The 72,089-nt window shown below is 36.7% G+C and overlaps 1 protein-coding gene, 1 long non-coding RNA gene and 1 other non-coding gene across 3 annotated transcripts; 2 read left to right on the top strand and 1 right to left on the bottom strand.

Annotated features, from left to right (window-relative positions):
- Positions 1-16,977: 16,977 nt before the first annotated feature.
- LOC107765868 (ABC transporter G family member 9-like) lies at positions 16,978-26,528 on the bottom strand. The gene is made up of 4 exons (XM_016584566.2): positions 26,234-26,528; positions 19,293-20,085; positions 18,427-18,764; positions 16,978-17,834 (listed from the first exon to the last, which is right to left on the bottom strand). Exons 1-4 carry the CDS (start codon positions 26,339-26,341, stop codon positions 17,178-17,180), a joined length of 1,896 nt encoding a protein of 631 aa, XP_016440052.2. The 5' UTR covers positions 26,342-26,528; the 3' UTR covers positions 16,978-17,177.
- A 25,140-nt stretch (positions 26,529-51,668) lies between these two features.
- Positions 51,669-51,775, top strand: LOC142175629 (small nucleolar RNA R71). The gene has a single exon (XR_012704725.1). It is a non-coding gene; the product is annotated as a small nucleolar RNA R71 (small nucleolar RNA).
- Positions 51,776-64,573: 12,798 nt separating this feature from the next.
- Positions 64,574-66,271, top strand: LOC142175083 (uncharacterized). Its single transcript, XR_012704262.1, has 2 exons — positions 64,574-64,740; positions 65,310-66,271. It is a non-coding gene; the product is annotated as an uncharacterized LOC142175083 (long non-coding RNA).
- The last annotated feature ends 5,818 nt before the right edge of the window (positions 66,272-72,089 follow it).

Here is a 72,089-nt window from a genome sequence, read left to right as displayed (position 1 = left end):
CAATAATCTCTTAATCCAGTCCATTTTTGTTTTGATCCTTCATTTTATGTTATAAGTTGATTAACACCTTAATCAAGGGCGGCCTAATAAAATTAGTAGCCAAAAGTCAAATTGTAAAAAGAGACCAAAATACTAACAGATACTTATTGCAAAGTTAAAGGTTTATATATGTGTTGTAAGCCTTTAACTTCACAATAAATATTTGTTAGTATTATTTATTTATATTGGTAAGAGTTAGTTCGTGTTAATAAGATGCTAGTCATGTATTTACAATGTATTACCTTAGATCTTGTTGTAAAAAATATATTTACTAATATAAAAATTTAAGATAATTAATTTAAAGTTCTAAAATATAATTTTTATTATAAAAAACTTGAGAAATTAAATTCGTATTGAAAATTTAGAGAGGAAATTTACTATATTCATAATGTCACCATACAAGAAAATAATAAATATTTTTTAATTAATTGAAAAGGTCAAAAAGTGAATAAAAGATATATAATGAGCTTTTAAATATTTATTATAACTAGGAGCATGTAAGAATTTCGACTACCACATAAATCACTAGTGACTGAGAGAAAGCAACCAACACCTTGTATAGGTTGGCAGAGCTTAAATAAGCAAGCCCCTAGGAGCTAATGTTTTCAGGAGGTAAGTTTATTAATCACCATTGTCAAATTTATTATTACATTTTAAGAAACATTCAAGGTTAAGCTAATAATTGTTTTCCAATTTCTATGTCTCCTTTTTCTTAGAATCATTTTTAGTCACCATCAATTACAAAGTTGGCAACTATTTTCTTTTTAAATAATTTATTTTTTTGTTTTCTACTAACTTCAATATTATTTAAGCGAAAAAAATCATAAGATTTTCATGAAAACTGTTTACTGTCATAAAAAGTTTAGGAGGCCTAAAGCAAAGATTTTATTAGCTTTTTTTTTTTTCGAGTCGTCCCGAATGTTAATGTGTTGTGTGTCTTTTATTCTTCCTAACCGATGAAGTCAAGTGTTTACAAGTATCAAGGATCAATCTGCTTAGATAGTGCTTAAATTGTCTTCTAAAGCATGGATTTGTCATTGTCAAGGTTGACAAGGAATGTAAAGAGCTCATAAAATATTCGTTGCATGGTGTGCTGATACTTATTATAAAGACTATTATGGTTGTAAAAAATTCTATTTTTTTAATGGCGTCACGATCTGATAAGTTATGTGCCTTTGTATTTTTATGATTTAATAAACTTCAGATCAGAACCAGATAGAGAACCTATTATACAACCTCAAAGTTCTCAAAACAACAAGTCACATGTCTGGCACAAGTTCCAATAATATCAGTCAAAGAAACGGCAGAGGGAACATATGGCTATCAGTTCCTCCGGTCACAATACAAGTGTCACGACCCAAACTCCCTCCGTATAACGTCGTGACGACACCTAACCTCTACGACTAGGTAAGCCTAACAAATTGTGGAAAATAACAAAACAAAAGTAAAACCTGGCAACTAACAGCAGTGGATAACTAAATAACCAGTAACAATGCCGCTCGGCATATACAATAACCAATACTCTATAAATACACAGTCTTCCCAAAAACCGGAATATCATAAGTCACAATCTACAGGAGAAAACTAGTATCTCTATACACCAGAATCTAATAAAAGAAGTACAGAAGGTAATTGACATAGAGGAGAATAGAAGGGGACTCCGAGGTCTGCGGACGCGGCAGATGTAACTTGAAGTCTTTGTACAGCAGCAAACACTCTCAGCTAATAGCGGGGCTGATAAGAAGTACCTGGATCTGTACACAAAATATGCGCAGAAGAGTAACATGAGTACACCACAACGGTACCCAGTAAGTGTCAAGCCTAACCTCGGTCGAGTAGTGACGAGGTCAGGTCAGGCCCACTGGTATATAATAAATAAAGCAGGAGAATATACAGTATAATAAGAGACTAGAAATTTAACAAAAGGAAACACAACAAGGCAACAGTACAACACACAGGGGTAAACAGCAGGGGATCTCCCGAGATACCGTCTCGTAGTCCCAAAATAAATATGCAGGGAGAAATCCCGAGGTACCGCCTCGTAGTCTCAAAAGTAAATATACAGGGAGAACTCCCGAGGTACCGTCTCGTAGTCTCAAAAGTAAATATGCAGGGAGAATTTTCGAGGAACCGCCTCGTAGTCTCAAAAGTAAATGTGGAGGGAGAACTCCCGAGGAACCGCCTCGTAGTCTCAAAAGTAAATATACAGGGAGAACTTCTGAGGAACCACTTCGTAGTCTCAAAAGTAAATGTGCAGGAAGAACTCCCGAGGAACCGCCTCGTAGTCTCAAAAGTAAACACACAGCTCAAACTGATAAATACAACAATTAACAGCAAGATTTCTACAGTTATAATGATAAAGAACAAGGAGAAGTAGGAATCAACTAGGCATGCTTCACAGAGTTCAAATAAGCAGTTAAAGCACGTAGACATGCGATATTAGACTAAACAGGATAACTACACATATTGAAATAGCTCAATTAAGAATGAAAAACAGACTAATACTCATTTAAACAGTATAACTCAAATTAAAAGGAAAACAGGTTGATACTCAGTAAAAATCGGGTTTTACAACAAATAGCCCATTTACGTACTCGTCACCTCACGTACACGGCGCTCACATATGACAACAGTCCCAAATCCTAAGGGGATTTCTCCCACACAAGGTTAGGCAAGCCACCTACCTCGAACCAAGCTCAATCAATCGGTAACAATGCCTTTTTCAAGAATATCCAACTCCGAATGACCCAAATCTAGCCAAAATCAATTACATACCATAAATACAACTATAAGAAATTAATCTAATTAATGAAATCAAAGCTAAAGCAAGAATATAGAAAATCGCCCCAAAACGTCGACCAAGTCCCACGTCTCGGAATTGGGTAAAAGTCACAAAATATGAACACTCATTAACTCACGAGCTCATTCGTACCAAAATTATCCAAATCCGATATCGAAATCCCAATCAAAACTCAACAAAACTTATTTGAAGAACCTTCCAACTTTTTTCCAAATTTCTCAACCAAATTCCTTAATTAAATGATGAATTCAACTATAGATTAGTAGAATATAGCCATAAACGAGTTAAGAATCATTACCCCAAAGTTCTCTCTGAAACATCCTTGAATTATCGCCTCAATCCGAGCTCTCAAAGACCTAAAATGAAAATGAGATCAAACCCTCAAAATTTTTCTTTTTCTGCCCAGGGATCTCGCACCTGCGGGCTTCCAGTCGTATCTGCAACGCCGCACCTGCAAAAATTCCCCCGCAGGTGCAGAAATGACTTAAGGGGGGTTGGGTTCACATCTGCGAGCAAGAACCCGCACCTGCACGCCCACTCCTACGGATATCTTCCGCTTCTGCGATCCACACGCTCCAGGCCCCGTCCGCTTCTGCGGGGCAATCTCACACTTGTGCCCACAGACCAAGCTTGACCAAATCGCACCTGCTCTCCTCCTTCCGCGCGTGCGAGTACGCACCTGCGGTCTCCCCACCGCAGGTGCAAAAACACCAGAAACCAGAAAAATTCAGCAATTTGCATAACACCAGAAACCAGAAAAATTCAGCAATTTGCATAAGTCCAAATTCAATCTGTAAAGCATCCGAAACACACCCGAGGCCCCGGGACCTCAACCAAATATACCAACAAGTCCTAAAATACCATACGAACTTAGTCGAGCCCTCAAATCACATCAAACAATGCTAAAAACATGAATCACCCCCAGATTTAAACTTAATAAACTTGAAACTTTAAATTTCTACAATCAATGTCGAAACCTATCAAATCACGTCCGATTGACCTCAAATTTTGCACACAAGTCATAATTGACATTACGGACCTACTCCAACTTCCGTAATCTGAATGCGACCCCGATATCAAAAAGACCACTGCCGGTCAAAATCTCCAAAAATTTGATTTTCGCCAATTCAAGCCTAAATCAGCTACAGACCTCCTAAACACAATTCGGACACCCCCCTAAGCCAAAATTACCCAACGGAGCTAACGGAACCGAAGAAACTCTATTCCGAATTCGTCTTCATACAGTTCCGACTACAGTAAAAAATTCTAAGACTTAAGCTTCCGTTTAGGGACTAAATATCCCAATTCACTCCAAAACCACAACAACAACCTCCCAGCAAGTCACATAAGTAGAAAAAATACGGGAAAAGAAATAAACATGGGATCGAGGCTATAACTCTCAAAATGACCGGCCGGGTCGTTACATCCTCCTCCTCTTAAAACAATCGTTCGTCCTCGAACAAGTATAGATACATACCTGAAGTGGTGAAAAGATGAGAATAACGGCTATGCATATCATGCTCGATCTCCCAAGTGGCCTCTCGACCGGATAACCCCTCCACTGCACCTTCACGGAAGCAATATTCTTTGACCTTAGCTTTCTGACCTGCCTGTCCAAAATAGCCACTGGCTCCTCAACATAAGATAGATCCTTATCCAACTGGACTGAGCTGAAATCCAACACATGAGACGGATCACCGTGATACTTTCAGAGCATATAAACATATATTAGTGGATGAACTCCTTCTAGACTGGGAGGTAAGGCAAGCTCATAAGCAACCTCCCCAACTCGCCGCAACACCTGAAAGGGACCAATAAACCTTGGGCTCAGCTTGCCCTTCTTCCCAAACCTCATAACACTCTTCATAGGTGAAACCCGAGGCAAGACCCATTCTCCAACCATGAATGCAACATCGCGAACCTTCCGATACGCATAACTCTTCTGTCTGGACTGGGCTATACGAAGTCGATCCTGAATAACCTTTACCTTATCCATGGCATCCTAAACCAAGTCTGTACCCAATAATCTAGTCTCGCCCGGCTCGAACTAATCCACTAAAGATCGACACCGCCTACTATACAGAGCCTCAAACGGTGCCATCTGGATGCTCGACTGATAACTGTTATTGTAGGCAAACTCCGCAAATGGCAAGACCTGATCCGAAAAACCTCCAAAATCTATCACATACGCACGGAGCATATTCTGGGAGTTGGACGAGTCGGGAAGACACTCACTCACTCAATTGAGAATGTGTATTATGTGAATGGCCTGAAATACAGCTTATTGAGTGTTTTTCAAATCAGTGACAAAGAAAACAAAGTAGAGTTCTTATCAAAGACTTGCACAGTCACCAATATTGTGACTGGTGAAGTAGTTTGGATGGAAAAAAGATTCAAAAACATCTACATCGCTTACTTTGAGTCCTTAAACAGTGGGGATATTACATGTTTGAGTGTTGTTGATGATGATGCTGAACTGTGGCACAGAAGATTGGGACATGAAAGCTTCTCCTTGCTGAACAAGTTCATTAAGAAGGACCTGGTTCGTGGGCTGCCAAAGTCAAGGTTCAAGGATCACAAATTGTGTGATGCATGTGTGAAAGGAAAGCAAGTCAGGTCTTCCTTCAAGCCAAAAAAAAGAAATAAGCACCTCAAGGCCACTGGATCTTCTTCATATGGATTTGTGTAGACCTATGAGGGTGCCCAGTAAAGGAGGAAAGAAATACATTTTTGTCATTGTGGATGACTTCTCCAGATTCACACGGACCTTGTTCCTCATACCTTCAGATAGAACTGTTATTGGAACCAGGCGGGTGTTCAGAAACAAGCTTGATGAGTTTGGGAATACAACAAGAAACAAGGCCAGGTTGGTAGTTCAAGGTGATAATTAAGAAGAAGTTATTGACTATGATAAACCTTTGCTCCAGTTGCACGAATGGAAGCCATCCGAATTCTCATTGCCTTTGCATCTCATATAGAATTCAAATTATTCCAAATGGATGTCAAAAGTGCATTTCTGAATGGATATTGAAAGGAAGAAATCTTTGTCAAACAACCACCTGGTTTTGAATGTCACGAGAATCCTGAACATGTATTCAAGATCTTTAAGTCACTATATGGCTTAAAGCAAGCGCCTCGTGCATGGTATGAAAGGTTGTCCGGGTTCCTTTTGTAAAATGGCTTTACAAGAGGGAAAACTAACAACACTCTCTTTTTGAAGAAAAGAGGGAAGAACCTGTTGATTATGCAAGTTTATGTAGATGACATCATCTTTGGTGCAACAAATGATTTCTTATGTGAGGAGTTTGCCAAGCTTATGGAAGAGAGTTTTAGAGGAGCATAATAGGGGAACTGAACTTCTTCCTACGTCTGCAAGTTAAGAAAACCTCTAAGGGAACAATGATAAGTTAGCAGAAATACATTAAAAAGCTTCTGAAGAGTTTCGAGATGGAAAGCTCAAAGACCATTGCTACTCCTATTGCTGCTACAACTCATCTGGACATGGACGAACCTGGTTCCCCTGTTAATGAAACTATGTATCGGGGTATCATTGGTTCACTTTTGTATCTCATAACCAGCAGACCAGACATTGTGTTCATTGTGAGATTATGTGCTAGATTTCAATCAAGTCCAAAAGAATCTCATCTGAAAGCTGCAAAGAGAATTTTGAGGTATTTCAAAGGAACACAGACCTGGTCCTCTACTATCCCTCAGGAGAAAATTTTGACTTAATTGGGTATGCTGATGCTGATTATGCTAGTTATTTGGTGGATAGACAGACCACATATGGAATGGCACATTTTCTAGGATCATGCTTGATTTTATGGGGTACAAAGAAATAAAACTATGTGGCTCATTCTACTACAGAAGCTGAATATGTGGCAGTTGCTTCCTTTTGTGCTCAACTGTTGTGGATCAAGCAACAACTTGAAGATTTTATTGTGTTTTTTGATTGTGTGACATTACTGTGTGACAACACAAGTGCTCTCAACATAGCAAAGGACCCAGTTCAGCATAATAAGACAAAGCACATTGATGTGCGATATTATTTTCTCAGGGACAATGTTGAAAAGGGTCTTATCTTCATGAAGTTTTACAAAACAGAGGACCAGGTAGCTGATATCTTCACCAAAGCATTGAGCAAAGAGCATTTTGAAAGGAATCGACTGGAGTTGGGACTAATAAAATTGAATTGAGCACCAGGTCCCTCAATGATTGGCTATGAAGGAATGAAAAGGTAAACTGCTAAAAAGTATTTTCTGGTAATTTCTAACCCAATTCTATACCGTCACAGGTAAACACGCACGGCAATTACAACGAAGACAAGGAACTAATGATATTGCATTTATGTAGAAGGATGAGGCTCATATTTACAAAATTCAGTCAGAGAACCTGGTTCCCTTGACTCAGGTTAGTATTTCCTCTTACACTCGTAAGTATTTTAAACGGCTATAAAAGTGCCACATCATTAAAATGTGTCCACCTTTTCTCTCATCCTTTTTAAGCCCACGCATCACGTCCGTTACAAACCAACCCATATACCCAGTCCGTTGCACCCAATTGTAATGGATCCCTCATCCCCTCTAATAACCCCAAAAGACGTCTTTCTCACAACTGTCTACATCAAAGACATCAAACTTTTTTCCTCTATCAGAAACCCCCCCCCTCTCTCTCTCTCTCTCGTGTCTTTACTCTCATAAATCACCATATCTTCCAAGAATCCATAGTCTCCAAGGGCTACCATTGTCACTCCCAATGCGTCGTCGTCTCACAAAGCACTGCAGCACGAGACTGGGTCTCAACTTTCACCCAATGAAAACCCCAACTCAGACCAACAACCATCCATTGTCTCCTCTCCAACCCCATGGAGTTCTGGTTCTCACCGTAGCTGGAAAAATCAAACACACAAAAAAAGATTTCGCTACAACCTTTCCCTCTGCTTCACCGGAAAAAATGGTAGAAAATGAAACAATGGATGGATAAGAGGGACCAGAGGTTACGAGTCAGCAAGTTGGGGAGGTCTCTGTGGCCCAAGAGCCTATTTCTGGTTGTGGTGAAACATCTAAAGTGCCTATCACTCCCCGTGATCTAATGTTTGATCTGAATGTTAATTTTTCATTAGGTAATGTCTCTCTTGAATCTACTGATTCTACAATGTTGGGTGTAAGTAAGAAAGAAGCTATAAAGAATATGTTGCTTATAGCTACCGAAGGAGGTTTGGTTGGGGAGTATGTGTATGGTGATGTGATCACTGGGTCTCAGGGGAATGGAGAAGGAAATGGATTTGGAAGTGGGGAACTGGTGCCTCATGGTGACTTGGTGCAAGTTAGTACTACAGGGGAGCCAACAGAGGGACCTGCTCCCTCTGCCCGAGAAGAGCACTCTGCTTCTACTTGGGGTGAAACCCCAAGCTCTACAAAAGAGTCCCTAGGCAGTACTGACCCTGCTCCTTCTCCTCACTTTGATGCAGTGCCATTAGGTTTTGTAATTCCTGAGATGAGACCTTTATCTGAAGAAGAGAATGATAACAGTGAGGAGGACTATGATGATGTGACTGTGGCAAAGTTTATTGCTGCTAGAAGTGGTAGGGTAATTCCCAAAGAGCCCGTTCTTAAAATACCCATTACTAGGCAGTAGAAGAAATAAGCTCTTAAGAGTGCTTTGAAGAGAAACAAGGAGAAAAAGAAAAGAACAAGGTTGGTGAAAGGGGAAAAGTTAGTGAATGAGGAGGATGTGCCTCCAGAAAATATTTTGGATGTTGTAGATGAAGAGGTGAATGAGGAACCTGCTTCCCTGGTTTGTAAATCCTCTAAGAAGTCTGTTCTTGCAAAGCCCAAGAGAGGATCGTCTATGAAAGGAGTAGAGATTGATAAAGAGAAGAGTGTTGAAGAAAAGGAGTCTGGTGAGAAAAGTAAGTTTGAAAAGAAGGAGAAAAGTGTGAAGAAGTCTCAGAAGAGGAAGGAAAGTGATAGAAAGGAACTTGGTTCCTCCAAGAAAGCCAAAGTAAAAGTGTTTGAAATTGAGAGAAGAGAAAACTAGAAGAAGCAAAGGGTGTTGTGGGGCAAAGTGTTTGACGCTGACATTCTTGAAATGTTAGGCATGCGACAGCTGTTTGTAATCTGTGAGTTTCAGAAGTAGACTCATATGTTTACCATTTAGAGTCCCAAAGTTTATGAAGAGGAGGTTCATAGTTTTTACGCAGATCTGTTCACTGTGGAAGACGACAATATCTGCCTGAAGGTTAATGGAGTGGATTTTGTGATGGATGAAGCTGTACTGGGAAGTATCTTGGGTGTGCCCATTGAGGGGCTCTCATTTTTTGAAGGGACCTGTTCCCTTGACTTTAGGAAGATCATTCTAAAATCTCAGGCTATTCAGATAAGGGGAACGAGTGCACAAGAAGGCCCTACTTCTAGAACATTAACTTATGTTTGAGATGGTCAACAAGGTCCTGCTTCCATGCGTAGAGAGACATTCCATTACTTCAAAAGTGAACCTGTTCCTCATGGAAGCACTGGATGCATACACTACCATCAACCTGCCTGGTATCATGAGTGAACATATGAAAAATGTGGCAGACTTCAAGGACAGGAACCATGGTTTGCCTTATGGGAACTCGAAAGCAAACGTTCTCAATGACAACCTTGGAGGAGTACGAGAATATAGACAAGAAGGGGAGGGGGGGGTGTTTGCAACAATTCTACTATCTCTCATCTAATCGATACTCAGACTACTGCTAACGAGGAAATAAGGAGGCTGAAGTCTAGGAATGTCATTCTCGAGGGACAACTCAGTCAATCCAAGGAGGAACCTAGTTCTAGCAGAACACATAGTGCAGAGGTTGCCCGCTTGACTGCTATAAATGTAGACCTGAGGAAACAGGTTGAGGACCTGAAAGAACAACTGATAAACGAGCAGCGGTCTGCAAATGCTTGAGTGGATATTCTTCTCAAAGCCCTTGCCTCTTCATCCTTCCCCCTTCTTCCAGTGCCTATTAAAAGTTTCCTTCTCAGTGTCCAGTTTAACTGTGTTTGTCTTAGCCTCAGTGTCCCTTTTTGGTTTGTTATTTTTATGACTATGGTACTTTAAGTTTGTTTTTTATACGGATGTTTTGTAACAATTGTGCCACTGCCTCTATTTTTTTCTCAAATTAATTAATGAGCATCTCAGTCTTTTGCTATACATGTTATACTTTTGTGCTCTGTTTTTAGCTATACTGTGTGTACACAAGTGACATGAGTTAACTTTGCTGGACTTCATTTTGTGTTTACTTGCATGTATTCTTTTTATGATGCCAAAACGGGGAAGAAAATTGAAGGGGGAACAGAAAAAGAAACAGGTTCTCTCGGGAAATAAAACTAATCTGCAGGGTGAACTGTATGGAGATCTGGTTCTCCGGGGGAACTTCAATTCTAAGTTTGTCATCATCAAAAAGGGGAAAATTGATAAGTTATGTGACTTTATATTTTGATGATTTAACAAACTTCATATGAGAACCAGATAGAGAACCTGTTACACAACCTCAAAGTACTCAGAACAACAAATCACTTGTCTGGCACAAGTTCCAATATTATCAGTCAAAGAAACAATAGAGGGAATATATGGCTATCAGTTCCTCCAGTCACAGCACAAGTCAACTTCTTACATGTGTTAAAGTCACTACACTACACACGCAACAGTGCAGCAGTCACTTTATGGAGCATACTATGTACCAAATACTTGCTTACATCATCTAAATGACCTCACTTATATATTGCCAACATGAGGTAAGGGAAAACACACACTTGAAAATCCTAAATCATTAAGTCTCTCTCAAGTGTGTTGCCGCCTTCATTGACTCCAAGGCTTGAAGAACAAAGTAGCAACAAAACAAAGGACCAGATCCCAGCACTGAGTCTATCGTGTGTCCTTAGTATTGTTGTATCTTTGTTAATGTTATTCACTTGTAATTCCTATTCAGCTTAGTTAGAAGCATCTTGTAGGATATCTTCTGTAAACCATAAACCATGTGTTTGTGTTTGGCTAGAGTAAGTCAAAGTGGTGAGCTTTGTAATAGAGTTATTATAAAGAGACTTGCAATAGAGTTATTGCAAGTAGGTGAGGGATTAAGAGTTTAGTTCTTAGGTTACAATAGGTTGTAATCTAAAGTTTGCTCGGTTAGTGAAGTTGAAATCTTACGAGTGTAGGTCGTGATTTTTAATCCCGTGAGTTGGAAGTTTTCTATGTAAAATATTATTGTGTCATTTACTTACTGTTGTGTGTGTGTAGTGGAAACTAATAGAAAAACAGATTCTCTATACAGTTTGGTGGACTCTTAGTTTACATCACGATCTAAATTCAGAGGGTCGTGATCGACACTTGACACTTTAACCCTAGGAGGCGAATCCATAATACCTACGCCTATCTATCCTCTATCCATACATAAGGCGAGAACTACAGAAATAACCCAAAAAATAAAGAGTTTACTGTCACTTGGTCATTTCAATTTCGAAAACTCAAGCTTAAGCCAGCTTTTGATGATTTCTAATAGGTGTTTTAGCTCCTTATAGTATACTCTTGCTTTCTTGCTATTTGTACGGAGAGAAAGATACACTTCTCTGATTTTTGCTCGGAGATATAAAGGGAATATAAGAAAGAAGAGTGCGAACTTTATTGGGTCAACATGAAAAAGGAGCAATAACTAGGATTACACATCATAACACATGAAAAAGAAAAAAAAGGAGCTCGCAGAGTAGCAGGGAAATCTTTAAATCTTGCTTAATGGCTTTTCTTTTTTCGGGTAAAAGTGATTCTTTTAACCAATGTGTAAACACTATACATATGGTTCGAATAAAAAAGAAGCCTCGATACAGAGTTTGTCTGTTTGCTGTGTTCCTTTTTCAAGTCCAAAAAGTTGTCCTTTTCAAAACGCAAGTGATTCGTCCCCATCTGACACAAAGAAAGAACCGAGAACTAAAAAAGCAGAAGATTAGCCACTTTGTAATAAAAAGAGTTTAGGGATATTATTGATAGCATTTTATAAATAGGGTTAATATTGATAGTTTTTCTCTAAATAAGGGTCCACACTCGCCGAAATCTGTTCGGCTCGTTTGATACATGGGATAACGATAATAATCGTGGGATAAAGTTTGGGATTAATTTTATCTCATATTTAGTTTGGAGTATTAGCTAATATCAGAGATAACTTTTACACTAAAATGGTGAGATTAGTTATCCCATATAGAAGGTGGGATAATTAATGCCATATGATATCCCACCTTATGAGATATCCACCATTGTGCCAAACAACCCCTAAAATGGTAGGATTAGTTATCTCATATAGAAGGTTGAATAACTAATCTCATGAAATATCTCACCTTATGGGATATCCCACCTTATGGGATATCCCACCTTTATACCCTTCCTACACAAATAACAATATGAAGATAATTTTCCAATGAGGGCTTTTAACCCAATCATATGTACAATATGTATTTAATAGAGGATTATTTAACTTAGCTATTCCATAGGGAAAAATAACACTATATAATAGCTCTAAAAATAATAACCGAAAAAATGTATAATATATAGATTTACATTTATGTATGTTATATATAAAAAAAATATATAAATTTCGTACATTTTTACGGCTATCGAATATAAATAGTTTTCGTCGTGGGCTAAAAGTGACTTTTGCTCGTTCCATAGTACATATTCGACTCCCACTGGATTATCATGGAGCTTCTAAGACATAATACACTTTCAACACATACTTAGATTGAGTTAATAAATAACAGGTCATTAACCTGTCCAAACTAAGACTATGCTTTAAAAGATCATTTCAGCCAAGCCATATATGTTACTCCTCCTAAAATAATACAACCGTACGTCGAAAGACAATCCAACCATGCCAATGTCTTTTGAACTGGCTAGATTCAAGTGTGAGAATTCAGATGAAAATTGTGGAAGGAGAAAGTTGGCTGCAAACAAGAGACTGGTAGTTGCATAACTCAAACAAAACTATGTGCTTCTGATAGGTGAGCTATAAACATTATTGGCATTAAAACATATTCAGATTGGTTTGACAAATGAAAGCTACATGCTCCAACCATCAGATAATGTATGCACATATCATATGCCAAAACAGGCATACACATATATTATATTAGGAAGTTTGGTGGAAGATTACATATATTTGGAGATTTGGAGACCAGTATTGGTGGTGATTATCTGAACCAGCTGTTTGCGTGCGACTCCTTTTTTTTCTTTTAACTATCCGTTATTCGAAGCATAGTGGCCTTGACTAATCTGGATTCACACCATACAAGGCCTACTAAAGGGGAGGCAACCCTCCTGCCACGAGTTTTCCATTCTCAAGGCTAGAACCCGAATCAAGCCCTCTAATTAACGGTAAAGGAATCCATTCATTCCACCACGCTATCGTTTGCAGTCATTTCTGCAATCATGAGTTTGGGTGCAGAGGTGATAATGGCAATGGTGGGGCTATGGGCTGTTTTATTACGTCCGTGGTTATTCAGATTTGCCGTAAAGATGGCAGATTACGTAAGGGGAGCCATGTCCCAGATTTCCAGACTCAATTTTTCTTCTCTCTTCTCTGTTTATGGTGCTCATCAATATACTGTCCTTATGCGTGTATATTAGCTAGTACTCCCCTTGAATTTACGTTAACATATTTTCTTTTTAGTCTGTGTCAAAAAGAATGATTAATTTTCATATTTGGAAATAATTTACTTTTATACAATGATTTATAGCCGCACAAAATATATGTGCCTCATTTTACACCACAAATTCAAAAGTCTTCTCTTATTTCTTAAACTCTGTGCCCAATGAAATATGTTCACGTAATAAATTGAAAAGGAGGGAGTATATTATTTCCTTCTAATTATCCTAATAAAGTCAATGACCAGTCAACCCTTCTTTACATTTCTATTTTATGATGAAGAACGTCATAGACAAGGCCAAACGATATTTATTTTTGGTTCTTTTTTATATGTTCTCTGTTTACTCTTATGAGTTGCTAGCCTTTGTTGCTTTAGGATTATGTTCCTTGATAATTCATGTCACACGAAAATCCACTACGTACATTTTATTTATTTTAATTACAACTATTAGGTATCCGAAACTCATATAGCCCGACAATTCAGATTCGGGTACCAAAGGTTACATAAAAATTCGATATCATTTCACAGAAATTAAACTCTTACATATTATATTGACCACACACGTTAACATACAACATACGGAGTAGATTAAAAACTCTCTTTAAACTAAAATTTAATACCCTCTATTGTCATGATCCCAATCTGTCAACATATTTTGTGTGTTCTTGAAGAAACACATATTTAACAACAATTAACCCTACACTCTCTTACCATCAAATTCGCCAACACTCTCTACACCTTGGTGCAAATCTAAGGGATACTTTTCTAAATAAATACTCACACCTTTTTTATTTTATGTGGAGTTATTTGATTGGGAAATTACGTAGAGAGATTAAGAAAATAAAATAAAATCTATAGTTTTAAACATGTCATGTATACCATTGCTGTGACAATAAAGTATGTTATTAATGGTAAAACAATGAAAGTTTAAAAATAATATTTGTAAATATAAAAGTGTAACATTTTTTTTGAAATAAAGTAAAAGAACGGAGCTAGCACAACATAAAATGGAACAGAAGGAGTAATGTACTACCCTAGGGCATATGCCTGGGCAATGAAGGGAATTTTGTAGTGAGGTGTAAGTCCCAGAGACATTTTCAAATTAAAATAAATTTTGCTGAATAAGCCCTTAATATAATATTCAATTTCTCAAAAGTCACCTTGTAATTACTCAAAAGTTTTAAAAAGGAACTGCAACATTAAATTTAAAAGTCAAGACTTTTTTTTATTGCTAGAAGCTCTAATTTATAGTCTTTCCCAATTATTTATCTTGTCCACTAGCCTGCTACTATCTCCCAAAAGTAACGAACAACCAATTTTTTTTTTTTGCAAATACAAAGAGAACTCATTCTCCTCCATAGCAGCAAGTTCAAAATTCAAATTGCAGGTTAGTTATCCTTTTTGTTCTTCCACATAGAAAACTTTATTCTTTTCAACTCAAGTTACTTGTGCTTGTAAGCAGTATATAATAGATTATTTTGACTAGTTTTTTATGGGGATGGGGCACATCTATATATATTTTTCACTTATTTATTATAGTTTTCTTCTTTTTATGCAATTTTACCTTAAAAATATTTAATATAATTATATTATTTTATGAAATATTAAAAGTTAAATACTCATGGGGCTTACGCCCCGTGCCTCGGGGCTTATGCCTCGCTGAGGCATATATAAAACGCATTGCCTTACGCACACGCCTTTTAAAACACTGGATAAAATTATGAAAATTGAAAACTAAATTATTTGTAAATATAAAAATATAAATATTTTTTTGGAATAAAGTAAAAAAGACGAAGCTAGCGCCACATAAAATGGAACAAAAGTACTCTACTACTTCCACCTCTGTGTTCAGCTATAAAGATATCTTACTTTATGTTGGTGAGCTTAGGCTTGAGTCTTAAGAGAGTTAATTTGTGCAAATCTCTGATTTATCTTAAGAAGCATTGGATGAAAGCAAAGGCAGACGTATGTATAACCTTGAGGAGTTATTGGATCCCGTAAATTTCACTAGAGATCTTATATATGTATATGTATACCTTGAAAATTGTGAATTTAAATCACTTGGCACCCTGAACACTAAAAGCCTTTAGGGGCAATGGCTGAGCAGAATATTGATGTCTCACTCGCGTTAAAATCCTGAGTAATCCACCTCTGATTATTGAAAGGTTGAGGTGGGGGGGTGGAGGTTGTTCAGGCTTGAATCATCAGCTACCTAATTACTTTTCTTAGCATGAAGGTTAATTAAACATGCAGTTTTTCCACAGTTAATTACATGTGTGGAAGTTTTAGGATTTTGATTGACCAGAGCCTTTAAATGGAATGTCTTCTTTAATACTGACTTTTACGGAAAGTCACTGCAAATGGAGGTGGTTAGTTGGAGCTAAAATTATTTTTGTTTGAAATTATAGACTACTTTGAGAATACCGTAAAAAGTACTTCCAGTTTGCCAAACTTGATAACTGGTGTTGGAAAAATATCATTCAACCTTCCTTTTAATTGTTGAAGCACTTGTTACCACCTCCAAATTGTTATTTTTTAATCGTGTCTTTTTAATCTTTTGAGTTTTTTTCATATCTTATAATGCCATATTTACTTGCACCTTTTTTAACTTGCAATATTTTTTCATCCTTCTCGGCATTTCTTTACATACATATATTATTGGCCTGACGTTTGCGACTTAATCCGAAAAATATTCCAGCATAATAGACTGGAACTCCAGCATATTATATTGGAAGTTCATACACAGGTGCTTCAATCTCTAGTATATTATGGTGAAACTTTCCGCATGTTGGAGTTCCGGCATAATATGCCGGAAGTTCATACACAGGTGCACCAATCTCCAGTATATTATGCTGGACCGATCTGTGTTGTAGCAAAATAGTGGCTATTTTTCAATGACTTTACAAACGCTGACTATTTTTGAATTACCAGTCCGAAAACTGGCTATCCCGTGCTATGTTTACATATTTAACTGATTCTAGAGAATTTGTTTGTTAAATACGTTCAAATTAAAAGCATAAGAATTAACCAAAACGCAGAATTTTACTTTTACTTTTATTTCTTAATCAGCTTAGAAGAAAATTATGATTGTTAAGCCAAAGTGAAAGAATATTGAAAAACAAGACAACTTGGAGTAGCTTTTATACGGACATAGGATATTATCTAAGCAAGCCAAAAGTAAATCTCGCAATATAAATATTTTGATTAAATTTATTTCTTGTTTGGTTGAAAGTATTAACTAAAACAAGTATTACTTTTATACCAAAAAATTGGTGTAACATATCGTGCACAGAAAGTGGATTGATTATCCAAAGTTATAATCCTAGTTGTCCTGGTTGTAATGCCAGGATTAAAATCGTGGGATGTCGTGATTTTGATTCAATGTCAAAATTTCAGATCAATACTACACTTGGAAGTGATAAAACAAAAGAGAAATAATGTAATGGTAAATTTTGCTCAAACTTTCGATAGACGATCTAGAAATCGAAGAGTTAGATATTCTATCGCTGGTTCTTTGGCATATCGCTGCTAGTCGGATAGTACATATCTCAGCAGAGAAAAAATCGAAATTACAAATGGAACACTTACTGATACCAAACTAATGTTTGCTTTTGATTAATGCTCATCCTCAGTTCTCATCCTACAATGATTTCTCCTATCTTTAAGTAAAAGCAAATCTATTTCTTTGTCACACCAATCCTCATAAGAGCAACATAAGCCAAGAACCTGTAACCCAAAAGCATAATAGCCAATGCAACCACTGAAATGCCCTTACCTCCGAGCCCTATAGTCTTTATTGAAGGAAAATCCTCAACAAGACATGTCGCGTTTATTGCACACGTATATGTCTCACCTGGACTGTACTGGGATCCTAACAAGAGCTTGTACGCGTACTGGCTAATTGATACGTACTTGATCCAGGCAATGAAACTCGGGACATGTTGAACGAAGTATCCTCCAGCTAAGGTGAACGATAACATGATGACTGAGCCGAGTATTGTGGCCGATTTTTGGTCCATAACCATTGCACCAATAGCAAGTCCAAGTCCTTGGGAGACTAATACATTATAGAGGAGGGCGAATAAGGTAGAGAAAAAGTGCCCGGCGGACAGTTTTAGGCCAGCCATAAAGTATGTTATAACGACGAAAATTGTTGGAAGGACTAGCTCCATTGGAAGGTCACCTACAGTCCTAGCGATGAAATATGCCGAGAGTCTGTACATTCCTGATGATCTTTCTTTTTCTAGCATCATCCTCTCTTGTGGGAAGGTAAAAATAGCTTGGAACATAGGATAAAACTCCCAGAAATTCGAGTAGAAGAACAGTAGCCCAATCTACAACAGTTCAAAATAAGTAGGATTAGTAAACCTGGAAATAATGTACGTTACTTGCTAACAACAACAACCACCCAGTATAATTTCACAAGTGAGGTCTGGGGAGGGTAGGATGTACGCAGCCTTACCCTTACACTGGAGGGGTACTTGCTAAAACAGGTTAAAATATAAAAACTCTTTACACCATCAGTATACATAAGTTAAATCCTTAACAAATTACTATTTTTTTTAGTTTTTTCCCGGATAATGGATTCAAATAATCCCATTACATCATTTTTCAGGTCAGTACAGTTGGACTATTGAAGGGGAGTCTTGGCGTAACTGAAAAAGTTGTTGCCATGTGACTAGGAGGTCACGGGTTCGAGCTGTGAAAACAGCATCTTGCAGAAATGCAAGGTAAGACTGCGTACGATAGATCCTTGTGGTCCGGCTCTTCCCGGATCCCGCGCATAGCGGGATCTTAGTGACCCACACTGCCCTTTTACAATTGGACTATTCTTTCATTATTACAAGTACTATTTTACCAGTTCAAATACACATAATAATACCCTGCTTTGACTAATATTAACAAGGTTAAGTACCAATTAATTACCTGATCTTGCAAGTTACTAGATTTCCACCATAACAATCCACACAGGAAAGACACCACCAAGACTTGTCCAACCTTGAGGCCAGAGAAGGACTCGTGTTTTCGTTCTTTCATCCCTCTTCTAAATAATACTGAGAATTGCTGCCACCAGGTATTTGACCATTGATTGAATTTCTTCTCATGTAATTTATCAGCAACCTGATGTTCATCAAATTGTTGCAATTGTTCCTTCAAGTTCTCTGCTAGATTGGTTCTGAAAGCAGTTACTAAAGTTTGCTTGATTGATGCTGGATCTTCTCCAGGATCATCTGATGTTATGCGAGGATCATCCGATAATATACCTAACAAATTATATCGCACAAATTCATTAATCAAGATACCAATTGCTAAAAGAGCATATATTACATGAGTGATGATTTTGAAAATAATCGCCAAGCTATGAACGAGTCTGCATCAATAGAGAATTGATCATACAAGTCATAGGAAAGTTAAGGAAAGTCCCAATACATGAAATAACTGTCTATTTATAAGGAATTTGCTCCTACAAAATTCTTAAACAACTATTCTCACTAACAGATGACTATAACAGTGAACTCTTACATAAGCATAAACAACCTTCATTATAGGCTTGTGCATTTACCATTTTTATGCATCAATTCTGCATCTATAGATCATATATAACAGAATAATTAGTCGAATGAAAACAGAATTTCAAGGTACTTTAGTAAAAGGTGGCTCGAGCCATAAGAGCCAAAGTACTTCAAAAATTCTGTGACATGCCTTTAAAAGGGTCAGATATGTGACAGTATTCCAATATAAGATGACACAAGACTCTAAGTGAAGCACAAAAAGAAGTTACATGAACATACCATTTGAAAGATCCAATAAGAAGTCCGAGGGATTCATAGCGACTAACGGGGAAAATCCAACGCCAGAAAAATATCCCATCGCATCCTCACCTCTCCCAAAATATAGGGGATTTCCTTCAGATAACAGCAACACTTTGTTGAACATGTAAAATAGCCTACTCGAAGGCTGATGTATTGTCATGACAATAGTCCTACCGCCCTTCACCAAATCCCTTAACGTCGACACAATCCTTTGAGCTGTAGTAGAATCAAGCCCTGATGTTGGTTCATCCAAGAACAACAAACTCGGATTAATAAGCATTTCTTGCCCAATACTAACTCTTTTCCTCTCCCCTCCTGAAATTCCTCTCAATAGTGGACTTCCAATAATACTATCCTTGCACCTTGTTAATCCGAGCTGAGTTATAATTGCTTCAGCATGCGCAGTTTTTTCCTGAACTGTAAGAGTTCCAGGCAAACGAAGGAGAGCAGTGAATACGAGTGTTTCTGTCACAGTAAGGTGAGGGTAAAGAACATCATCTTGTGTCACGAAGCCCGTGTTACGCTTCATGGCATTGGAAAATGGCTTGTTGTTGTATGTTATGGCACCATCAAGATTGCCATGAACGAGCCTGCCTCCTAATCCTGTTAGTAGAGTTGTTTTGCCACTGCCTGAAGGGCCTAATATGGCCAGCATTTCACCTGGAGAAACTATACCTGAGACACCTTTCAATATTATTTTCTCTTCTTCTGATTTAGAGGAATTGATACACCCTTCTTTCACAAGCTTAATCTTGTAAACAACATTCTCAAACTGCAAGATTTGATCACCCAAAGAATTATTTAGAAAATAACAGAAAACAATAAATTGAATGGATCAAATTAAAGGAGCAACTATTTATTAACTTGATAGCTTCTATTTCTTTTTTGTGAGAACTAGCATCTAATATAATCAGCAGTTTGAGCTGAGAAAAAGGTTCCTATTACACTTTAAGATCATCTAAACAGATAGGAATATTTTGGCTACGTTCTATGTGGCTCATATTAAATAAAAACAAAAAATAAATGAAGAAAAATGGGATTAGAGGTGCCTAACGTTGGTGACAACTTTGTTGAAGAAAATGGGAGGTGCCTACCTTTGTTGAATAAAAATGGGAGGTGCCTAACTTTATTGAAAATTTTTAGGACTAAATCAACAACAAACCATCTTCTTTGTAGTAGTTGGATGACATCTCTTACTATAAATAGAGACCTCCATTCTTCATTTCAATTACACCAAAATAAGAGAGAAGCAATAGAAGTTAGAGGAGTAATCCACAGATTGTAGTATGTGAGATAAATAGTGAGTGTAAGTAATATTGTAGTGAGGCGTTTTAAATAAAGAGTGTTATTTCTTTCAAAATTGTAGTAGTCTCTTGACACTACTAAATTGTAATATTATAGTGGTTATCTTGCTCCGCTCGCGTATTGTATTTTACCCATTAAAAGAGTTGGTGTCATTGTTACTCTCTTGTGTTATTATTATTTATCGTGGATATTATTCCTGGGCGGGATTATTATTTTTTCCAACAACGTGGTATCAGAGCCATGGCATATAATGGTACGCTGTCTTTTCAGTACCCCAGTCTCACAAAAGATAATTAAGAGAAATGGTGTCTACGTATGAAAGCCATTCTTGGCTCTCAGGATGTGTGAAAAATCGTAGATAGAGGGTATGCAAAACCCGATAATGAGGAAGCTCTGCCTCAAAATGAAAAAGATGTCTTGGCAAAGACGAAGAAGAAGGATCAACAGGCCCTCACGCTCACCCACCAATGTTTGGATGATGCCATGTTTGAGAAGGTGGCAGATGCTACCACCTCAAAGGAAGCTTAGGGATTTTACATAATTCTCTTCAAGGAGTAAACAAGGTGAGGAAGGTAAAACTTCAAACTCTAAGGGCTGATTTTGAAGTTTTAAAAATGAAAGAATTTGACTGCATTTCGGATTATTGTTTAAAAGTGAAGGTTGTTGTAAATCAATTAAGAAGATACGGGGAGGACATAGAAGATGTCAGTGTGGTAGAAAAGATCCTTCGCACTTTAACACCTAAATTAGATTTTGTGGTGTGTGCTATTGAAGAGTCTAAAGATTTAGACTTTATGATGGTAGAGCAATTGGATGGTTCTTTACAGGCCCATAAAGAAAAGATCAAGAGGAGACAAGAAGTGTCATTGGAGCAATTTCTTAGAACTCAGGCATCATTTAAGGATTATGAAGGTGAAAAGAGTTATCGAGGAAACGGGCGAGGCCGAGGCCGTGGTGGTAATGGAAGAGGAAGAAGTAACGGTAACAACTTCAACAATGAAGTTAAAATCCACCAGACATTCAGAGGTCGTGGTCGTGGACATAGAGGAGGAAGAGGATGTGGCTACTACCAAGAAAATAATGGACAAAGGTATGACTAATCCAAAATTGAGTGTTATAATTGTCATAAATTTGGCCATTACTCTTGGGAATGTCGTAGAAATGTTGAAGAAAAAGCTAACCTTGTTGACGACAAGAAAGAAGAAGTTGAGTCAACACTGTTGATGACACTCAAGGAAGAAGACAAGGACAATTGCAGCTCGTGGTATTTGGACAATGGAGCAAGCAATCATATGTGTGGATGCAAAGAGAAGTTTATGGAGATCAATAAAACAGTGAGAGCTAATATGTCCTTTGGAGATACCTCAAAGATTCAAATTGAAGGGATATGTACGATTCTGATCTCCTGTAAAGATGGTAGTCACAAGTTAATTCAAGATGTTTATTATGTGCCAAAATTAAAAAGTAATATTTTGAGTTTGGGCCAACTTCTTGAAAAGGAATATGACATCCACATGAAAAATATGCATCTTTGGCTTAGAGATTCAGGTGGAATTCTAATTGCTAAAGTGCATATGGCAAATAATAGATTATTTTCTTTGAATCTTAAAACAATTGATACAAAGTGCTTGAAGGCTAATGTGCAAGATGAATCATGGTGTTGGCACATGCGATTTGGGCACTTGAATTTTAAAGCGCTAAAATCAATGTGAGAAAAGAACATGGTACATGGGATACCATCAATCAACCATCTCAATCAATTGTGTGAAGCTTGTCTTCTTGGAAAACATGCAAGGAGGAGTTTTCCAAAGTATTCCATGTCAAGATCAACCAAACCGCTTCAGCTTGTTCACACTGATGTGTGTGGACCAATCAATCTACCTTCCTTTGGTAAAAGTAAATACTTTCTACTCTTCATTGATGAGTTTAGTAGAAAGACTTGGGTTTATTTCTTGAACCAAAAATCTAAAGCTTTTGCTGCTTTTAAAAATTTCAAAGTACTTGTAGAAAAAGAAAGTGACTATGAAATAAAAGCTTTAAGGTCCGATAGAGGAGGCGAATTTACTTCAAAAGAATTTAATGACCTTTGTCAATCTCATGGAATTTGTCGCCCTCTAACGGTACCTTATTCACCCCAACAAAATGGAGTTGCAGAGAGAAAGAATCGAACGATTCTTAATATGGCTAGATGTATGTTAAAAGCTAAAAATATGCCCAAGGAATTTTGGGCAGAAGCTGTATCTTGTGTAGTTTATTTGAACAACAAGTCTCCAACAAAGAATGTTAGAGATCAAACCCCTCAAGAAGCATGGAGTGGAAGAAAGCCAAGTGTCAAGCACTTGAGAATCTTTGGGAGCATAGCCTATGCTCATGTGCCACATCAAGGGAGAGCGAAGCTTGACGATCGAAGTGTCAAGCATGTGTTTGTTGGCTATGATACGAGTTCAAAAGGCTACAAGCTATACAACCCAAGTAGCGGCAAGATGGTGGTAAGTCGCGATGTTGAATTTGATGAAGAATTGGCATAGAATTGGGAAGCTCAGGAAGAAACTTCATATGATTTTCTTCCATACTTTGGTGATGAAAAAGAACCAGAGACCGTGAAATCTGTGCAGGATACAACTCCACCTCCTTCTCCAATAAATGTTGCATCTCCCTCTTCTTAAGAAAGTTCAAATGAACAACCGCAAAGGATAAGGAGTATTCAAGAGCTCTATGACGACACAAAAGAAGCTACTAATTTTAATTTTTTATATTGTCTCTTTGCTGATAGTGAACCAATGAATTTTGATGAAGTTGTTGAAGACAAAAGGTGGAGACAAGCCATGCAGGAGGAGATCGAGTCAATAGAGAAGAACAACACTTGGGAGTTAATAACACTTCCCAAGGGTCATCGAGCAATTGGAGTTAAATGGGTATATAAGGCAAAGAAGAATGCTGATGGAGATGTGGAGAGATACAAGACATCACTTGTGGCTAAAGGCTACAAGCAAAGGCAAGGTATTGATTATGAAAAATTCTATGCACCTGTTGACCGCATGGAGAAGATTCGTTTGCTTATCTCTTTGGCGGCACAAATGAATTGGAAGATCCATCAACTAGATGTCAAGTCAGCTTTTTTGAATGGCTATCTTGAAGAAGAAGTCTATGTTGAACAACCATTGGGCTTTGTGGTAAAAAACCATGAAGATAAAGTGTTGCGGTTGAAGAAAGCTTTATATGGATTAAAGCAAGCCCCGCGAGCATGGAATAGTTGCATCGACAAGTATTTTCAAGACAATGGATTTACTCGTTGTCTCCATGAATATGCTCTTTACCTTAAAGTTCATACTAATGGAGATATCTTACTTGTTTGTCTTTATGTTGATGATCTTATTTTCACGGGTAATAATCCAAGTTTGTTTTAAGCTTTTAAGAAAGATATGTCTCGTGAGTTCGAGACGACAAATGTAGGGCTCATGTCATACTACTTGGGCCTAGAAGTGAAGCAGAAAGAGGATGGAATTTTCATCTCTCAAGAAAGCTATGCGAAAGAGATCTTGAAGAAGTTCAACATAATCGATTGTAACCCCGTGAACACATCGATGGAGAGTGGGACAAAATTATCCAAATTTGATGAATCAAAAGTCTTGTAGGAAGTTTGAGATACTTGACTTGTACCAGGCCAGAAATACTCTTTGCAGTTGGAGTAGTAAGTCGCTTCATGGAAGCTCCTACCTCCACTCACTTGAAGGTCACTAGAAGAATTCTTCGTTACTTAAAAGGTACGATCAACTTTGAGTTATTTTATTCTACTTCTAATGATTTCAACCTTATGGGATTTTGTGATAGTGATTATACGGGAGATATTGATGATAGAAAAAGCACAACTGGCTTTGTATTTTTCTTGGGTGATTCTGTTATTTCTTGGAGTTTAAAGAAACAGTCCATAGTTACTCTTTCGACTTGTGAAGCCGAATATATAGCAGCAACATCATGTACATGTCATGCTATTTGGCTAAGAAGATTATTGAAGGAGCTCAATTTGCCACAAACTGAAGCTACAGAGATTTGTACTGATAACAAATCTGCACAGGCACTCGCCAAGAATCTGGTGTATCATGATCGAAGCAAGCATATAGATACAAGATATCACTTCATCAGAAAGTGCATTGCCAAGAATGAAGTCAATCTCAAATATGTGAAGTCTCATGATCAGGCTGCAGATATCTTTACAAAGCCTCTTAAGTTTGAGGATTTTCAGAGATTGAGATCAAGTATTGGAATGAAAAAGAAAAATCAAAATTAAGGGAGATATTTGTGGGGCTCATATTAAATAAAAACAAAACATAAATGAAGAAAAATGGGATTAGAGGTGCCTAACTTTGTTGATAACTTTGTTGAAGAAAATGGGAGGTGCCTAACTTTGTTGACAATTTTGTTAAAGAAAATGGGAGCTGCCTAACTTTGTTGAAAACTTTTAGGACTAAATCAACAACAACATCTTCTTTGTAGTAGTTGGATGACATCTCTTACTATAAATAAATACCTCCATTCTTCATTTCAATTACACCAAAACAAGAGAGAAGCAATAGAAGTTAGAGAGAGTAATCCATAGATTGTAGTATGTGAGATAAATAGTGAGCGTGAGTAATATTGTAGTGAAGTGTTTTAAATAAAGAGTGTTATTTCTTTAAAAATTGTAGTAGTCTCTTGACACTACTAAGTTGTAATATTATAGTGGTTATATTGCTCCGCTCGGGTATTATATTTTACCCATTGAAAGAGTTGGTGTCATTGTTACTCTCTTGTGTTATTATTATTTATCGTGAATATTATTCCTGGGCGAGATTAGTATTTTTCCCAACACGTTCTTTATCGATGCGAGAGCCGAGATATCCATTGCCGAGAGTCGTTTATGTTTCAAAAAACAATGTATAAACTCTTTACACCATTATATGGAATATAAGTTAAATCCTAAAAAGAAACAGAACTTGATTAAGAAAAATAATTATTCAGTGCATTCATAGTGACAGATTAAAATGGCACTTATTTATTTCTACTTCTGAATTCTTTGTGCATCTCTTTTCTGTCCCCAATTATCTATCAGATGTCTCCAATTTAACAAAAGTGAAATTAACACCTACTGCATTTTTGGGCCAAAAAAGTTGAAAATTTAAAGGAGACAAAAAAGAGAGAGGAACAGCTATACTGATACAAAAGGAAATAGAATTAAAGCAAGGTAAACTATTAGTGCCGAGTCAGCCAGCATCCAACATTCCTGGAATTCCGATGAAAAGGGTACCACGATGCACGAGGCATCCCGCATTCATGGATGGTCGGGGAAGTGCCGTACCCCAAGGAATGTAATGTAGAACAATCTATCATAATACAAGCATTAATTTCAGGGTTTACACCCGTGACCTATAGGTCGCATCAAGACATCCACAAAATTCCGATGAAAAAGAATATGAAAATCTTATTACTATCAATGTAGAATTGATGTTTTTAAATCTATCATCACCTTTATATAATCTTATCGGATTAAAGAATTGATAAATACATGCATGCAAGTTTTCTCCAGAAAGCAACTATACTAGTATCAGTTTTTATCATATGAAATATTCAAGAATTACCTTAAGAGTAACAGGACGATTAGATTTCTTGAAAATGGCTGCACTTTTAGATTGATCAGCGCGCAGATTTTGTTGATGGAACGGTATATTCGCCATCTCTTGTTCCATGTTTAGAGTTCTTGGCCTTCTTCTATTACTTTCTTGAAAAGATTAATAGACTGAAAACTGGTAAACCCAAAAATCAAATATATATAGATGAATCTGATGATTTTGTTGTATTCGAAATTCTTGGGAATACGAATGGAGTGATATCTAGAGGGAATGGAGAAATAATAAATGTTAGTAGAAGCGTAGCAGGACTTTAGATACGCATGTTATTAGGGAATGAAGACTAATTAAATATGACTAGTTGACTAAGTTTTAGTAGGATTTTGAAGGTAAATCACAATTTTATTTGTATTACTTAATTATTCGTGCGACATATATAAGAGAATTGAAAAAGGCGGCGGGCTGCACTTGGTAGTAACAAGGGCTAGTGTACTTCATATGTTCTTCGGCCTCCCTTTTTTTCTTTAAAAAACAGGTGAAAATCTTTTTTTGGGGGGAACGGATTAAGAGCCCGTTTGATCAAGCTGTCAAAACTGTTTATTTTAAATAGTACTTTTGTTTAAAAGTACTTTTTGAAAAAATACTTTTGAAGAAAAGCAAATTGTGTTTGACTAATTTATTTTGATAAGCAAATTATTTTTGACCAATCTTTTCAAAAAGTACTTTTAAGTGTCAAATTACGAAAAAGGACAATAAAATAGTTTACTTTACAGCCAATATTATTTAAAATAGTGAAATAAATTTAATTATTTCTTATAGAATAATTTAATTAGTTTTTATGTTTATTTAATTAAAATATTTATAAAATAAAATATATATTAAACCTTTTTAATCAATATAGTTATTCAAAACATAATATTAGTTATCTAATATTATTACTTATTGTTTAGATAATAAATTAAATATATCATTAATTCAATATAAATTAATAATTTACTCCATAAATCACTATCTAAATAAAAAAGAAGAGGTCTATTTATAATACAGAGACTATTCCAAAGAGGAATAAGAGAAGGAGAAAAAAGTACGATAAAAATAAAAAAAAGAGAAAAAGGCGTGGTAGAAACAAAAAAAAAGTTAAATTAATGGGGAATAATTTGAGAAATATAAATTTATGGTGAGGATTCTTTATCTTCAACAAATTAATTTTTTGCTTATGCTTCTAGGAAGAAGCTATAATCTGTAGCTTCTTCCCAAAAGCAGAAAAATTGCTTCTGCTGCAGCTCAAAAGCACTTTTCTTTTTGGCCAAACACCTTAAATTTTAAAAAAAGTACTTTTCTGATAAAAAAATTACTTTTGACATGCTAGAAGCTTGGCCAAACACGCTCTAAAATGGAAAATCTTTTCTATTGCTATTTGGTTGATTTAAAAAAAAATATTAAACGAAATTCTTTCTTAAGATCAAGCCTATTGCAACTAGATAGAAATTATAAGATAATTCTAACAATTTTCTTTGTTTTTACAATCTCCTAATTTCTAAAAGGACGAACGAGATGAATGTTTGTTGTCTCAACCAATCTTCTGTTTGAAAAATTATGTGTAATTACTTGGCGATGTAATTACTAGGGTAGTAATGTCTGATAATTATGCAAATCACACTCTGATAATTATGCAATATAATAATTATGACCTGTTTGTTTGACATAACATAATTATAATGGAATTCTCACTGCCATATTTTATTAGACAAGTATAATTATATAGTTAAAGAAACATATAGAAAAGTTTTACAGCATGAGAACATATATGGAAATGATAAATATAAAAACTAATTTATTATGAGGTATTTTAAATAAATAACTTTTGGACAAATGTAATAAATAATTATAAATTAGTAAATAATATCATTAAAAATAATCCATATCGTACAGATAAATAATACTATTACTTAAATTAATTAATAAGAATATCAATGATGAATTTATTTTTTACCAACTCATGTAATTATAAAAAGGTTAGATATGAGCTTAGAAAGTATTTTTTATAACAAATATTTATACTAATGTAGAAAATAAAACTAGTAAAATATAGGGTAAGCAAAATTTTAATGTATAAAAAATATATGTATATAAGATATATTAGATATTATTTTATAACTAGGTATTTAAACTATATATTTTTTTAAACAATAAATAAAAGTACTAAATAATTATAAATTGGTAACTAATAAGTATAATCGGTATCTTCTATCTTTCAAGAAACTAATATCTTAATTTAAGATAATTAATAAAAGCTTCAATTATGAATTTGATGATGTACCAACTCACAATGTTATAATATGAAATTTTATGATTTATCACACTTTTTAAACAACAAAAGGATATGATTTTAGAAGGTATTTTTTTAATAATTATTTTGTTATAGATAGCAATAAAGCTAGTAAAATACGAAATTATGTTTAACAATTAAGAAAAATAAAGAGAACTAAAAACGAAAGAAGCAAAATATGAGAAGTAAAAATGTATGGAAGCACACCATAAGCGACACGTTGAAAAACACGAATAAGAGAAATGGAAGAGTGATGTTTCACGCTTCAATACCACACAAGTGGAGATGATTTGTGTGGTAATTTTTTTGTATGCACAGATTATAGAAGGACTTAGTTCTTCTATGCATTCCTTACACTACGGTTGCGGAATAATAAATGCAGAAACTAAAGAACACAAGTATATTTACGTAAAAAATACCAGGCTCAAAAGGTGAAAAATTCACGACCTACACCCAGTAGAATGTTTTCCAACACTTCACTAAATCACTGAGCCAAAACAGCGTATACAAAACTCTAAACTCTAACTTGAATCCTACAACTCATAGTACCTAGTACAAATGCTTCTAGATAAAACTGAAAGGTACAACTCAAAAGCCCTACCACAATTGAACTAGAATAAAAAACAAAAACTTGGAACTAGTTCTTCTATCTGGTTCATGTAGCTTTTGGTTCGCACACTTGAATCACACAGGAATTGCAATGCCTTGCTATTGTGCTCTCAACTCTCGTTTAACTTCAGCGTTTGTGTGTACTTGTAAAATGAGAACATCCTGAAATATACAGAGTTAGTAGAATCAGAGGCGGATTCACGTGGAGGGTCATGGGGCACGTGAACCCATGCCCCCTCCTTAGAATGTGTATCACAGTGGTATTTTTCGGATAACCTACTTAATATGCCATGTGGGAACCCATGGTCAAAAGAGCATTTGGTGTAGTGGTAGATTTGTGCACCATTAGTCCCTAGGTCTAGTATTTGAATCCCCTCTCAATCGTTTTTCTATTTCTCTTTTTCTTTCTTTTCTGTTCAAATCTCATGCCCTATCTTTCTTTTTCCATGCATTCTTCTATTTTTGGGTTCACCCTTTGATATATCCTTAAATTAAAATTTCATTTTTATTGGATTCTTTTTTATGTTTTCTTCATTTTCTTTTTTGGTTCAATCATTGAGTTTCAAAAATTCTAAAAATAAAATTTAAATTAATTTGAATCTTTTCAATTTCAAGTTCCCTCTTTTTTCATTTACCACTCTCTTTTTGATTAGTTATTTAATTTTAATATATCGAGCTTAGTATTTGTAACTATAAATAACGATGTTATCAATGATAGTTCTACAAGGTAAGAAAACTATTTATTGATATTTGTCTATGGAATGATAAGTTTTTGTAATAACAATATTGATTGTTCTGTACTTGTCAAGTTGTTGTCAGCGCATGGTAAAATTTTAGAGGACCAAATCAAACGGTGGTCAGGTAGTGGTGCCCCCATCCTCCTGAAATCCTGAATCCGCCTCTGAGTAGAATAGAAAATAACTAGAGCTCTAATGTGATACTCTTCGAGTAAGGAGTCATGCTCCTTATCATTTATGCAACCTTTTAGTTCATGAGATATCAGATATAACCACTTAAGTTTATCTCCTTCACATGCATATATTGTGCTTGAATCTGACTGTGTCTGTGTACACTGTGTATAGACCTGGTTCATGTGTGTGTTTCTTTGTCAATCATCAAAACAAACTTACTCAGGCCAACAAATTCCCCATTTTTTATGATGACAAACTTAGTGCTTTTCATGAGCATGACACCTGTTTCAACTCAACTTCAACATCAACACAATGTTAGAACACTTTTCATTTTAAAGTCACAAATCATCAAGTACTAGGTTCATTAGGTTATAAAACTCACAGTCCAAAGTAAAAAGCACAACCTATATTCCCCCTTTTGGCATCATCGAAAAGTTGCATAATTATGTTATATAACTAGATTTTAGCAGATCTTACTCATAGTCATTTAGGCTACTTCAAATGCAATCATAGAGTCAAGCATCACTTATCAATCTAATGATATTAGCCATCTAAGAAGCATCAACAAATAATTAGAGTATAAAAACAGTTGATTAGCATTGATACGAGTCATCCACAAAGCATAGAAGGAAATAAAGGCACTGCATCATGAGCAAAAAAACAAAAAAAATTCCATCCGGGTCACTGGTTTTCTAACTAGGCTAGAAAGTTTTCAAGGCTAGGAAGGACCATGTTCTTGGTTTCTGGCCTGAAGCAGCTTCAACATGTCATGAAGAATGCCATCATTCTTCTCCCTTTTTTTTGCAAGCTCAATTCTGAGAGCATCCTTCTCACTTTCTTCTTCAACCAGCCTCGTCTTCAGCCTCTCAATCTCAGCATCCTTAGCCCACTCTCCTGCACCAAGTCTCTCACTTTGCTGTCAGACACTCGTTTCAATAAGTTTTCGAGGGGTTCCTGCACAGATGAAATAGGTTCTTGGAACCTCTTTCTCAACCTAACCAGCCCTTCAGCTGCACTTGCATCACCAGATCCACTACCACCTTCTTCCTTCTCAACTTTTTCCTCATTCCATAACACCATAGCCCCTGTCTCATCAGTCAACTCAACAGGAGTAGGCAAAGATTCAATCACTCATTCGTTTCCCTTTGCCCTCACAACACCTTGAGCACCCTCACTCTCTTTTCCTTTTTCCTTTTTATTTTTACCACTAACTTTCCTAGACTTGGCAATCTCTACCCCAACAATCATTCCAACCAGAATAAACTTGTTCTCCAAATTTTCAGTCACTTCAAAAATTATCTCAGACGCAATATTAGGATCAGATGTTACCTGCTCTGTTTCAGATGAAACAATTTCTTCCCCCTCAGTTATAGACTTAAAGGATTCTTCTAATTTTTGGGGTTCCTCTTCTTGGCTTGCTTTCAATTGCTCATTTAATTTTTTGATTTGTTCACTACTAGCGACTGTCTTATGAGCAAGCCTTTTGATCCTTCCTTTCTTAGAGATAGGTGTGATGGAGGGTGTGGTTGAAGGTGCAAGTGTTGATTCTTTGGGTGGTGAAGAAGGATTTGTCATTGATGTGTGTAGAGGGGATGTGTGTGTAGAAGAGATGAGAGAAGATAGAGGGAATTTTTGGCGGCTGGAGAATTAGAAGTGGAGAAATGGGTAAGGTCAAATCAATTTAAGGAGGGAGAGTTTAAGTGGGTAACAACAACTTTTTAGAAGCTCAAGAGTCTAATCAAACTGGGAAAGTCAATTTGAAAAGATGTTGGAGTCTTCCCTAGAATCTAGGCAATTATGGTGCATGGGACTCTCTTTAGGTGAAACTGGTTCATTTGTAACGGATAAACTTGAGGGAGGTTGGGATTAAATGGGACTCTTTTTTTTTTATCATGATCCAAATAATATTATTTCAAAATATGCGAAGTAGAGAGTACATACCATGTATTTTTAATTGTGATGACCTAATAGGTCATTTTGAACTTTAGCCTTCATTTCTGTATTTCAAGACCTCGAATAGTTTCATTTAGCCTTCCTCGATTTGTGTGTGCATTCTGTGTCTTTTTCCGGAAAAAGTTTTATGTGAAAAATTGAAGAAAATATGAAAACCTTTGCCTTAAAAATGATTTGAGTTGATTACGATCAACATTTTGTGTAAACGAACCCAGATCAATATTTTGACGATCCCGGTGGGTCCGTACCATAATTCAGGACTTGGTCGTATGCCCAGAATCAAATTTGAAAGTTCCTAACTTGATTTCACATGATTTGTTGAAAATTAGTAATTTGAAGGTTTAAAGAATTCCTAAGTTTGACTGCAGGTTTACTTTGTTGCTATTGGGTTCAGATTTTGGTTTACTTTATTGCTATTGGGTTCAGATTTTGGTTTCAGAACTTGGTATAAGCTCATTTCACTATTTATGACTTGGCTACAAAATTTGGTGCAAAACGGAGTTGATTTGACGTGATTCAGACGTATGATTGCAATTTTGCATGTTCTTGGATTTTTTTGAAAATATCATTCATTTTGATGTCTGATTCGTAGTTCTAGGTGTTATTTTGGTATTTTGATCATGCGAACAAGTTCGTATGATATTATTACACTTGTGTGCATGTTTGATTTGAAGCCCGAGGGGCTCGGGTGAGTTTCGGATAGGCTACAGAGTGATTTTTGGACTTAGGCAATTGCTGGTTTCAAGGATTCTGGTGTCTAGTGCTTTGTTCTTCGCGATCGTGAAGTCACTCCCGCGATCGCGAAGAGTAACCTGGGCTGGGGTGGGATTCCTCTATGCAAACACAAGGTTGAGGTAGCGAACGCGAAGCAGTGGTGGGATTACCCTTCGTGAACGCGACCAAAACTACGCAAACATGATGGGTAGGGGCCTGGAAAGGGATCAGGTGTGTTCAATGTGAACGCGATCAAAGGGTCACGAATGCGAAGGCCAGGGGACAGAGCCATCGCAAACGCGTAAGGCATCTCGCGAAGGCCAACTGGGCTGATGCACTTCGTGATCGCATCAGGCCCTTCGCGAACGCGAAGAAGGCATAACGCTAGTGACTTAAATGTTCCAAAGACGGGATTTTCTTCATTTTTCACCATCTTCACATTAGAGCTCGGCCTAGAGGCGATTTTGAAGAAGAATTTCATCCCCACTTCATAGGTTAGTATATTTTAACTCATTTTCTTCCATTTCCATCAACACCCATTGATTTCTAACCTTAATTTATGCTCTTTCATGGTAAAAATTTAGGATTTGGGTAGAATTGATGATTTTTGTCAAATTGAGATTTAGACCTCAAACGGGCTCGGGGGTGAATGGGTAATTGGATTTTGGTCCGAATCTCAGGTTTTGACCAAGCGGGCCCAGAATTGACTTTTGTTGTCTTTTCGAGAAAAGTGTAAAGATCCTTGCTTTATTTATTGTAATTATTTTTCCTAGCATTGTATGATGATATTAAGTCGATTTTGGTTAGATTCGATTGGTTTGGAGGCAAATTTTAGAGGAAAAGTGTTGGTTGAGCTTTGAGTTGATTGCAGAGCGAGATAAGTATAGGTTCTAATCTTGATTTGGGGGAATTAGGAACCCTTGAACTATATGTTATGTGAATTACGTGTGTAACGGCATATATGCGAGATGACGAGTGTATATATGCCGTCAAAATAATTGTTTCCCTGCTTTTTCATATTTCATGAATTATCTCATTCCATGTCTCAATTGTTACATGTTTTAATTGCTTTCTATGTCGTAACTTGTTACTTGTCATTAATTATTCTTGTATTGAAATGTTCATTCCTTCCATGACTCCATGATTAATTGCTACTTGCCTTAATTGTCTTACTTGTACACTTTAACAGTCACATACTTGGCTTGTTTGTTGCTCTTGTATTATTTGTAGCCTTCCTTAAATTAGTACATGATTCCTTTATTGTTTTGATTTCATATTCTTTAATCGTATAGATTCTTGTGAATTGAGTTGTTGGGTTAATTTCATTTTTGAATTTGTTTATAGAGCGTGTTGCACGCTGCAACGGTTGTGATATGGTGGAATAAGAGAGGAAATTTTGATATTAATATGGTGGGATTGGGTTGCGCGCCGCAACGGTTGTGTATGTATACTTGATATTGATAAACTGTGACATGGTGAAATAAGAGAGGATTATGCTATTGATTTGATGATATGGTAAATTATTTTGTGAAATAATTTTTGGTCCGCAATCGATTTTATATGTAATTCTTGATATTGATTTGGTGAAATAAGGGAGTATTGTGTGTGATATTGATATGGTGAAATAAGGGAGGATTGTATGTGTACGGTGGGATCGGGTTGCGCGCCGCAACGGATTGTGTGTGTTGTATTCATTGTTGTTATTGTGTTGATTTCCAGTGTTGTTACATGAAATTATGAGATCGGTTATTCCGGGTTCTCTGATTACAAGAATTGAGTTCTTCTTTCATAAATTAACTACTTTACTTTCATTTCCTGTTTTCCTTTCCTATTATTATTATTATTATTATTATTATTATTATTATTATTATTATTATTATTATTATTATTATTATTATTATTATTATTATTATTATTATGCCTACAGGTTATTGTAAGTGACTCTCCTTAGCCTCGTCACTACTTCGTCGAGGTTAGGCTCTGCACCTACAGAGTACAGAGAATCGATTGTACTCATACTACACTATGCACTCCTTGTACAGATTTTGGAGTCGGTCCTAGCGGCGGTCAGTAGATTGCTCAGATCCGGTGCTTGATGGAGACTTGAGGTATAGTTGCACAACATTCGCAGCCCCGAAGTCCCCTTCTACAATGCTCTAGCTGTTTATTTCAATCCAGACAGTTATGCTTTTATTCAGACTATTATTTGTAGTACTCTAGACGCTCGTATATTCGTGACACCAGTTCTGGAATTTGTATTTGGATATCATCGTTATCCGATTTATCTACTTTAATTCAGTTTATTTAGCTTATTGGTTTTCATTTGATTTGAATTATTAAAATTGGTTAATAACTACATCTAACATTGGCTTGCCTTGCAAGTGAAATGTTAGTCACCATCACGGTCCCGAGGGTGGGAATTTTGGATCGTGACAAGTTGGTATCAGAGCACTAGGTTGCGTAGGTCTCATGAGTCACGAGCAAGCTTATCTTCCAGAGGCTATGGAGTTTAGGAAAAAATTCACTTCTATCCTTCTCTATCGTGCATTTTTATTCTATCATTGATGATTGAACCGTTCTATTCTTCTTCTCTCGCAGATGGCAAGAACACACCCAACATCTACAGCCGGACAGGAGCCGGAGCTCCTTATGTAAGCTACCACTAGGGGCAGAGGCCGAGGTGGAGGCAGAGGCAGATCTCAGCCTAGAGCTCGGGCAGCAGCACCCGCAGTGGAGCCTCAGGTGGATCATGAGGAGAAAGTCCTAGCTCAGACCGCACCCGTCGAACCAGCTCAGGTCCCATAGGGGTTCACAGTCACTCAAGTGCTTCAGGACACTCTAGTCTTCATGGTGGGCCTTATGGAGAGTGTGACCCAGACTAGTGCATTTTTAGTGGCACCAACCGTCTCTCGGGCTGGGGGAAGGAGCACAGACTCCTGCTACTCACACCCTGGAGCAGGTAGCTCCCTTATATTAGACTCCATCAGCCACGCCAGTTAGGGTGGTTCGGCCGGTTGTTGCGGCACAGGCCAGTGATAGGCCCGCTATGTCTTCTGAGGCCTTGTTGAGGTTGGATAAGTTTACCAAGCTCTTTCCTGTTCATTTTAGCGGTGGATCTTCTGAGGACCCACAGGATAAACTAGACTGCTGCCACGAGGTGTTGCGCAACATGGGTATTGTTGAGACCAATGGAGTTGACTTTGCAGTGTTTCAGATGACTGGTTCTGCCAAGAGATGGTGGAGAGATTATATGTTGACTAGACCAGCTGGTTCGCCTGCACTTACCTTGAGAAGTTCATTCCTGTCACTCTGAGAGAGGATTACCGTAGGCAGTTTGAGCGTCTTCAGCAAGGTAGTATGATTGTTACCCAGTATAAGACTCGATTTGTGGACCTAGCTCGCCATGCCACTATCTTGCTTCCTACTGAGAGGGAGAGAGTGGGGAGATTCATTGATGGGCTCACTTTCACTATCAAGCTACATATAGCCAAGGAGACCAGAGATAATATTTCTTTTCAGAGGCCCGTAGATATTTCTAGACAGATGGAGATGGTTCATGGTTAGGAGAGGAGGCCGGTGCCTGATAAGAGGCCTCGTCATTCCGGTAGTTTCAGTGGTGCCTCATCTGGAGGCCGAGGTACTTTTGGTAGAGGCTATCTTCCTAGGCCATTTCAGTCAGCGCTTCAGGCATCTCATAGTGCTTTGGGGAGTCATGGTCTGTATGTATCTCATTTTGGGCAGCCAGTCTTTAGTGCAGCATCAACTCCTATTAGTGCGCCTCCGATCCAGAGCTACCTCATTCGTGTCATTAGGGATCATCTCAGACTCAGCACTTACGCCAACCACTAGGTTGCTTTGAATGTAGTAACACAGGTCATATCAAGGGGTACTGTCCTAGATTGAGGAGCAACTGACTACAATAGGGTACTGGTCCTATGATTCTGGCATCAGTTGTTCCACTGCCCGCTCAGCCAGCTAGAGGCAGGGGTCAGACAGCCAGAGGTGGAGGTCAGGCCGCTAGAGGCCGTCCAAGAGACGAAGGTCAGGGTGGTGGGGCTCAGCCCCAATTTTATGCATTCCCAGCTAGACCTGAGGCCGAGTCATCTGACGTCGTCATCACATGTATTGTTCCAGTTTTCCATAGAGATGTTTCGATTCTATTTGATCCAGGCTATACTTACTCCTACGTGTCATCCTATTTTGCTTCATATTTAGTTGTGCCTCATGATTCTTTGAGTGTTTATGTGTACGTGTCTACGCTTATGGGAGATTCTATTGTTGTAGATCGTGTTTATTGCTCGTGTGTGATTACTATTGGGAGTCTTGAGACTAGCGTAGATCTCGTACTTCTTGACATGGTAGACTTTGATGTTATCTTGGGTATGGATTGGCTATCACCTTATCATGCTATATTGGACTGTCATGCCAAGATAGTGACCATAGCTACGCCAGGGTTGCCTCGACTAGAGTGTAGAAGGAATCCTAGCCATTCTACCACCAGGGTTATTTCTAATGTCAAGGCTCGACGTATGGTCGAGAAGGGATGCCTAGCTTATTTGGCCTATATTCACAATTCTAGTTCAGAGGTTCCTTCCATGGATTCGGTACCTGTTATGCGTGAGTTTCTAGAGGTGTTTCTTGTAGATCTACCGGGGATACCACTCAACAGAGATATTGACTTCTGTATTGATTTGGCTCTGGGTACTCGGCCCATTTCTATTCCACCATACCATATGGCGCCGCCTGAGTTGAATGAACTGAAGGAGCAGTTGCAAGATTTGCTTGATAAGGGATTTATTAGGCCCAGTGTCTCGCCTTGGGGTGCGCCTGTGTTGTTCGTGAAGAAGAAGGATGGCTCGATGAGGATGTGTTCAATTGAAAAAAGTCAATATCAAGAACAAGTATCTGTTGCCAAGGATTGATGATTGATTTAATCAGCTTCAGGGTGCCAAGGTATTTTCGAAGATTGATTTGAGGTCTGGCTATCATCAGTTGAAGATTAGGGCATCGGATGTCCCTAAGACAGCTTTCCGGACTCGGTATGGGCATTGTGAGTTCCTAGTGATGTAATTTGGGTTGACAAATTCCCTAGCAGTATTTATAGATTTGATGAACCGGGTATTCAAGCCCTATTTGGATTCTTTTGTGATCGTATTTATTGATGATATCTTGATCTACTCCTGCAGTCGAGAGGAGCATGAGCAATATCTTTGGACTGTACTTCAGACTTTGAGAGATAGTCAGTTATATGCCAAGTTTTCAAAGTGCGAGTTTTGGTTAGACTCAGTCGCCTTTTTGGGACATGTTGTATCGGCCGAAGGAATAAAAGTGGATCCTAAGAAGATTAAGGCAGTTCAGAACTGGCCTTGACCTACTTCAGCTACAGAGATTCGAAGTTTCCTGGGTTTGGCAGGTTATTATCGCCGGTTCATGGAAATGATTTCATCTATAGCAGCCCCAATTACTAGATTAACCCAGAAAGGTGCTCCGTTCAGGTAGTCCGATGAGTGTGAGTTTAGCTTGCAGAAGCTCATGACAGCATTGACTGCGGCGCCAGTATTGGTGTTGCCCACAGGTTTAGGATCCTACACGATGTATTGTGATGTATCTCGTATTTGGCTTGGTGCAGTATTGATGTAGGATGGCAGGGTGATTGCCTTCGTGTCGTGATAGTTGAAGGTTCTTGAGAAGAATTAACATGTTCATGACCTAGAGTTAGCAACCTTTGTTCATGCACGGAAGATTTGGAGACACTATCTTTACGGTGTGTCATGTGATGTATTCACGGATCATCGGAGTCTACAATATTTGTTCAAGCAGAAGGATCTCTACTTGAGGCATAGGAGGTGGTCAGAGCTGTTGAAAGACTATGATATCACCATTTTATATCATCCCGGGAAGGCCAATGTGGTGGCCGATGCCTTAAGTAGAAAGGTTGTGAGTATGGGTAGCCTTGCGTATATTCTAGTTAGGGAGAGGCCAATGGCATCAGATGTTCAAGCTTTGTCCAATGAGTTCATGAGGTTAGATATTTCAGAGCCTAGTCATATTCTAGCTTGCACTGTCTCTCGACCTTCTTTGTTTGAGCTCATCAGAGAGCGTTAGTATGATGACCCCAATTTGCTTGTCCTTAAGGATACGGTGCGGCAAGGTGGTGCCAAGAAGGTTACTATTGGAGATGATGGGGTGTTGCGAATATAGGGTCGGATTTGCGTGCCCAAAGTGGATAGGCTTCATGAGTTAATTCTTGAGGAGGCCCATAGTTCCCGGTATTCCATTCATCCGGGTGCCGCCAAAATGTATCAGGACTTGCGGCAGCATTATTGGTGGAGGAGAACAAAGAAGGATATAGTTGCATATGTAGCTCGGTATTTTGAATTGTCAACAGGTAAAGTATGAGCATCAGAGGCCTGGTGGTTTGCTTCAGAGGCTAGAGACTCCTGAGTGGAAGTGGGAGCGTATTACCATGGATTTTGTTATTGGGCTCTCACAAACTCAGAAGACGTTCGACGTAGTATGGGTCATTATGGATAGGTTGACCAAGTCGGCGCATTTCATTCTAGTGGCAGTTACCTATTCTTCAAAGCGGTTGGCTGAGTTCTATATCCGCGAGATCATTCGTCTTCACTGTGTGCCCGTGTCCATCATTTCTGATCGAGGTACGCAGTTTACCTCTCACTTCTGGATGGCCGTATAGCATGAGTTAGGCACACAAGTTGAGTTGAGTACAACATTTCACCCTCAATTAAACAGACAGTCTGAGCGCACCATTCAGATATTGAAGGATATGTTTCGTGCTTGCGTTATGGATTACGGGGGTTCTTGGGATCAGTTCTTGCCGCTTGCGGAGTTTGCCTACAACAACAGCTACTAGTCAAGTATTCATATGGCTCCCTATGAGGTATTATACGAGAGGTGATATCGTTCGCCCGTTGGTTGGTTCGAGTCAGGAGAGTCTCAGTTGTTGAGTACCGATTTGGTTTAGGATGCCTTGGAAAAGGTCAAGATGATTCAGGATTGACTTCTAGACATAAGAGTTATCCCGATCGTAGAGTTCGCGATGTTGTATTTATTGTTCGGAGATAGGGTATTGCTCTGGGTTTTACCCTTGACGGGTGTGATGAGGTTCGGAAAGAAGGGAAAGTTAAGCCCTAGGTATATCGGACCCTTTTAGATTCTTAAGAGAGTGGGTGAGGTGGCCGACAGGCTTGCATAGCCACCTAGTTTATCAGCAGCCCATCCAGTATTCCATGTCTTCATGCTCCGGAAGTATCATGGTAATCCGTCCCATATGTTAGATTTCAGCTCAGTCTAATTGGACAAGGATTTGACTTATGAAGAGGAGCCGATGGCCATTCTAGCTCGGCAATTTTGGAAATTGAGATCTAAGAGTTATCCTTTAGTTCGAGTGTAGTGGAGAGGTCAGTCAGTCGAGGCAGCCACGTGGGAGTTCGAGTCGGATATGCGGAGTAGATATCCATACCTTTTCACCAGTCTAGGTACCTTTCTATGTCCGTTAGAGGACGGAAGTTTGTTTTAGAGGTGGAGAATAGGATGACCCGATAGGTCATTTTGAGATTTAGCCTTCATTTCTGTGTTTTGAGACCTCGAATAGCTCAGTTTAGCCTTCCTCGATTTACGTGTGCAGTCCGTATCTTTTTGCGGAAATAGTTTTATGTGAATAATTGAAGAAAATGTGAAAACTTTAGCCATAAAAATTATTTGAGTTGACTACGGTCAATATTTTATGTAAACGGACCCGGATTAGTGTTTTGATGGTCCTGGTGGGTCCGTATCGTGATTTGGACTTGGGCGTATGTACGAAATCGAATTTGGAAGTCCCTAACACTATTTAACGTGAATTGTTGAAAACTAATAATTTAAAGGTTTAAAGAATTCCAACGTTTGACCGTAGGTTGACTTTATTGCTACCGGGTTCAAATTTTAATTCTAGAACTTGGTATAGGCTCATTTCACTATTTATGACTTGTCTGCAAAAATTTGGTACAAAACGGAGTTGATTTGACGTGATTCGGTCGTCCGGTTGTAAATTTGCATGTTCTTGAATTTCTTTGAAAATATCATTCATTTGATGTCTAATTTGTAGGTTCTAGGTATTATTTTGGTTTTTTGATCGCGTGCAAAAGTTTGTATGATGTTATTACACTTGTGTGCATGTTTGGTTTGGAGCCCCAGGGGCTCGGGTGAATTTCGGATAAGCTACGGAGTGATTTTTGGACTTAGGCAATTGTTGGTTTCTAGGATTCTGGTGTCTATTGCTTTGTTCTTCGCGATCGCGAAGCCACTCCCGCGATTGTGAAGAGTAACCTGGTCTGGGGTGGGATTCCTCTATGCGAATGCAAGGTTGAGGTCGCGAACGCGAAGCAGTGGTGGGATCACCCTTTGCGACCGCGACCAAAACTATTCGAACGCGATGGATATGGGCCTAGAAAGGGATCAGTTGTGTGTTTTACGTGAATGCGATCGAAGGGTCGCTAACGCGAAGGCCAGGGGGCAGAGCCATCGCGGCCGCGTAAGGCATCTCGCGAAGGCCACTTAGGCTACTGCACTTCGCGATTGCGTCAGGCCCTTCACGAACGCGAAAAAGGCCTGACGCCTAGTGACTTAAATATTCCAAAGACGGGATTTTCTTCATTTTTCACCACCTTCACATTAGAGCTCGGCCTATAGGCGATTTGGAAGAAGAATTTCATCCCCACTTTATAGGTTAGTATATTTTAACTCGTTTTCTTCCATTTCCATCAACACCCATTGATTTCTAACCTTAATTTATGCTTTTTCATGGTAGACAATTAGGGATTTGGGTAGGATTGGGGGTTTTTTATAAAATTAAGATTTAGACAACAAATTGAGGTCGGGTTTTGAAACTAATCAAAAATCGGGCTCGGGGTGAATGGGTAATTGGGTTTTGGTCCGAATCTGAGGTTTTGACCAAGTGGGTCCGCAGTTGACTTTTGTTGTCTTTTTGAGAAAAGTGTAAAGATCCTTGCTTTATTTATTGTAATTGTTTTTCCTAGCATTGTATGATGATATTAAGTCGATTTTGGTTAGATTCGATTGGTTTGGAGGCGAAAGTTTGAGGAAAGGCCCCGGTTGAGCTTTGAGTTGGTTGCGGAGCGAGGTTAGTGTTGGGTCTAACCTTGATTTGAGAGAATTAGGAAACCTTGAACTATATGTTCTGTGAATTACGTGTGTAACGGCATATATGCGAGGTGACGAGTGTATATACGCCGTCAAAATAATTGTTTCCCTGCCTTTTCATATTTCATGAATTATCTCATTCCATGTCTCAGTTGTTACATGTTTTAATTGCTTTCTATGTCGTAACTTGTTACTTGTCATTAATTATTCTTGTATTGAAATGTTCATTCTTTCCATGACTCTATGATTAATTGCTACTTGCCTTAATTGTCTTATTTGTACACCTTAACATTCACATACTTGGCCTGTTTGTTGCTCTTGTATTATTTGTAGCCTTCCTTTGATTAGTACATGGTTCCTTTATTATTTTTCTTTAATATTCTTTAATCGTAGAGATTCCTATGAATTGGGCTGTTGGGTTGATTTCATTTATTGAATTTGTTTATGGATCGGGATGCACGCCGCCACGGCTGTGATATGGTGGAATAAGGGGGGAAATTTTGATACTGATATGGTGGGATCGGGTTGCGCACCGCAGCGGATTGTGTGTGTTGTTTTCATTGTTGTTATTGTGTTGATTTCCAGTGTTGTTACATGAAATTATGAGATCGGTTATTCCAGGTTCTATGATTACAAGAATTGAGTTCTTTTTCATAAGTTAACTGCCTTACCTTTCCTGTTTTCCTTTCCTATTATTATTATTAGTATACTGCCTACATGTTATTATAAGTGACCCGCCTTAGCCTTGTCACTACTTCGTCAAGATTAGGCTCGGCAGTTACAGAGTATATGGGGTTAGTTGTACTCATACTACACTCTACACTCCTTGTGCAGAGTTTGGAGTCGGTCCTAGCGGCAGTCAGTAGATTGCTTAGATCCGGAGCTTGACAGAGACTTGAGGTATAGCTGCACAATGTTTGCAGCCCTGGAGTTCCCTTCTACATTACTCTAGCTGTTTGTTTCGATTCAGACAGTTATGCTTTCCTTCAGACTATTATTTGTAGTACTCTAGACGCTCGTGTATTCCTGACACCGGTTCTAGGATTTGTATTTGGATATCATCGTTATCAGATTTATCTACTTTATTTCAGTTTATTTAGCTTATTGGTTTTTATTTGATTTGAATTATTAAAAATGGTTAATAACTATATCTAACGTTGGCTTGCCTATCAAGTGAAATGCTAGGCGCCATCACGATCCCGAGGGTGGGAATTCCGGGTCGTGACATTGATGAACCATGTTCTTCACTGAGAATTCTCTTGTGTAAGTCTGAATTTTCCAAGAAAATAAAAATAATATCATTAGAGATTAATGAGACATTTTAGTACATGGCACAAGAGTATATTAGTGAAAATATGAGATTGAACAAAATCTAATCTAATTATGTACAAAATTCAAAAATTATCTAACCAATTATTGAGTTAGAACTGGTTCTTTTTAGGTGATCTTAATCATCCCTAGTTCTAACCTATTCCTTTCAAAGTAATCTCTACTTAGAGCTTTTGTGAAGATGTCAGCTATTTGATTGTCAGTAGCACAAAATTCCACAGTGATCAAACCTTTTTCATAGTTATCCCTCAAAAAGTGATGGCTAACATCTATGTGCTTAGTTCTTTTGTGATGAACCGGGTTCTTGGTCATACTAATTGCACTAGTGTTATCACAAAAGATGGGGATACAAGTTACACAATTCCAAAGTCTATTAATTGTTGTTTGATCCACAACAATTGAGCACAACATGAGGCAACAACCACATACTCAGTTTCAATAGTAGACAAGGCCATATAATTTTGCTTTTTGGTGGCCCAAGACACAAGACATGAGCCAAGAAAGTGTGTCATACCTGAAGTGCTCTTTCTATCCACAAGAAAACCTGCATAATCAGCATCAGCATATCCCATTAAGTTGAAATTACTACCTTTTGGATACCATAGACAGAGGTCAGTGGTGCCTTTTAAGTATCTCAAGATCCTCTTGACAACAATCAAGTGAGACTCCTTTGGATTTGCTTGAAATCTAGCATAAAGGCCTACACTGAAAACAATGTCAGGTCTACTAGCAGTGAGATATAATAAAGAGACAATCATTCCCCTATACATCTTCTGATCAAAAGATGAACCAGGTTCATTTATATCCAATTTTGTGGTTGTTGTTATAGGAGTGTCGATTTCTTCAGAATCTTCCATTTTAAACCTTTTAAGCAACTCGTTCACATACTTCTGCTGATGGATCATAGTTCCATTTGAATTTTGTTTAATTTGTAAGCCTAAAAAAATTAAGCACACCCATCATACTCATTTCAAATTCACTCCTCATTAGTTTAGCAAATTCTTTACTTAACATTTTAGCAGTTGCTCCTTTGATTATATCATCAACAAATATCTGAACTACCAAGAGATCTTTACCTTTTTCTTTCAAGAACAAAGTATTATCAATTTTACCTCTCTTGTAGCCATGCTCAAGTAGGAATCTTGACAATCTTTCATACCATGCTCTTGGAGCCTACTTAAGCCCATAAAGTTCCTTGTCAAGCTTGTACACATGATCAGGACTTTCCTTGATTTCAAAGCCCGGAGGTTGCTTGACAAATACTTCTTCCTTTAGATAGCCATTGAGGAAGGCACTCTTGACATCCATCTGATGGAGAGTGAATTTTATGTAAGCAGCAAAGGCTATAAGGAGTCTAATTGCTTCCAATCTTGCAACTGGAGAAAAAGTCTCATCATAGTCTATGCCGTCCTCTTGACTATATCCTTGAACTACTAATCTTGCCTTGTTCCTTGTAACTGTTCCATCTTCATCAACTTTGTTCCTAAAGACCCATTTTGTGCCAATTACTTATCTGTCCTTGGGTCTTGGTACCAGATGCCAAACTTGACTTCTCTCAAATTGGTTGAGTTCATCTTTCATTACATTCACCCAGTATGCATTCTTTAAAGCCTCAGCAATATTTTTAGGTTCAATAAGAGATAAAAAAGCATCAAAAGTACAAAGATTCTTCAAAGAAGATCTTGTTTTGATTCCAGAGGTTAGATCAGTGATTATGTTCTCAATGGGATGATAACTTTGATACTTGTAAGGTTTCACAACCATCTGGTTTCCCTTAGATGTTCCTTCAATGATTTGCTTATGAGGAACAGGTTCATGGACAAGTTCCCTCGAGGTTTGAGGATCAATTCCTCTTTGTTCAGTCCCCCCTATTAGGTTGCCCTGGGTGGAAGGACTTGTTCTATCACCCGTTCCTTTCTCTGGTGCAGCTTCGGTCTGGGCTTCCTATTCCTACCTCTCAGAAAGAATGTTAGTTTCATCAAAAATCCCATGTACACTTTCTTCTACACGCATAGTTCTTTTGTTATAAATCTTATAAGCTTTGTTATGTGAAGAATATCCCAAGAGTACTCCCTCATCACTTCTCGGATCAAATGTTCCTAGGGAGTCTTTTCCATTATTGTGCACAAAGCACTTGCATCCAAATGCCCTAAGATGGGATATATTTGGTTTTCTCCCTTTAAGTAACTCATAGGGACTCTTCTCAACAAGAGGTCTAGTCATGCACCTATTTATGATGTAGCATGTAGTGTTCACAGCTTCTCCCCAAGAACTATGGGGCAATTTACTAGCAAATAGCATAGTCTTATCCATTTATTCCAATGTCCTATTCTTTCTTTCAACTACTCCATTTTGTTGTGGAGTCCTAGGAGCAGAAAAATTATGATCTATGCCATTCTCATCACAAAATTCATCAAATTTAGCATTTTCAAATTTAGTACCATGATCAGACCTATTTAATATAAGTTGATTACCTAGTTATTTATGAGTTTTTCTAACAAATGAAGTTAACATATCAAATCCTTCATCTTTCGATGTTAAAAACAGTGTCCAAGTAAATCTGGAGTAATCATCAACAAGCACCATAATATATCTCTTATCACCTCTACTCAATGTTCTCATTGGTCCACAAAGATCCATATGGACTAGTTCCATCGTCCTGGTAGTGCTTACCATTTTCTTGCTTTTAAAAGAGGATCTTACCTGCTTTCCCTTGCACAAGCCTCACATACTTTATCTTCCTTGGACTTAATGTTAGGCAGCCCTATCACCAAGTCCTTGGAGACTAGTTTGTTGAGTTGGCTTAGACTAGCATGTCCAAGTCTCTTGTGCCAAAGGGGGGATCATTATCCAACACACTTAAGCAAGTGAGTCCATTATCTGAAAGTGTGGACAGATCCACCACATATATGTTATTCACTCTTTTTACCTACAAAACTATCTTGTTAGTGGTAAGATTAATCACAAAGCATTTTGTAGAGGTGAAAGTTACCATGTTACCTCTATCACACAATTGTGATACACTTATTAGATTATACTTCAGTCCATCTATCAAGTAAACATTCTCAATAGAGTGATAATCAGTCTTACTTACCTTTCCATCCCCAATGATCTCTCCTTTCTTTCCATTTCTAAAGGAGACATTACCTCCTTTAAGTCCTCAAGTTAAAGGAACTGGTTCTTCCTTCCTATCATATGCTTTAAGCAGCCACTATACATGTACCATATTTGGCTGATCCCCTTCACTTGGACCTGCAAAATGGAATCAGGGGTTAGTCTTAGGAACCCAAACTATTTGGGTCCCTTTCTATAGGCAAAAGAATGAATCAAATTATTGTTATCCCAACTTGGCAACCTATTTTTTCCTAGAACAAATTTTTTTTCTCTTGACTTGCCTTCTCTTTTGCAGTGCATTCACTCTTATAGTGACCAGCGTTACCAGAGTGTGTTCAAATCTTGTTCTCAGGGAGTGTGAGGTACTTGCTTTTGGGATCCCACTTAGGTGCAGAATTCCCAAAGCCAAGTCATATTCTTTTGCTACTATGATGTTCTTGTAGCCATGAAAGTGCATTAGAGGATCTGTTTCATTTACAAATTCTGTCTAGCTCTGACGAGCTCGAAACACACACCTAAATTATGCTCGCTAATCAAATATAGTATTGTATAATATCGTATCCAAGGATTGGATTTAAACTGTGTTCTTGTAGTTTCTAGCTTGGTTTCTATCCAAGATGATCAACAATTGAGATTATAAAATGTCTAAATAAAATTAACTAAGAAGCTAAAGCTATTGACTAATGATAATCGAAACAAAGGTAAGCAAGGAAGTTATCAGTGGGAGAAAGTAGGGGTTGATAGGATAGGTGCAAGATAATTGTTCGGGATCTTACTCTAGATAATTCACTTCTAATGTTCAAGTGAGTCTCTCGAATTCACTCAATTATTAGTTCAAACGTTCAGCAAAACTCCTCTCTCGATTAAGTTTAAACCTCACAAGATGAACCAATTTAAGCTCGTAAAGATATGAAAGAATGCGTAATGGATTGGTCTTTAGGAGAACCTCTCTCGATTATCCTCCTACTAGGTTTAATCAATGATTCAACTAGCCTCTTTCGATTACTAAGAAGAATTAATGAACTCAACCAACAATGTAATGCAAAGATATATCAAGTTATGCCTCTCTCGATTATATGAACAAGTGAATATAGATGCAATAATTAAATCATCAAAAAAAGCTTTAATATATAAAAACTAGAGTTATAATCCACAAACAATCATCAATACACCAGATCCATCATACCCGAAATAGAACTACTCCATAGATATTGAGAAATTCATCACAAATATAGTTAAAGTAATGGATAACATAAATTTGATCCAAACTCGGGTCTTGAGTGAGGAAGGAATGATGAAATCCTTGTGCTCGTGTTCTTCCAACTCCTCCTTAGCCTCCTTAGGTCGAATATGTGTCAAAAGTTCATAAAATAATATTTTACCATGTATTTTTACCAAGTAGGGTCGGGCCTAGATGAAACCGTCTTCTCCCAGCCGAAATAGGATTTTCACTCTGTAAAAATTGCACAGGCGCGCCACATGGGGCGACGCGCCATGCGGGGCATTGGTGGGGAAATCCAGAGAGCTAGTTCTGATAGGCAATAGAGAATTGCACAGGCGCAGCGCCCCACGCGCCGCGACAGTGGAGATTTCTCAGAGTACAGACCAAACTTCGATTTTTGACATCCAGACTTGGTCCTCGATCCCCAAACACGATCCCAGTTTAATCCCTTGGGCCTTTACTCAAACATCAAAGCTCCAAATCACTCGAATTCATTCCACAATATCTACAGAGTTCGAAATCACTCCTACAAGGCATAAAACACGCAATAAGTGCAAACCACTACCAATTAAAGCTCAAACACGAAAAAAGTACAGTGAATTAGAGTGCAATAAGTGACTAAAACACGAGATTATAGCCTCTCATCAACACCCCACACTTAACCCATTGCACGTCCTCGAGCAATTAAACTACACTTCAGATAAACATGACCTTTTTCAACAGCTTTCATAACTCATCTCACCAAGAATAATTAAAATAGATTAAGCACTCTAACGTAACATCCTTGCCTCAAAATTTGACTCAAAAGCACCACACACTTTTCACAACCCGCTCACTTACTCTAGCACAGAGGTCAATGACATTGCCTTTCCTTCATGAATCAAGTGCCCTCACACAACAATAGAGAGTAGTTCCACACACAATAAAATTTAAGAACTCAAGATAGAAAGAATTCACTCACTCTCAGAAACAACATTCATATGCCACAAAAGATGTGCCATAGGCTTGCCCGTAGTGTACTACTCTACTAATTGAGCTTATTCAGTCAAGGATCAAGTAGGACTTCATTTGGTTATAATGTAGGTTGCGAGATGGGTAGGATATATTTAGATATAAGAGTGACTACACCTTCCTACGCACTTTTAATACATACAATTAGCCATTCAAAACCCCACACTTATGTCAAACCAAAACTCCACCTTCACATCAATATACATTAACTCCCTACTTCTTTAAGCACAATTACATCAAGTTACCACTATCAAGGAACATTTTTCACAATCATACACTTATTTTTTCTTTCTTTTTCAATTCAAGTGGCTCTTTCTTTTTCAAAACAGTACACCTTTCTCCTTAGTTCAATAGTTCCACTCTAAATCCAAACCAACCACCCCATACTTCACTTTTACAAAGTTCATAATAAATTCAAGTGCTCACGAGAGGTACAAGGTTCAAATAGATGGTCAATTCAAATAAATTGTTAGGGCTTGTAATGTGGTTGCCAAAGAAACAGGATTACAGGCTCAAAGGGGTTAACTATGATACATAACAATTAGGTGGGTAAAAGCATAGAACTGGCTCAACAAAGAAACGCCTATTGCCTTCCAAGACTGAATAAAACTACCATTTCGCTTTGCAAACACACGGGGCAAGTTCTAGATATCAAATGCAATGCACAGAATAACACAAAACCTCACCCACACATGGCACATAACTCACTCAGGATTGGACTATCACGATACTCTAGTCAAAGCAGTTAAGCAAAGTTAAGATCAAACAATTTACGGTACTTATACAAGAGTCAAAATCTAAGCCTAAGCATCACAACTAAAGTACTTACTATTCTCAAGGTATAATAAAGTTAAGAGACATTGTCTTCAATTCAAATCATAGCACAAGGTTTCCTACTCCTAATAAAAATAAAAATTAACTACACCCGGTTCAAACAAAAACCGTAAAATAGAACCGTGGCACAAAGAAAAACCAAGGGGGAATTATTACACTACTTAACAAAAGAAAATATTTTTGTCTTTTTCTTTCGACTTTACCCCCTCAAGAAACCTGTCGAATGATATCCATCGTCGGGAAAAAACAAAAATTTTATTATTTTCATTATTTTTTTCAAGAAGAATTTCTATCTCTAACTACTACAACTAACAAAAACTAAAACTAATATACTACAACTAACAAAAAGAACTAAACTACTACAACTAACAAAAAGAACTAAACTACTACAACTAACAAAAATAAGACTAAAACTAATATACATACATACAAATATCCCCCACCCCACACTTTAAGTTGTGGCATGACCCCATGACACAATTAAAAAGCATAAGGTAACGAGGCCTGAGTCGAAGTCAGTCTCCATTCCTCGCACCTGAACTAATGCACACATCCATGCGGAAAACTTCTTCTCAACCTTCTTTGGGTACAACCCACACTTTTCTTTCTAGCTCACCGCAACCTTCTCTTTCGAGCCCTTCATGTTCCACTCAACACTCGCATCTTGTTTGTCCTTTTGTGCCCCCTTTGCTACATTCATCTCAAAAGTCAGAGTCTCCTCACCCACTCTAAGCATGAGTTTTCTCTCGTGTATATCTAGTATCGCTCTACCCGTTGCTAAGAATGGTCTTCCTAGGATGAGGGGGACCTCCTTGTTTTCCTCCATATTCACCACTATAAAATCCATAGGAAATACGAACTTATCCACCTGAACTAACACATCTTCCACTATCCCATCAGGTGTTATAGTCGTTTGGTCTGCCAGCTGCAAAGATATTAGCACCGCCCGTATCTCATCAATCTCCTTCTCCGGTTCCTGTAAATAGATAGAGGCACTAAGTTAGTTGAGGCACCAGAATCATATAAAGACTTATCAAAAGTAATAGAGCCTACAGAGCAAGGTATAATAAAACTCCCTGGATCTCCACACTTTTGTGGGAGTTTGTTTTGCAATATCGCACTGCAATGCTCTGTGAGCTTGACCACTGAGGTCTCTTCTATATTCCTTTTTTTTGTAAGGATCTCCTTCAAGAACTTGGCATTAGCAGGCATTTGTGAGAGAACTTCTGTGAATGGTAAGTTTACATGAACCTGTTTCAGCACATCCAGAAATCTCCCAAACTGCTTGTCCAGCTTTTCTCTATATAGATTTTGAGGGAAAGATAAATCAGGCATCTGCTCGCTCTCATCATGTTCCTCCCTTCTCGAGGTTTCTCCCGTCTTCTTCTTTTTCTCAACTTTTATCAGGCCCTTCTTCTTTTTACAACATCATTCTTCAGCTGCTCCCCGCTTTCTTTTTCAAGTTTCACATCATGTTGGATCGAGGTGGGATCTTTCAACACTTGCCCACTTCTCAGAGTTACAGCATTCACTATTTCTTTGGGATTTCTCTCGGTATCAGCATGGAGAATTCCTGGAACCCTCTCAGATAATATTGTTGCAATATGTCCCACTTGTCTCTCCAGGTTTCGAAAAGATGTGCCCAACTCTTTAATAGTTGCTCCATGGGCATCCAACCTCTCATCTGTCTTGATAATAAAGGCCTTCATTAGATCATCTAGACCAGAATGAATGGGCTGTTGGGGCTGAAATTGCTGCCTCTGCTGATTTTGGTATACTGGAGCTCCTTGTCCCTAGGGTCTAGAGTTATTTTGTTGCCAAGCATTCTCAGTACCTCCATGTGAACTCCATGAAAAATCGGGGTGCTTCTGACCCATTGCATTGAAATTGTAGTTTCCCACAATATTTACTTCCTCAATTGAGGCTTGACACTCATGAGTAGGGTGTCCTCTTCCACATATATCACAAGTTGCATGAGGCTCATTTTGTATCGAGGCTAAGGTCAACTTTCGTATCTCTTTAGCCATAGCATCCAGTTGTACCTGCACTGATGTATTAGCATCAACTTGGTGAACACCACTTGATCTTTTTCTTTTAGCACTCTCAGAGGGCCACTAATTTGCATCTTCAGATAACTCATCAAAAATTGTAACTATCTCCTCCAAAATATTCTTCATCAACGGGCCTCCATTGCTCAATGTTCTACGCGAGTCTGGTGTCAATCCATCCCAAAAGTCCTGGAGTTGCTACTAGAGTTCAATTCCGCTATGTTGACACTTTCGAACAATCTCCTTAAACCACTCCCATGCTTCAAAAATAGTTTCAGTATCTTTCTGGTAGAAGTTATGAATTTCTTATCTAACCTTGCCCATCTTCGCTGAGGATAAATATTTATCAAGGAATGTTTTGGTCATATCCTCCCATGTTTAAGAGAAAAGGGGAATGCCCTTAAATACACTGCATCTTATGACACCATTTTATTAAAAGGTGTTCATAATCTCCTCGAAGTCCATTAGATGTGGGTTTGGATCTTCGTTTGGCTTCCCTCTGAAGACACAACAATTCGGAAGGGTTTGAAACAACTCTTGCTTCAACTCGAAATTGTTTGTTGCAATTGGAGGTGGTCTAACACTTGATAAACCTTGATTGTAGACCGGTCTAGCATAATCGTCAAGTGGTCTCCCAGTCCCGGGAGCTATATTTTCGAACTGATCTGTAGCCAAGGGTTGATTTTGAGCAATTCTCCGATCCCTCTCTTCTTCGTAGATAATCTGTGCATCTCTAATAGCTACTTCTTCAGCAACCCGTGCAGCTTGTTCTCTTCGTTGGGCTGCTTCTCTCGCAGCCAAATCTACATTATCCTTACCGTTTCCAACCATAAGTTCTTTGGTTGAGGATTGCCCAAACTTTTGTAATGTCTCGGTGAGATTTCTTTCCTTCCTCAGCTATCGTAGTTGTTTTTCAATTTCTGGCTCGGATGGTAGCACTTCCTTCGCAGAAGTTCGAGTCATGCACCAATCTTAACCTGTAACTTGGGCATAATCAAAGAACACTAATCGTAAAAAAGAGAAAAATAAAACTAAATAAAAAAGAAAACAAATTCCTGAATTAGGACTACAAACTATTTCAAACATTGTTGATTTCCAATCCTCGGCAACGGCGCCAAAATTTGACGAGTTCGAAATACACACCTAAATTATGCTTTCTAATCAAATATAGTATAGTATAATATCGTATCCACAAGGATTGGATTTAAACAGTGTTCTTGTAGTTTATAGCTTGGTTGCTATCCAAGAAGATCAACAATTAATATTATAAGATGTCTAACTAAAATTAACTAAGAAGCTAAAGCTATTCACTAATGACAATCGAGATAAAGGTAAGCAAGTAAGTTATCAGTGAGAGAAAGTAAGGGTTGATAGGATAGGTGCAAGATAATTCTTCGGGATCTAACTCTAAATAATTCACTTCTAATGTTCAAGTGAGTCTCTCGAATTCACTCAATTATTAGTTCAAACGTTCAGCAAAACTCCTCTCTCGATTAAGTCTTAACCTCACAAGAAGAACCAATTTAAGCCCGTGAAGATATGCAAGAATGCGTAGTGGATTGGTCTTTAGGAGAACCTCTATCGATTATCCTCCTACTAGGTTTAATCAGTAATTCAACTAGCCTCTTTTTATTACTAAGAAGAATTAATGAACTCAACCAACAATGTAATACAAAGATATCACAAGTTATGCCTCTCTCGATTATATGAACAAGTGAATATAGATGTAATAATTATATAATCTAAAAATGCTTCAATACATAAACACTAGAGTTATAATCCACAAAAAATCATCAATACAGCAGATCCATCAAACCCTTAAGAGAACTACTCCATAGATATGGAGCAATTCATCACAAATATAGTTAAAGTAATGAAAAATATAAATTTGATCCAAACTCGGGTCTTGAGTGAGGAAGGAATGGTGAAATACTTGTGCTCGTGTTCTTCTAACTACTCCTTAGCCTCCTTAGGTCGAATATGAGTCAAAAGTTCAGCAAATAACATTTTCTCATGTATTTATACCAAGTAGGGTCGGGCCTAGATGAAACTACCTTCTCCTAGCCGAAATAGGATTTTCACTCTATATACGCGCTATGAGGGACATTGGTGGAGAAATCCAGAGAGCTAGTTCTGACAGGCATCAGAGAATTACACAAGTGTGGCATCCCACGCGCCGCCCCACGCGCCGCGGCAGTGGAGATTTCTCAGAGTACGGACCAAACTTTGATTTTTGACATCCAGACTTGGTCCTTGACTCCCGAACACGATCCCGGCTTAATCCCTTAGGCTTTTACTTAGACTTCAAAGCTCAAAATTACTCGAGTTCATTCCACAACATCTACATAGCTCAGAACCACTTCTACAAGGCATAAAACACACAATAAGTGCAAAACACTATCACTTAAAGCTCAAACACGAATAAAGTGCAGTGAATTAGAGTGCAATAAGTGACCAAAATATGAGAGTATAGCCTCTCATCAAGCTCATGCTTGACCTTGTTCATATCCTCCTTTAAGAATCTTACCAGTCCATCCCTCTTATACAACTAATCTTTCATTTTTCCTATATTTTCTTCTAAAGTGAGTTGTGTATGATCAACTATATTTTTGTCTGTTCCTAATTTCAATTTTAAATTTTCAGATCTAAGTTCTAGGATAGTTGAATCAAGTACATGAACTTGGTTCTTCAATATAGTATTTTCACTTTTAGTTTCACAAGCCCTAAGTTCCAGGTTTTTGTACTTGGCTTTCAAAATCAGACATTCTTTTGACAGTCGTTCCTTTTCATTATTCGCATCCTCAGATTCATCAATTAATTCCAGTAATAACTCAGATAATCTTTCTTTAGACAAAAATTCAATCTTGTCTTTGAGATGAAAGACACTTACCTTAGTTTTTTCATCAGATTCTCCAATGGCCATAAGTGCTCGTTCATCATCATCATTATCGTCATCATCATCATATGAGCTTTCATCTAAGCTTTCTCCCCAAGCCGCGATCATAGTTTTGGTTGATCCTTTGTTGTTGCTTTTCTTGGGTTAAACTTGTTCCTTCTTCATGTTCCTTTGTTTAGCTCTTTCTTTCTTCCATTCAATTTTCGACAAAGGACAGCTTTTGATCATGTGATCAGTCTTTTCACACTTGTAGCAGTCATCATTGGTTTGCTTCTCTAGAGCTTTTGCCTTGCTGTAGCTTTTACTTCTTGAAGAACTCTTTCCTCTCCTTAGGTACTTCTTGAAATCTTTGGTGATCATTGCCATTTCATCATCTTCCAGATCAGAACCTTCAGTGATTATGAGTTCCAAGCTCCTTTTCTTCTTAGGTACATCCATTTTTATGGTTTGTCTCCTAAGTTCATAGGCAGTGAGATTCCCAATCAATTCATCTAGTGGGAGAGTGGCAATATTCTTTGATTCCCGGATGGCAGTAATCTTTCTCTCCCAAGTGATTGGCAAGACCCTAGTGAGTATTTTTTGGACTCTTTCTTCTTCAAGAATAATCCTTCCAAGAGATTTTAGTTTATTTTCCAATGTAGTGAACCTTGTGTACATCTGCTGAATGATTTCTCCATGTTTCATAACAAAGTTCTCATACTGAGAGTACAATAGAGTTCCTCTAGATCTCTTCACTTGAGTTGTTCCTTCATGGGCCACTTCCAGTGTGTCCCAAATTTACTTAGCAGTGGAACAGCCTTGGATTCTGCTGTACTTATCTGGACCTAGCCCACAAATAAGTCATTTCTTGGCTTTAGCATTCTTCTCCCACTTCTTCAAGTTCTCAGCATTGCAATCCGCTCTTGTCTTTGGAGTATCTAATCCTTCTGAATTTTTCTTCAAGGTAGCTAGTGGACCATCAATGACAATGTCCCATAGCTCATAGTCCTCTCCTTGAATGTGATCTCTCATTTTGTTCTTCCACCAAGAGTAGTACTGGTCATTAAAGAGTGGTGGTCTATCAGTGGATTCTCCTTCCCAATTTTCAGGTGGTGCACCCATCTTAATCTTCTCCTAAGGTATTAGCCTCTTCAAGGATAACCCGCTCTGATACCAATTGATATTTTATACTTCAATACCACGCAAGTGGGGGTGATTTGTGGTGTCCAATTTTTCGTGTGCACAAATTATAGAAGGACCTAGTTCTTATATGTGTTCCTTACACTACGATTGCGGAATAATAAATGCAGAAAGTAAAGAACACAAGTATTTTTACTTGAAAAATACCTAGCTCAAAAGGTGAAAAAACCATGACCTGCTACCCAGTAGGAATTTTTCCAATACTTCACTAAATCACTGAGCCAAAACAGCATTTATAAAACTCTTGTAAACCTAAGGATTACCTCTAACCTTTTGTGGCAACCAGCCTCAAGCTATTGCGATAATCTTTAAATTAACTCTAACTTAAATACTACAACTCAAAGTATCTAGTATAAATACTTTTAGATAAATATGAAAGGTACAACTCAAAAGCCCTACTACAATTGAACTAGAATAAAAGACAGACACTTGGAACTGGTTCTTCTATCTAGTTCATGTAGTTTCAGGTTCGCACATTGGAATCACATAGGAATTGCTTGCAAAAATGCCTTATTATTTTGCTCTCAACTCTCGTTTAACTTCAACGTTTGTGCGTACCTATAAAATGAGAACATCCTGAAATATATAGAGTTAGTAGAATAGAAAATAACTAAAGTTCCAATGCTATACTCTTCCTTGGTGGAAGAGTTCTAGTTATCTTAAACATCTAACTCCTCCCTTATCTAGAATAGAGTTCTCTTCGAGTAAGGAGTCCTGCTCCTTATCATTTATGCAATATTTTTGTTCAGGAGATATCAGATATAACCACTTAAGCTTATCTCCTTCACGTGCATGCCTTGTGCTTGAATCTGCTCGTTTTTGTGTACACTGTGTATGGACCTGGTTCATGCGTATGTTTCTTTGTCAATCATCAAAACAAACTTACTCGGGCCAACAAAGAGAAATAATATAAAAAGAATAGCACTTAATATATTTGAAAAAGAAGAATAATATAAAACTAAAAAAGTTACATTAGCTTGTAATTACACATTGTAATTACTACTAATTCTCACCTCCTTCCCCTATGAATTAGAGAATACAGTTACACCCCTTAAATTACACTCAATTCTATGCTGATCAAGTAATTATTTGACCAGAAATACGCTAAACTATATAATCATACCCAATAACATAGAAACTAAATTCCTATATGGCTTTTCAAATATGCTCTTAGTCCCAAGCCCGCTAAAAAATGGGTTAACTTTGAACAATGTTTTAGTGTTGTTGATACCTAGGTATAGTGTTTCTTCCCCTATGCTGCCTATTAGTGCTAGAGTATGATTTAACCAGTAATATAGAACTTCTAGGCGTAACCTTTAGCTTAATACGAGAATGGAAAATTAAAACATAGCATCTGAGGTTGCATTAATCTAGGATATACGATGGAAGAAATTATTCTATTTTTAAACTTTACATCCAAAAGTGTAGATGTTTTTTTTAAAAAAAAAGTTCTCGAATCACGTATTTTTTTCCTAGTAAATCTGAGAGGAATGAACAAATAAGAAACAAAAAAAAAAATCAAATCTATCATTTTTGTACTAAGTAAATACCTCTTTTTCTTCTTAAATTGATGAAATTACTCGTAATAAGATATTAGTTACAATTAAAAAGGTCGTATGAATGTATAGGTCGCAATTCATTCTAGATTTCTTCTGATTATCTCTCGTGCGAAAAAGATTGCACAAAGAAAATAATTGTAAAGCACAAAATAACACAAAAACTACCAAACCCCGACCCAGCGTCACACATTCTCCAGGTCCGAAGGGATCCAGTGCCCAACTACCGACTCCCAGGGACAGGAACTACGGCTTGACCTTCGGGGAAGAAGTCCGTGGGACTATTTTTTTAAAACAATAAAAATAGAAGATACGCCTCCTTTATTCCAGTTGTTCCTTTTGAAAAAGATTTCTTTAACACATTTTAGAAAGAATAAAAAGCTAATGGTTTCAGATTTTGTTACTTTTGGTTTTGAACTCTGTATTTTGCTTGTTTGGCGAAAATGTGGAAACTAAAAGTGATTATTCAAAAAAAAAAAAAACTATTTATTCCGGAGAGTTGTGGTGTTTGGCAAAACTTTTATAGAAAAATGAGTAATTAAAAGTAGTAGCATAAACATAAATTTATAACTTCTCTTCGGAAGTTGATGTAGAAGTAAAAAAATTAATTTTCTTAGGACAAAATATCCTTATAAAAAAATTATATTTACTAATCCTCCCTTCTTAATATAACCCATTTTAGCCATAAATACAAGATGTATATATTTATCACAACTAGCCATCATTTACAATCATTACCACTAACCATTACTATTCGTCACTAACAATCACCATTATCAGTTATCGTCAACCTCCACTATCAGTTGTCGCTACCATATCTATTACCACCATCATCTATCACAATTATCAGTCGCTACCACCACCATCAACTATTAGAGTTAACTATCACTATCAGCGTTGCTATCACCACTAGCTATAACCTACAATCACTATCTTTAGCCATCACTACCACCGACCACCAAATAAAATTAATTTATTTAATATTTTATTGATATGTATTATATTAATTTTGAATTCTATAATTATTAATTTTGATAAAGATGAATTATATGCATTTAGATGTGAGAAAATAAATCTCTCATCTTAATTATTTAGTATTCAGATCTTATAGTATTTTAATATTAAGATATATATTCAAATTCAGACGTCCTAATCTTAAATTCTTAATATACATCTTTATATTTAATATATATTCAGATTCAGACGTCTCAATTTTAATAAAAACAAACGAAATCTAAGTCTTTCATATTAAATTTTAAACAATTAATTAACTATTTAAAATATTTATTATATAGTGAATCTTTGAAGAGAGATTTGCACAAAAGTCTAACGCATCACACCATATTGCACTTACAGATTTATAAAAAACATCATCAATTTAAGTTGGTCCCTAATTCAGTTTACGATTGTGATTTGCACCTAGGGTGTGTTTGGTACGAAGAAAAATATTTTTTAATTTTTTCATATTTGGTTGACTTAAATGTTTTAGAAAATATTTTTCTCATGAACTCATTTTCCTCCAATTGGAGGAAAATAATTTCCCTATCAAGTGAAGGAAAAATATTTTTTAATACTCTTTTTCAACGTAACATTCCCCACCCTATTCCCCATCCCCACCAACCCCTTGTCTCGCCCACCCCTACTTAGTTATGAAGCACAAATTTTAATGAGGAGGAGGGGGAGGGAGGGTGATGAGAGTAACATAAAAAATTATGGGGATTTGGGAGAAAGGAGGGGGAGGGAGAGTGATGAGAGTAACATAAAAAATTATTTTTCTAAAAAGTATTTTTTACTCTCTAATCAAACACCAAAAAATATTTTTCGAAAATTATTTTTTTCGCTCACTAACCAAACAAGGAAAAATAAGTGATAAAATCACTCATTTTTCAGGAAAATATTTTCCTTCCACTACTAGAATTCCGGGAAAAATCGACCAAAAAAACCGACCAACGTTAGTCGATAATGACAAAAAACCGACCAAAACGCTACTATTTACGTGTGAACGGTATTTTTGTGGTCGGAAAGGAATACCGACCAAAGTTGGTCGGAAATTACCGACCAACTTTGGTCGGTCAATTAAATTCAAAAAAAAAATATTGCAAAAAAAAACCGACTAAAGTTGGTCAGTATTTTAATTATGTAATAAAAAGATTCACCATCTGGGAATCGAACTGGGGTCTGTATTGTGGCAGGATACTATTCTACCACTAGACTATTGGTACATTTTATTTTAAGACTCTCTTTTATTTGATTTATACTCTTTAATTGTATTTTCGTACGAAAATAACCGACCAAAGTTGGTCGATTTTATTAAAAAATAAAATTACCGACCAAAGTTGGTCGGTTTTTTAAATGACCCGCCGAATTAACCGACCAGTTTTGGTCGGTTTTTTTAATATTAATTTTTATTTATTTTAATTGAAAAACCAACCAAAGTTGGTCGGTTTCTTGAAACAAAAATTTCGCGAGACTCAAAAATAGTTTCCCGCATTTTTGCGCCAAAGAAAACCGACCAAAGTTGGTCGGTTTTGTAAAAAAAAAATATTTCGAAAAACCGACCAACTTTGGTCGGTTTTTTGACCGACCAAAGTTGGTCGGTCGACCTTGGTCGGTTTTTGCCGAATTTCTAGTAGTGTTCGTACCAAACACACCCTTAAATGTTGGCAATTTTCAAGATTTGAGGGGGAAAAAGGGTAATAAAAATTTCAAGGTCTATTACACTGCCCTGTAATATGCGTGCAGGCACCTAGGGAAGCAATGCCATTAACTGAGCATATATGTCTATATTTTTTATTTAATTATGCCATTTTTGGGATTCACTCTAATATTGAAGCTATTGCATAAATAGTTTGAGCTAATTATGGTCTTTTCAGATATCATAGCTATTCCAAGCAAAGAAAAAAGTTCTTTGTTTTCATTCAATCAGCTACTTGTCTGAAGCATATAGTTATGCTAGCATTTTCTAATTCTTATTCGCTTGTATCACTTTGCAAAGAAAGTGTATTTAATTGTAAATAAAAAAAGACAGCAAACGTCTTTATTATGACTATACATAATATTTTCGGGAAAAGTATAATCAACGTCGTGATTTAGCCTGAAAAAATAAGAGGACTGAACACTTACTCCCTCCGTTTTACGTATAGTGTTTGTCTTTGTGAAAAACCTATCTTCAGATTGTTTTTTTTCTCATTTTGGAAATTATTTGTGTTCCTTCGTCGAGTTAATTAACAATAATGTTAATCTCTAATTTTCAATGTCTTTTTCTTTTCTTTTTTATTTATTTTCGATATTTTCAATTAAAACTTGGTAACCTTTTACGTATAATATTTCTTTCTCCATTCAATAACTATGTATATTAAACTTATCAATCCAAACATTAGTTAGGCAAATTGTAACGACTCGGACAGTCATTTTGAGAGTTGTAACCCCGTTTTCTCATTTACTGCTCATTTTATACTTTATAGCTGTTATGTGACTTGCGGGGGTAATCGGTTCAGGTCCGGAGAGATTTTGGAATGAATTGAGACACTTAGTCTCAATGTTGAAAGTTTAAGTTGAAATGGTTGACCGGATGTTGACTTATATGTAAACAACCCCGGAATGGAGTTTTGATGATTTCAATAGCTCCGTATGGTAATTTTGGACTTAGGAGCGTGTCCGAAATTTTATTTGGAAGTCCGTAGTTAAATTAGGCTTGAAATGGCTAAAATAGAGGTTTAAGTTTGGAAGTTTGACTGGAAAATTAACTTTTTGATATCGGGATCGAAATCCGATTCTGAAAATTTGAATAGATCCGTTATGTCATTTATGACTTGTGTGCAAAATTTGAGGTCAATCGGACATGATTTGATAGTTTTCGGAATCGAATGTAGAAGTTGAAAATTCTCAAGTTTCATTAAGCTTGAATTGGGATATGATTCGTGATTTTAGCATTGTTTGATGTGATTTAAGGTTTTGACTAAGTTCGTATGATATTTTTAAATTTGTTGGTATATTTAATCGAGGTCCCGGGAGGCCGGGCCTCGGGTGAGTTCCGGATGGTTAACGGATCAATTTTGAACTTAGTGTATTTGCTGAATTTTTCTGGTGTCTCTGATCTGGTTTCCTTATACGTGCTCGCGTGGATAGGTCCGCAATTGTGTAGGCTTGATTGGACAGTGGAGGACTTTGCTCTACGCGTTCGCGTGCAGGGGGCGCGATCGCGTAGCTTTGGACGCCAGTGTATCGCAACGCGTGAAGCGTGTCGCGTTTGCAAAGAGGAAAGGAGGAAGAAGCTGGGCCACGCGTTTTGTTCTTCGCGATCGCGTAGGTTTGCGGAGATTGTGCTTCGTGATCGCGTGGGATTTTTCGAGATCGCGTAGGGTCATTTTGGCAGTGAAAAATATTTTGTGCTTTGCGATCGCGTAGAAGAAATGCCTCGACAGAGAGTTTAAGTTCTGAAAATGGGACTCCATTTTTACCGATTTAGAGCTCGGGGAGAATTTTAAGGAAAACATCAGGATAAGTATTCTTAACTCAATTTTGGTTAAAGTACCCGAATTTATGGTAGTTTTTAACATTTAATTGGTGAATTAAGTTGGAAAATTTTGGAAACCCTCTTAGTTAAATTTGAAGATTTGAGGGTCGAATTGTTATCGGAATTTAGTAATTTTGGTATGGTTGGACTCGTGCTTGAATGGGCGTTCATATTATGTAACTTTTGTCGGGTTTCGAGATGTGGGTCCCACGAGAGATTTTTGAGTTAAATTTCAGATTTTTGTTGGAAAATTAGTATTTTCATATGGAATTAATTCCAATAATTTGTATTGATTGAATCGAATTAATTGTGACTAGATACGAGGCTTTCGGAGGCCAATTCACGAGGCAAAGGTATAGCGGAGTAAAGAATTACCCGGTTCGAGGTAAGTGGCTTGTCTAACCTTGTGTGGGGGAAATTCCCCTTAGGGTTGATATTGATATGATAATTGTGATGTGTTGAAAATCATGTACGCGAGGTGACGAGTGTGTACACAGGCTAAATGTGAAAAACTCTAATTTTTAATTTGTGTAGATCTCTGTTACACATTAATTAAATTATTTTATCCGGTTATATTCATCATCATTGATCTATTTTTATATTTTAAATTTTTCCTGACATTTTTCCTGCTAATTGCTTTACCTGTTTAGTTGAAACTTTGTTTCTTTTGTTCTATGCTCATCATTTGAAAGTAGAATTTCTTAATTGAATTATTATTAATATGAAGTATTTGACATTAAAAATTTGGTAAACAAGGTGTTAAATTTGTGAAATATTATTTTGTTGAGTTATTCACTTCCGAATATTTTATGAAATTTTGTATTCATTGTGATTGAGCCGTAAGCTTCTTATTGTGGAAATAATGTTGTTGTTGATTTATTTTGGTAAGTTGAAATACTTTGGCACTTGAGGTGCAAATCATGATATATTGTGATATTGATACGCATGCAGTGGTATAAGGTCTGGGTGTTAAAACGCATGCGGTGAGATAAGGGTGGCTTGATACACGTGGCTAGTAGGGGATCTACTAGAAGTCATGTGGTGTGATAAGGGTGGCTAAAACGCGGGATGCTATTTCGAAAAAAATATTTTCTTTAAAATTAAATGTGAAGGCTCCCGCGATGATATAAAGAAAAGAGATATTGTGAATTTATTTATGATTTAGGACTACGAGGCGGTACCTCGGGAGTGCCCTTGTTGATATTTCTTTATGGCTGCATTGCCTTTGGTTATGTTTTTTGTGTTTTCCGTAAATTTTTGTTTTTCTTCTGCGAGGTATTATTTACCCTTATTTTGTGTAGTTAAATTGTGACATACTACTTACTTGATTCATTCTCATTGTCATTTTTATTATTATATTGTTAAACTTTTTACCCTGTCTTTTATTATTTTCAGTAGGGTCTAACCTAACCTCGTCACCACTCTACCAAGGTTAGGCTTGGTACTTACTGGGTACCGCTGTGGTGTACTCGTACTACGCTTCTGCATATCTTTTTGTGCAGATCCAGGTACTTCCTTTCAGACCAGGCATCAGTGAACTAGCCGTACGCGGAGACTTCAAGGTACATCTGCCAGCGTCCGCAGACCTCGGAGTCCCCTTCTATCCTTATTATGTTGTTTTCCTTATTCCCTTTAGACTCTGATGACTAGAGACACTTAGAATAAATCCTTAGAAGTTTGTGACTTATTTCGACCGGGATTTGGGAGTTGTAATTATTTAAATTGCAGTTTTATTTATTTCAGATTTCTATTATGTTATTCAGCATTGATAGGCTTACCTAGTTTTAGAGACTAGGTGCCATCACGACATACTACGGAGGTAATTTGGGATCGTAACACAACTACGTTAATTTCTGTCCTTAGAATATTGGAAAAGAGATACTCGTAATGAAAAAAAAAAAAAAAAATCAAAGAGAACGAATTTGTATGCTTTCCTCTATTGGATATGCAATTGGAAATGTGAAGTTGGACTAATACTACTGGACAAAGACAACAGTACTTACTAAGTATTAGTCTTCTGAGCTTACTAGATTCGATTAAGTGTGAGGATTCTGCCATCTTAGAAGGAGTAGAAGGAGAAAGTTGGCTGCAAACGGAGACTGGTTGTTGCATATTAGTAAAAGAAAACCATGTGCATTCTATAGCCAACTCTGACAGGTACGTAAGAGTTAAACTTTGACATTACATCCCGTTTTGTTTGACAAATGAAAACTGCCTACCTTTAAAATTTAGAGTTAGTACATTCAGAGTTAGCACAATCTTATATATACCTTTAAGTAATGAGATCTATTGAATATAGAACTCACTCTACATTTGCCTTTAAGTAATACTCCTACCATTCCAATTTATGTGACGGTATTTGATTGGACATAAAGTTAAAAAAATAAAAAAAAACTTTTGAAACTTATGACCTATAATAAACTAATAGATATTTGTATGACTATAAATTATTTTATTATAAAGGTACAATCAGCATAGTTAAATTGTTATTCCCTCTTTTTTAATTTTTGTGGCGGTGTTTAAAGTACGAGAGTCAAATAATTTAATTTTTTTGTTATCGTGGTTCTTTAATATGCATTTTAAATTATTATTAATTATTATGACTTATAGTATTTTTTACGTAGTTTTTAAATATGTAAATCTTATTTTAAAATTTAAAGAGTTTATATATTCAAATTCACGATCAAAATTAAAAAGTTTAACTCTCAATTTAACTGATAGAGGCGTTAAATCTGGAGGAAGCATCTGGTCACAAATCTCAAAACCTTCACAAAAACGTACAAAACACATGAATTGAGATAAAGGAAATACTGAATATAAAAACATATTATTTTTTGCGATCGACTAAAAAAAAAAGTGTCATACTATAAATTTAGCATTTAATGAGCGCACATGTGAGTGCCAATGCTAGAGCACGAATACTATAAGAAGAAATTGGAGGAAGGCATAATTATAAACGTTAAAGACATTAGTCATGAGTTTGGGTGCAGAGATAATGATAAGGGTGGTGGGACTGTGGGCTGCTTTCTTGCGTCCATGGCTACTTAGATTTGCAGTAGAGATGGCAGATTATGTAAGGGGAATCATACTTGATCCTTCTTCTCACATTTCTGCATATCGTCCATATCCATATACGGTAAGAGTTCATGTCTTATCTTTACTATTCTAAAAATAAATTTTTAATTTTACTTGTTCACTTTTTCGCATGTCAAGAGAAATTTTTTTTTTATTACTTATTTCAAATCATTTTTTAAATCCATTAAGACTACACCAAAAATTATGGGTATCAAGGTAAATTATGCACTTTATTTATTATTTCTTAACGGATATCCAAAGTCAATAGTAGACAAATAAAAGTGAACAGAATGAGTATTATTTTTGGCTCAATTTATATGATGCACTTTTATTTTTAGTTTGTAAAGTAATGTTGAGTTTTCCAACTCGGTGGGTAAATCTTGAGCAATTCTTACTTCATGGGCTATTTTTGGGGGTTGAGTTATGCCCATCTATTCTTTTTATCAAATAATGGTAACTATCTATATTAAAAATAATTAAATTTTAAATTTCTCATTTTACCCTTAATAGCTATATCATTGTTTATGACTTGTTTTAGACTATTAATTTCAAAATAGGAGTATTTGTTTTCCTTAAATTCTGTGTCCGGTCAAGAGTACATCACGTATGCAATTTTATTTTCTGCTGAAGAGCATGCTCAGTAGTGAAGAACAGAGGCGTAACAATCTCCAAAATGGAGGAGCATTTTCATTAGTGAAGAAAGGATTACGGTGTGGAAGCCAATTAAGAGATGTATTTGATCTGCTTGGAATTCCATAATTATTCCTCGAAATTTAAAATAAAGTCATACTCCCTTCGTTTACTTTTACTTGTAACTTTGGATTTTGCACTGCCCTTAAAAAATAATAAATAAAGTGCATAATTTATCATGATACACATATTAATTGGTGTACAGTTTTAATGTATTTGAAAAATAATTTGGAATGAGTAATTAATTCTAAGGCAAAAATAAAAAAAATAAATTATTTTTCTCTTGATATACGAAAAATGACAAGTAAAAATAAAAATTTATTTATAGAATACTTACAACTAAAAGCAGAGTAGATGGTTTTCTTTCTGCAGCTGTTTTTTTTTTTTAACTCTATTCACTGATCTTGTCTAGCTCCATTTATGAGATGCCTTTGATTTATGAAAGGCAAAAAGGAAAACTTTTATTTCTTCTTCTATGAGTTGCCCTTGATTTATTGTTGCTTTGTCAGATGTTTCTTGAAAATCATCTATCAATAAATTCTGTTATATTGATTTCACGAAAATTCACTTCAATTGTTGTTCTTCTTTCAAATATTTTTTTTATATAAATTGATAAGCTCACACCCCTAAAAGTGGAGTAGTTTGCCTTTTAGTGTCTATTGAAAAACTAATTCAAAGTTGTAGCAGTAAACCTTAGTTATTTAAGATTTGGTTTATTTAATATATGTCTAAATAGGATTTGCAGTTAGAATAAATATAGGAATAGACTTTCTTATTTCTAGTTGAAATAAGTTTCATGCTATTATAAATAGGGATATTGATAGTTTATTTTATGTGGGGAGATCTGTGATAGCTGTAGAGAGCTTTCAGATATTTATAATAAAAAATAATTTTTCCTTCAATGCCCCTTCCAAGTAATTTTTTTTCTTTTTATATCCTATTCCCCATTTTTGGATTATCATGAAAGACATTAGTAACAATTAACTATACACTCTTTGACTCAGAAAAAACTATAGACCCTTTGACTCAACAAAATTAAAAGGCCAACATACTAATCGTACATAAATATGGATGACTCCAAATTCAAGTGAGCACTTTGGTTCAGTGGTAATAGGGTGCAAATTTGCCTCCAAGGTCTGGGATTCGATCCCCACTTATTACTCTTATACTAGTATTAGACTTGCGCGATGCACGTACAATTCTAAAAAATAATTATCAAAATGTGATTTAGTTTATTTAAGCACATTAGATCATATTGATTTTGTAAAATTTTAACTATCAGCTTGTTTCTTAACTCAATCTACGCGAATCTTTCATAACAAAATTAAATATAAGATTTAATTTTATTGATTAATTACCACGATTATTTAAGTAATTATGGTCTCTTAAATTATATCACAAATATACGAACTATTTTTTTGATATATCATATACGATAAAATCATAGCATATGGTATATGTTGTATGATAAGAATATATGTATCATAAATATATATAATAGCAATAGTGCATACAATAAATACATACAATATATGGTTATAAAATAAAATATTAAAAATGACAAAATTTCAATAAATCTTTCCAGTTGTCTGTTATATGAATTTTTCTAACAAATATTTTAATTAAAATACTTTGAAAACGAATTATATAGTTATGTTCCTATTGAAACGATTTGAAATTAAATTGATATGTTGCATATTAAAACGATTTGAGTATAGAATATTTTTAACTAATACGCCTTTACACTTCTTGTGTCTTGTGTCTTCTCAATCGAGGTTCCCCCCGCTCTCAGACCTGCTCTTGCTCTCGGCGTCATCATCATCGGAGGAGGAGGACAGTGCTCCAGCATCAGCTTCACGCTCTCTAGTCTTTATTATCTCGTCGGTAAGATCGAAACCTCGAGCGTGGATCTCCTCGAGGGTTTCCCTCCTAGATTGGCATTTGGCGAGTTCAGCAATCCAATGTGCTCGGGTTTGAGCGGGCTCGGCTGCCTCTCTCACTTGAACTTGAGCGGCTTCAGCATTGGCTCGGTAGACGACCACGATCGCCTCTGTCTCGGCTTTTGCTGTTTTAGCTTCAGACTTGGCCTTTGCAAGTTCGGAAGCCAACCGAGCCTCGAGCTCCTCTATTTTCTTTGCTTGAATTGAGTTCTTCTCCTTCATGCCTCGAAACTGACTTTCGGCCGATGACAATTGGGATAAAGCAGTCTCTTTTTCCGCAGCAAAGCAGTCCATACCTTCTTTCCACCCCCAAGGTCTTCGCCTTCATCATGTTGACCTCCTCGCAGAGCTGCTCGATCCTCTCGACCATCTTCTGCAGCTGTGAGATTGAAATGTTAGCCACCGTTTCCGAATCGAGCCCATGAGCTTTTAAGATTTTCATTACCTGCTCGATCAGGTCGGTCTGATCTTGGTGAGCCTTGGCCAACTCAGCTCGGAGGTCCTTGGTCTCCTCTTCTTTTTGCCCACAGAGAAGTCTAAGGGCATTTCTCTAAACCTTTCACAATACCATATTAAGAGTAATGAAATTTGCTTAATATCCTGATCTAGGCTTCCTTCTTGTCCTCATGTTTTTAATATGAATTTTTATGGTGTATCTGCAATTAAAGAAATATTAAAATAGTTAGTACAGAATATGAAAAATGATAATCACGTTGATTCTCTTTTGCTGCAAACTTTTCTATTCACTACAACAGAAAATGCGACAATTTAAACTCAACATGAGAATATTATGTAAATATAATTTCTTGTCCAACAATATAGCTCTAAGTTCGATAGAACTACCACCTAAAAAAATCTCTCGTAATTTATTAACATCTCTTATGCTAATGAACCAAGTGAAATGTGGGCATAGGCAAGAATGATGCACAGAGACGTAAAATACTAAACCCAAACAAAGATTGAAAAGGAAAAAGATAAACAAAGAAAAAGAAAGTCAAAACAACATGTACACCTTGAAATGTAACAATGACAAGTAGGGTCTTTAAATATTTCAATGCCCTTTCCATACAAAACGTAACCTCTGTAGAAGAAGAGAAAGAGTGGGGGGTATAATTAGGAAAATTTAATTAGAGAATAGAAACGGCTTTAGTCTCCTCTAATACCACATTGAAAGCATACAAAGAGTATGAAATTGGGAAAGAATGAGAAAAATCCAAAAAAATGAGAAAATAGGTAAATAGGATCCTTGGCTAAATAGAAGTGCCAACGCATCTTTTATTTTCCCTACTTTATATATATATATATATATATATATATATATAGATAGATAGATAGATAGATAGATAGATAGATATAGATAATAACTTTTTTTCTCTATATTTACTTATTTTCAAAATATACATATTATACAGTGAGTATACATTAATTATACATTGAACGGTAGTCAAGGAAGACCCCATAAACCAACAAATCCTTCATTTCCACTTGGATTTTACGGCAACTGGGATGAAAATTTTGACCATAATTTTAATTTTGATAGAAAAATGTGAGAAACTAGAAGGATAAGTTGAAATTAACGAGAATCTCAAACAAAATAACTGCAGTAGATATGACATTGCAAAGCTCGTCAAAACGTGGTGGTATTGAGGTATTTCCTATTAGGATGTTTAAAGAAGAGAGAGAATGAAAGTTTTTTTTTTAAAAAAAAAAAAATTTGGGTAACTGAAAAACAGAAGAAAAAGAATGAAAAGAGATATTTTTAATTTGGGTATCTGAAATTCCTACAATTACGCCTAATTTGTTAGCTGGCTTAACTGGCTACAAACGATAAAAAAATGTGTGAAAATTGTTGAAATGGGTTATAAAAAGAAAATAGGTTTATTTTAAGTTTATAAGTAAAATGGGCTGTTAATCCAGTTAATTATTAGTTTTTTTATCCGCCTGATGACTTCTAAAGCCAAAACAAAATTCCTTCGAAATGCCTTCAATACTTCAGTGAATGCCATGACTGTGTATACTTTCTTATAGGTAAATGAACTACACTATCTTGGTTCAACATTAATTGGGAGTATAAATTAAAATCGTAAAAACTGTAACTTCAGAGGCTTCTTTAAATTTTGTGAAATTGGTACTAGTAGGCAGATTTTGTTAGGTCTTTTGCCCTGATTTTCTTATCATATTTGAGTTTTACTTTTCTCTTAAAGGAAAGTTAAAGTATTACCATAATTGCTTTTATTTTTCCTGAAATGAAAATACAATTCTCTTCCATATTTGGTTATTCCTTGTCTTGGAAGAAAAATTTTGGACATCTATAAATTTAAGACTCCTTCTCACAACTAGAACAACAATAGCATCCACAATGTAGTCAATAAAGAGTCTTGTTTAGGGAGAGATTATTCTCTCAATAATTTTATGTCTTTATATTAGTTTTTTCATATGTAGGTCAATTGGCCAAACCATATTAGAATAATATGCTTCTTTTAATATAGTTTTCTTTGTCGTCTCATTATCGTGTTCAAGGTTTGCAAATTATTAACTTTCGCATGACGCCTTGTTATTTTCGATCACAACAGATTTTAGTATCAAAATTTAAAATCTCTTATATTCTAGTATAATTTAGTTGACTTTTCATTCAGAAAATAAGAGTTTGATAAATCATTGCTTTGGAACTTTTTATAGATTAAGGATTGGAAAATGTGAAAAAACATAAAGCTTCTGCAATCACTAAAACTAACATTTTGACAAAAAATCTGCTGCTACTAAAATCTGAGGAAAACAGATGTTTGAGTAAGTGTAACTTGCTGTGCATAGATTAATTGCTTTGATTTGAGTAATAATTGAGCGGATTGAGTTATAACCCGTTATTTGACATATCTTGACCCAAGTTAACTTTGGACGGGTTGGATCATGACCCCCGTAGTGACACAATTCGTTTTTTTTTATGGTAACTAACTTTTTTATTAATCACAAAAGTAAATCTTTACAAAATCATAGCTCGACTAACTCAGTCAGCTATCTACATAAACAACCAAGAACAAAATCTATACATCATAACTACGAGCTATCTACTAAAACTGAAAACTATGCATGATGGTTTGGACTCGTGGTGCTGTTCTAACATGGCACATCACTGCTATCTCCCTCGCAACTTCTTCCCAATTTCTACTCTTCTTCTCAAAAATTCTATAATTTCTCTCCATCCATATGGCATAGAGGCATTCTGCATACGCCATCCTGCATATTTGAGCTTGCGGTGATCTCCCTTTTGCACTTTTGATAGCCCATTCCAGATGGTGTTTCCACTGAGAATGCTTGCAGCTTTGATGTTGAAGCTACTGCATAGTCTTTTCCCAGAGTCTCTTGGAATATTCACATCCTGCTAGCAGATGATCTCTAGATTCATCTTGTGCTTGACAAAGACTGCATTTTACTTCTACATTCATCCTCCATCTTATGAGTCAGTCAGTGGTCAGTAATTTACCTTGTAATCCCAGCCACATAATTATCTTTGCTTTAGGTCGAGCATCATTCCTATACATGAGACATTTTCAAGGCACTCTAGCATTATTGGGTAGTAGTTATTTATATATCAAGCTAGTGATGCTTTTCTTTATTGCTTTATCATTTTGAATTAGCTTCATATCCTCTCTGGCTTCCATTATCTTCCTTATGATCCAACAGGCTTGTTGAGGGATGCCTGCTTCCTGAATTTGCTATCCTTTTATACAGTATGTATGCACCTATCTAATCCATAGCTTGTCCTGTTTGGGAGCAAGGTCCCAACATATTTTTGTCACAACAGCTTTGTTCCACAATTTGATGTTGATTAGGTTTAATCCTCCCATAGATGTTGGAGAGCATACTCTTTCCCATGCTACCAGTGCTTTCCTTGTGATTGTATTAGTTCCAGACCATACAAAGCTCCTACAGTAAGCCTCTATAAGTGATAGAAATTTTGCAGGTATTATGAATAATTGAGCCCAATATGATTGTACCCCAAAAATAATTGATTGTATCAACTGAACCCTGCCTGCATAAGAGAGTTTTTTGGCAGTCCAGAAAGTGATTCTAGCTGTAATCTTGTCAAAAGTTGGCTTCCACTGGCTAAGGTTCAGTTTCTTTGTTGATAATGGTACACCAAGGTACTTGAAAGGGAGGTCTCCTTGGTTGAATCCCAGCTTGCTAATATTGTTTCTTTATCCTGATGTTGAACCCCTCCAAAATATACACAACTCTTCCCCATATTAGCCTTAAGACTAGAGGCTGCAGAGAAATGAAGAAGGCATTGCTGCATTGCTGCTACTGATGCTATGTCTCCTCTAGTGAACATAAGAAGATCATCTGCAAAACTGAGATCAGTGATTCCCAGCTTAGCACATCTAGGATGATATTTAAAAGCTTTTACTTCTTTGAGTTCATTAAGGCATCTACTAAGGTACTCCATAGCCATAGCAAAGAGAAAAGGTGAGATTAGATCCCCTTGCCTAAGACCCCTTGCAGCATTAAAAAGCTCTGTTGGTTCCCCATTTATCACAATGGTATAGTTCACTGTATGCACACATTCCATTATCCAAGTAATAAATTGAGATGGGAAACCTAGTTCAAACATGACCTGTTCCAGAAAAGGCCATTCAACAGAATCATATGCCTTTTGAAGGTCAATTTTGATCGTGCATCTATGTGATACTTGTTTTCTAGTGTAGGACTTCACTAGTTCATTTATGAGTATGATATTATCAGCAATCTTCCGTCCTGGTATGAAGCCTGCATGTGCTTGACA

The sequence above is a fragment of the Nicotiana tabacum genome, chromosome 21 (assembly GCF_000715075.1).
Source record: "Nicotiana tabacum cultivar K326 chromosome 21, ASM71507v2, whole genome shotgun sequence".
NCBI lineage: Eukaryota > Viridiplantae > Streptophyta > Magnoliopsida > Solanales > Solanaceae > Nicotiana > Nicotiana tabacum.
Note: the sequence above shows the minus strand (reverse complement) of the source record. Positions and strands in the feature narration are given on the sequence as shown.

What these genes read in the sequence shown, in the direction of transcription:
- LOC107765868 (XM_016584566.2), bottom strand. Translation starts at nt 26,341, where the DNA reads ATGGAACAAGAGATGGCGAATATACCGTTCCATCAACAAAATCTGCGC. An exon ending in ATCGTCCTGTTACTCTTAAG is followed by an intron (nt 20,086 to 26,233) that starts GTAATTCTTGAA and finishes CAAATCTTGCAG; the next exon opens with TTTGAGAATGTTGTTTACAA. An exon ending in CTTATTGGATCTTTCAAATG is followed by an intron (nt 18,765 to 19,292) that starts GTATGTTCATGT and finishes ATAATTTGTTAG; the next exon opens with GTATATTATCGGATGATCCT.